The sequence below is a fragment of the Triturus cristatus genome, chromosome 9 (assembly GCF_964204655.1).
Source record: "Triturus cristatus chromosome 9, aTriCri1.1, whole genome shotgun sequence".
NCBI classification, from domain to species: domain Eukaryota; kingdom Metazoa; phylum Chordata; class Amphibia; order Caudata; family Salamandridae; genus Triturus; species Triturus cristatus.
Genome location: NC_140592.1, coordinates 737,113,640 through 737,185,728, shown reverse-complemented (window position 1 = coordinate 737,185,728; position 72,089 = coordinate 737,113,640). Strand labels below are relative to the sequence as shown.

At 46.4% G+C, this 72,089-nt stretch overlaps 1 protein-coding gene across 1 annotated transcript; it reads left to right on the top strand.

Moving 5' to 3' along the window:
• Positions 1 to 14,839: 14,839 nt before the first annotated feature.
• On the top strand, positions 14,840 to 69,433 carry LOC146798681 (estrogen-related receptor gamma-like). Its single transcript, XM_085625980.1, has 7 exons — positions 14,840 to 15,022; positions 39,015 to 39,360; positions 41,785 to 41,901; positions 42,768 to 42,893; positions 45,837 to 46,004; positions 51,524 to 51,793; positions 63,581 to 69,433. The coding sequence occupies exons 2-7, from the start codon at positions 39,027 to 39,029 to the stop codon at positions 63,826 to 63,828; spliced, it is 1,263 nt and encodes a 420-aa protein (XP_085482106.1). The 5' UTR covers positions 14,840 to 15,022; positions 39,015 to 39,026; the 3' UTR covers positions 63,829 to 69,433.
• The last annotated feature ends 2,656 nt before the right edge of the window (positions 69,434 to 72,089 follow it).

Genomic DNA, 72,089 nt, shown 5'->3' with positions numbered 1-72,089 from the left:
CCTGCCCATGGACAAGTAGATATTTTATTAAATTCCACACCCCTGCTAAGTAATGTCTACATTAGGTAAACCAAGGTCCCTGACTATTCTACTCTTTCTAGCACTCTATCTAGCCCAGAACACACAACAGTGGCCAGCAATCCAGCCTAGGACCATTTTGGAGTAAAGCAGGAGTAGCACACAGGAAAAGACTGCAGCAGAATGAGGCAGTTTTAAATATGAAAAGCAGTTACAATGGAGGACAGCAAATAAAATACAAAAGAACATATTTGATTGGATGGTGGAGATGTGCAGGGAAATAAAATTAGGTAGTGACTTTAAAAAAAAGCAACTAACTCTGTGATTGGCTTTGGAAAAATAAAAAATAAATATGTTGCTTGGGATATGCTTGGAATTGAAAACAGTCAACCACAACTGCTACCGTTAACGTGAAGCCAGTATGCTGTTTAGAGAAAGACTTGTGAACTTTTTTTGACCTACTGGTACGCAGAGACTATTGAAAACATGGTTATCATAGAAACTAAGCTAAAAGAGTGTAAGAGGAAGGGAACAAAGGAGACTGCAATGTGAAACTGAAAAGCAGAGTCCCTCCAACCCAATTAAAAAAAATAGAGCATTTAGGCTCCTGCAGGAGCGAGTGCTCTGATCGGCTTCCAGCAAAATGAGAAAAATGTTGCTGTGATTTGGGGACTATGGCCCCTGTCCTGAAGTTAAACAAAATCAATAATAATATAAGGAGGAGGGTAGGTTTACCCTGCCCCCCCCTAGGGCCTGTGGGTGCACCCCAGAGCGGATCCCTCCTGGGCAAAAATAAAAACGATTGTGTTATTTTGCAGCAATCCCGCAAGATGTAGCCAGAAGAGTGTCATCTGTGAATGAGAGGGATATGTGTGAGGGGAAGAGAGGCTGAATGTAGTTGTCTTAGTGGATGGTAGAAGTGAAAGCAATGGTTGTAGTATGCAGGTCCGGTGTTGTGGAGGGCTTTGAAGGCATGGATGAATAGCTTGAATTGTCGGCGTTGCTGGATGGGTAGCCAGTGTAGTTCTCAGAGGTAGGGAGTGTTGTGTGAGCTGTGGCGGATGTCTAGGATGAGAGTGGTGGCAACATTCTTGGTGGTCTGGAGCCTTTGGGTGAGTTTGTTGGAGATGCCATTGTAGGATGCGTTGCTGTAGCTGGTTAGGAGGAACTGCGGAACTGTGCGTCTTGTGTTGGTTGGGAGCCACTTGAAGATCTTGAGGAGCATTCTTAGTATAAGGAAGCAGGAATAGGTTATGGCGTGCACCTGTTTGGTCATCCAGACTTTGACATCCTGGATGATTCAGAGGATTCTGCTATGGTCTGTGGGAGTGGGCGTGGGTCCCAATTTGGCTGGCCACCAAGAGGAGTCTCTTGGACAGCTCTTGTTCCCGAAGGTCAGGACTTCCCTTTTGTCTGTGTTTTGTTTTAGGCAGTTTCTCTTTCATCCAGTTTACAATGTTGGTCATGCAGGTTGTGAAGTTGGTTCTAGAGGTGTTGTTATCGCCTGTGAAGGGGAGGATGAGCTGACTGTCGTCAGTGTAGGAGACAATGTTGATTCCATGAAGTCTAATGGCATGAGTGAGTGATGTCATGTATATGTTGAAAAGGGTTGTGCTAAGGAAATATTCTTGAGGGACTCCACAGATGAAGATCTTGGGTTCTGAGGAGTACGGCAGGAGCTTGACTCGCCGCGTTTTATCAGAGAGAAAGGAGGTGGTCCATTTCAGGGTGGCTCCTTGTATTGCAGAGTTGTGGAATCCTGAGATGAGGGTGCTGTGGGGTATTGTATTGAAAGCTGTGAGGAGGTCAAGGAAGATGCGAGTAGCAGTTTCCCCTCTGTCCATGATGGTCCGGATGTGGTCGGTTGCTGCGATGAGGGTGGTTTCTGTGCAGTGGTTGCTGCGGCAATCTGACTGAGTGATGTCCAGGAGGGGGTGCTGTTCTAGGTGGTTGGAGAGTTGCCTGCTGATCACTTTCTCTATGACTTTGGAAGGGAAGGGTAGGAGTGAGGTGGGTCTGTAATTACTAAGTTCTTCCGGGTCCGGGTCTGCTGAGGGTTTTTATCACAGGAGCTTTGACCTTGGAGTGTTTCCAGTTGTCTAGGAAGGTTGCGCTATGTATGGGGGAGTTGATGGTTGTGAGGTAGGCGCTGATCAAGGTTTCTCCTAATTTATAGATATGTTGTGGGCAGGGGTCAGGGGGGCTCCAGCGTGGATAGTTTTTATAATAAGCTGTGACTTCTGCCGTGAGGGGGCTCCAGTCCGTTAGTTTATGGGTGTTCTTTGTGGCAATGGGCAGTAGTCTGATGGGGTCTTCAGAAGTGTATTGGGTTCGAAGTTACAGTATATCTTGAGTTTTTTGTTGTGAAATAAGTCAGAGAGGTTGTTGCAGTGGTCCTGTGATGGAGTGATGGTGGTGGTGGCTGCAGACGGGCAGGAGAATTCTCTGACAATGTTGAAGAGTTATTTGCAGTTGTTGGGGCTGGTTTCTGGTCTAAGTGCAAGGGTTACTTTCCTGGCTTCTTTGATCTGGGAGTGGTATCATCTAAGCTTGGATTTGTAGGTGCCCCTTGTGATGACATCTCGGCTGGTTGTCCATCTTCTCTCCAGCTGTTTTCAGTAACATTTTGAGTCTCTCAGGTCTTTCGTTTACCAGCAGACTTGAGCATTGGTTCTTGTTTGTCTGACTTCCTTCAGGGGGGCTAGAGTGTCAGCGCAGCCTGTGATCCCATTGTTGAAGGTCCTTATGATGTTCCGCAGGTCACCAGTGAGGTCAGGTTGGTTTGGATTTGGGGCGTGAGTCCAGTTCGCTTCTGTTATCTTGTACCAGCTGTGTCTGAAGTTGCTGGCTGCCACTGGTATTGTGGAGTGGTGTACGTTGAAGTAGAAGTGTACAATGGAGTGGTCCGTCCAGGTGAGCGGGGTGAGGTGGCTGAAGGTTCTGTGTTGCTGTGTTGAGGAATAAGGAATCAGAGTAAAGAAGATTACCAACAGTAACCTAAGCATATGTTCTGTTGTATGATAGTGAATGTGCATGCTATATATTCTGCAGCATGTTTCGTCTGTGGGGCCAAAAGGAATAATCACATCACACAGATGTTGTTTAATCTCCGCTGGCTGCCCATTGAAGCCAGGCCCATATATAAGACTGCTTGTATCACTCACAAGGCCTTACACAGACCCATTCCACATTGTCTGGCAGACAAATTTAAATTATCCAGGAGCACCAGACCATCACAAAAGCTAACGCATTGCTGCTAGAGCCCACCAACATTTAAAAAGAAACGACTCACGGCACAACCCTTCTCAGGAAGCACAACCAGAATACTGAACTTCCTTTCCTCCAAACCTACACACCACCACTTCAAAGGTTATCTTAAAATCGAAGCTGAAAGCCCTATCCCTTCAAATACATTTTAGCTAACTTCTGCTCCTCACTTTTACCTTGATAGTGTAGTCTCAACAATGATTATAGCCATGAGATCTATTGCACTACTTCCCCATCCTGAGCATGGCATCAGCTGACAACCAGTTACTCAAGTGTTATCACTGCTGCAATATATACTATTCACAGGGCCTTTTTTGTGCATAGTTATGGATTTGCTGCATTTTAAACCAATTTTCCATCAAAGAGGTGGGCAAGCCTCTGAAAGCTCAAGCCAGGCTCAAGCCTGAAGCCTGCCTGGCTCAGCTCGAGGTCCTGTTGGAACCTCGAGCCCATAACGAACCGGGCTTTCATGTGACTTCTGCGTACCTCCCTCTCTCTAGCCAGCAAGTGGCCTTACAGCCAGCGCTGCCGACTTTGGAACTGGGGAACCAGGTTAAAGTCTCGGTGTCGGCACAGCATCTTGTGATTCCGGGCAAACCACTTAATCTCCTACTGCCTATACACAATGAATGTCACCTAATGTAACTGGTGCTCATGTAAAATGCTCCAAGTTCGGGTTAAATAAAAACTGCAGAAAAATGAACCGAGGTAAAAAACAAAGCCTTAACATAAGAAAAGACAGATACCCATTTACTGGAAGATTTGCATAACGTAAAACCTAGATAAATTGCTGCTTTCCTGCTTAAATTGTATGATTTTCGGCAAAAGTATTATTCAAGAAAAAGTCTGTTTTCTTCATTATGGCACGTGAAACAACTTTCAAATATGTAAGTTCAGAATACCAGTTGTGCAACAACTTATTGTGTTCAAAAGAACTATGATGTGGCTCTATAATAATTTGGGCCAGGTACAGGGTTTATACAAGAATTGTCTTGTCTCTTAGTTCACTAATGGCTCATGTTTAAATACTATCACTTTTAAAAAGTACTTCTAAGTGTAGTGTTATAATATGACGTATTAATGTCAAAGCTTCCAAGTGTTTAAGAAATCTAAATTTTTGAATTTTGAAGTGACGTTATCATATCTTATGTCAGGGCTCGAAAAATCCCCAAAATTGTACTAGTCCGCAGGTCTAGTGCCTTGGAAAATCCCCTCGACCTCACTTCAACCTACTTGACCTCCGTTTCCGAAAACGGAGCAAAAGTGACAAGATAACAAGATTTAAAGGCATCTTTATTGCTCATTCCCTTTGTGAGCAATAAAAATGCCTTTAAATCTTGTTATCTTGTCACTTTTGCTTCGTTTTCCCAGACAGAGGACAAAAGTTAGTTTCTCTTCCTACTCGCCAGAAAGGGCGAGTAGGACCTAAAAATAGCTCGTCCTCCTCAATTCTCCCTCGCAAATGCGAGCGGGCGAGTGGATTTGTCGAGCCCTGTTATGTGATGTTCGTTGTATGATTTCTTGATTTCCATAGCAAACATTTTTAGGGCTCGGCTCATGTACAAGCTCTAAGATTCGAGCCAGACCCTTGGCTCGGCTCTCACTGTTTGCTTGCCCATCTCTAATCCATCATCTGCTGTATAATCTGCAGATTTTAACAAAACAAATAGGTTTTAGCTCAAATAGCTCAGAAGTTACTAAAAAAATTGCAACATGCATTTGGGCCCTAAAGGGGGGGCAGCACAGACCACAGGCTAGCTTGTTGGTGTGAAAAAGGGCGCTTTATTGGAAACAGGTGCACCTTAAATAAAACATACCTTGGCCTGTGCCGTACAAAACTAATCCTCACTAAATATATCCTTCCTATCTTGCCCCCCACCCCCTCCCCTAAAATAGTTTTCCCCCCTGCAACCATCATAACACAACTTACAATTCCTAACTTTCCTACCCTACCTAACTAGGTAACTTCTTATGCTCTATCCCACCGTAACCATAACTCAGTATATGTACCCCATGACCTAGGAAAAACGCCACTCGAAAGCCGGAACTTCCGGCTTTCGACCCCCCCTTTAGGCCTCCTGACGCCTCGGGTACCTGCACACGCCCATCGCCCTGTCCAACGCCTCCTTCGGCTGAATAATATATAGCTCCAGGCCATACCGAGACAAATGCACCCCGTCCTCTCTAAAAAAATACACTGCCGCATAGCGTAATTCCGGGTGTTCCATCCTACCTATCCCCTCCCTGTCACAAAAAACCCGCATGTCCCTATTAATCTTCCGGCGCGCCCTATCTATGGCCGCCGGGCACGCAGCCCCCCTCCAAATTCTCCGCGGAATGAATTCTGACCAAATTATGTAGCAACCTGACTACTGTGCCCGAATCTCCAGCAGATCCCTTTTCATCTGCTTCAACAACGCCAGGCCTTTGCACTGCACCAAATCATTTTCCCCTAAATGGATGACCAAAACATCAGGACACACTCCCCCTTTCACATCTTAAGTTCATCTCTACATCTTCCCTTACTTTCCCGGAAGTAGACAACCTAGTTATCAGTTTGAAAACTAACGCAGGAGCCGTGACACTCCTTCTCATATATCGGCCCCCACATTCGATGCCATCCTTCGCCACCTCCCTGATCGAACAGCTGTCCGACTTACTGACACAGAACACCAGATTAGCTCTCTTCGGCGATTTTAATTACTGGTTTAATGACGCCAACGCCGGCCCCCACGCCACCGAACTCTTTGAAGCCCTTAATAGCCTCAATCTGACCCAACTAATCTCTTCGCCCACCCACATCAAGGGCCCCATCTTGGACCAGATTTGGACCCACAATTTAGCACTTACCCAGCCTTCCGTCTCCCCTTGCGTGTGGTCGGACCACCACCCAGTAGACACCATCCTCACCATCACCGGTAGTATCCCCGCTCCTCTGATGGCCGGCGGCCTTTCACGGAAATGGAACTCCCATGACTCCCTAGGTTTCCTTTCGACCTTAGCCGACACCCGCCCGGCCACCCACACTCCAGCAAATATCGATGCGCTGGAAAGTGATATTGGTACCTGGCTAAGGTCGGCCAGCGACCATTTCGCCCCCTAACCAAGTTCCCCGCACCAGACACCACAACTCTCACAGGTGGTTCTCCGGCGACCTGAAGCAACATAAACTGAAGGTCCGCCAGCTGGAACGGACGTGGAGACGTAACTACTCTGAGCCAGACAGACTCCAATTCACCATAGCCCGCAGAGAATACAAAAATGCAATCTCCCTAGCAAAATCAGAACACTTCTCAAACAGAATCTTGTCCGCATATAATAAATCTAAGGAGGTCTTTAAAATCATGAATGAACTCACCACAGACGATAGAACCCTCCCTACCCAGACCCCCACCCAAGAGACCTGCGATGCTGTCAATCTCTTCTTTATTGAGAAAATCAACAAAATCAAGGACTCAATCACCCCCCTCCCACAGACATTCCCGCCAGACACCCCCCCAACAACTCATCGACCTTTACTCACTTTCCCTCCCTCAATCCCATCTCACTAGCTGAACTTGCGACTCGAGTAAAATCAGGCTCGCCGAATGACTGCTGCCCCCCCTCGGTCCTAAGGGACGTCTGCCTTAAACTACCGACTGCATTTTACCTCTGCTGAACAGCTGCCTTGGCACCGGTATTGTCCCCAGCTCCTTCAAGGAGGCCATTTTGGTGCCTCTCCTGAAGAAACCTGGTGCGGACCCAGCGAAACCATCTAACTACCGTCCCATATCTCTTTTGCTCTACTTCTCCAAACTAATGGAGGCCTACGTCACCCGGCACCTCTCCAACTTCATCGAGTTTTCTGGCCACCTGGAGCCTAACCAGGCCGGCTTCAGGCCGGCTCACTCCACCGAGGCTGTCATCCTAGCAGTTTTGGACACACTTAGGAGGAACGTAGACACAGGGATTCCCCAGGCCCTCGAACTTCTGGATCTGTCGGCCGCGTTCGACACGGTGGACCATAACATCCTTCTTCACCGTGTCGAGCGAGCAGGCTTCCAGGGACCTGCCCTCAAATGGATCCAGTCCTTCCTGACCGGCAGAACACAAGCTGTCCGCCTGGGCCCCTATACAGCGGCCAAAACCCCCACGACTTGTGGTGTCCCTCAGGGTTCTTCCCTGTCGCCACTACTTTTCAACCTCTACCTCCAACCCTTGTTTCACTCACTTCAGAGTTGGGACATCACAATATACAATTACGCTGACGACTTGCAGATCATCTTCCCACTCAATTCCCCGGATGCCGTCAATAGCTTCCAGTCTGCTATGTTACACATCCAGCAGTGGATGAACCACAACCAACTAAAACTGAACCAGGGAAAAACAGAGCTCCTCCTCCCCGGCTCCAGCTCTTCCTACTGGGGCCCGTGGTTTTGGCCTAACGAACTAGGCCTCCCCCCGGTTCCTGCGATATCAGTAAAGAGTCTTGGGGTGACTATCGACGCTGAACTCTTCCTCAGATCGCAAGTGGGCGCTGTGATCTCCTCATGCACGTTCCAGCTTCGTAAAATTCGTAAAATCAGTCACCTTTTACCTCCAGCTGCCTTGGTCCAGGTTGTTATCTCCCTGGTACTCTCCCGCCTGGACTTCTCCAACTCCCTGTACTACGGACTCCCACAGTCACTGTTGCGCCGCCTCCAGGTCATGCAGAACCAGGCAGCCCGTCTCATCTACAAAACTTCCAAATGGCAGTCGGCCAAACCCTTGCTACACAAACTGCACTGGCTACCCATAGAACAAAGGGCGGCTTTCAAGCTGGGCTGCCTTACGTTTAAATCCCTCCATGGCACCAGCCCAGCGTTCTTGAAAACACTTATCACGCCATACCACCCCACCCGCAATCTCCGCTCAGCCCACCTACACCTGCTTGTTGCCCCTAAAACTAAAACCAACAAATTTGGTGGCCGCCGGTTTGCCCACCTAGCTCCCAAACTTTGGAACCCTCTCCCCCTGCCCATCAAATCCAGCAGTTCCCTCCTTCACTTCAGAAAACTGTTAAAAACCTTCCTTTTACCCCCCCCCCGGGCTAATCTCCGCCTCCTTACCCCCCACACTCACCTCTGCCTTCTAGCGCCAGGAAACCCATGGTGTCAGTGCGCTTTACAAATTTCAGTTAACATAACATAACATAACCGCCCTGTTCAGTACCGGAAAAAGCTCATGCCATCTCATACCCCCTTTCCCCTGCCACTGACATCGAAACAACCTAGGATCCAAGTCTAAATTTAGGTTCTTGCTCTTGTCCCATTCATATCGTTCCGCTCGCTTGACGAAAGAGTGGCCCAGGATGAGGATGGACAACCCGGCCACGTCTGGCCCCGCCACCGCACCTGGAAAGAGACACATGTCAGCATAAAGGAAGTATTCCACCTACTTTCCCCCCCCTCTGAAGCCTGCGCCCGAACGTATGTCTGGTAACAATCCGACTTCCACCTCCCCAAACGCATAATGTCCTCCCTCCCCCACCCCTGGCGAGCCGCATCCGTTGCTGCCCCTATCCGAAAAGAATGCGTCCCGAAAAATTTAGGCTCCTCACCCATGCCGAGCAGGGCATGCCGCAGAACCCATAGCAACTGGGCCGCCGTCACCCGTTCCCCCGCGACCCTGCGAAATATTTCCCCCTCCACCGACCGCAACCGGGATGCCAACCTCCCAACCCCCCCCCCCCCCCCCACCGCCGGGCAAATGTCCTGCTCCAACGCGGGCCCCAGAAACACCCAGGTCCCCTCACCCCGCTGATCTGTCTTCGAGTGCTGCAAGCGAACCGCCACCTCCCCGGCCCGCAACTCCACCGCCTCCCAGCACACCCCTGGCTTCCCCCTCTGCCCCACCAGCTCGGACACCCTGAAAGCCCCAAAATACATCCACGACATAAGAGTGGAAAACAACAGAATCTCTTCCCGATTATGGCAGAAACCAGGCAGGCGCTGTAGCACACCCCTTAGCAAGCGCCCTGTGATAGGACGATGCTGACGAGCCGTGGCCCCTCGTTCTCGCACCCAGCCCTCCAGTAAGCGCGCGCCCAACTCCCCCGCCGACGGCGCATAGCCCCACCACAACTTCCCCATAAAAGCTTTGGCCTTCAACTTTCCCGCAATCGTCGCCTTCGACATCCCCTTGTCCATCAATGTCAGCATGAACTGCACAACCTGCTCACACCGAAACCCCCCGATCACCCTGCCACCCCGCCCCACCGTCCACGAACTCCCGCCACGTCTGCTCGTATGTCCTCCACGTTGACCTGGTCACCGACCCTCTTACCAGTTGTACGACCCTTTGTCTCCTACCGACCACATCCCTCCGGCACCGTCGTCTTGCATTCGTCTGCCTCCGTGGCTAGCCCATGGAACCTCTGCCACTGTGAACGAGACAAAGCATCCGCAATGTCATTGTCCACCCCCGGAACATGCCGTGCTTGAAACAAGATATCATGCTCCAAACAACGCAGCACAAACACCCGCAAAACTTGAGCACCTGCAGATCTCTAGCGGACTGTCGATTGACAACATGTACCACTGACATATTGTCCACCTTGAAAGTCACCCGTTTGTGCACCAGCTCTTGCGCCCACACCGTCACCGCCACCACCAACGGGAACAATTCCCAAAACGCGATGCTCCTCCCGCCGCCCTGCCAATGCGGTGGCCATTCCTCCGCGCACCACCTCCCCTGCCAAAAAAGACCGAAACCACCCACTCCCGCCGCATCCGAAGAGATGCTGACGTCCCACTCCCAGTCCTCTGGGGGCGCCATCGGGATCCCGTTAAAATGCGCCAAGAACGCCCGCCACATACGCAGATCCTCTTTCGTGCCCGCTGACAATCGCATATGATGATGCGGCAATGTACCTCCCGCCAGGGCCCGCCCCAACCGTCTACAAAACGTACGCCCTCCCGCACCACCCGGCACGCGAAATTCAAATGTCCCAAAAGCACCTGCACCTCCCGCACCGTCACAGTCCGCTGCCCCAGCATGTCGTCCACCAAACCCAGCATGCACAACTTCTTCTCCTCCGGTAACTGAGCCTCCATGGCCACCGAGTCTAGCTCAATGCCCAAAAATGACAGCACCGTGCTGGGACCTTGTGTCTTCTCTGGCGCCAGGGGCACACCCAGGTATCCCATGAGCTCCGTAAAACTGTCCAGCCGTTGCTGGCAGTTCGCCGAACCGGGCAGTCCCACCAGAAAAAAGTCATCCAGGTAGTGCGTCATCGTCGCCTTCCCCGTGTGCCATGAAGATGCCCACTGTAAGAAGGTACTGAAGTGTTCAAACAACGCACAAGAAATCGAACACCCCATTGGCAGCGCCTTGTCCACAAAAATGGCCCCGTCGAACTGTATACCCAACAGTTGATAATCATCCGGGTGGACGGGCAACAAAAGGAAAGCCGACTTGATATCGCACTTCGCCATGAGTGCGCCGGGCCCCACCGTCTTCACCAAACGCCGCGCCACATCCACAGATGCGTACGATACTGACGACAATTCCGCCGCAATGTAATCGTTGATTGACGCCCCCTCCGGCCAGGACAGATGCTGGATCAGGCGAAACTGTCCCGGCTCCTTCTTTGGCACCACTCCGATGGGTGAGATAATCAGATCCCGGATCGGCGCCTCCCCAAACGGCCCTACCATCCGCCCCTCCCGTACCACCCTGTCCAATTTTTCCCGGACCACTGAATTATGCGCCGCGACCGATTTCAAGTTTTATGCCCACCGGGCGATGCGCGGACCCTCGTAGCCCAGCCGAAAACCCTCCCGGAAACCCCGCCGTAGCAGCCCCGCGTCCTCGGTCCGTGGATAAGACGCCATCAGGGGTTCCAACCGATCCTGTCTAACCGGCGTACGAGCCCTTTCCCACAGTCCCCTGTCCCACCGACCTCCCCGACTGCCCGCCTGTTGTCCCCCCAAAGCGGGCTGCTGCCCTTGGTTGCCTCCCGTCCCCCAGCATTGCACCACCGGGTGCCGTTTCCCGCACTTGGCGCATTCATGCCTGAACTTGCAATATTGCCGCGCACAAAGACCTTTGTTGAAGTCCCAGCAGGCCCCCACCGTGGGCCCCCCGGTATTGTCGCCTTGCCCCCCCCCCACGGGTGGGGCGGCTGGGAAAGGGGTGTGGCGCAAGAGGCAGCCCGCTCGCCGTATAGATCGTCTTACCAAACTTTGCCCCCCCCATGGTCTGCTGGTACAGATTCGAATCGATTTCCCCCCAGTTTGCCTCCGGATCCCAGGCCAAACGCGCCCGAAACTCCTCATCGTAATGCGACCACAAGTAACCCCCATAGGTAACCTGTGCCCTTCGGACCACATCCATGTACTTAAAAAGGGTGACGGACCGTTCCGGATATTTTTCGCAGTAAACACTGGCGAAAATCAAAAATCCCGCGGACCAATTCTCTATATTCAGGGGCACCCTCGGACGCTTGGCTAACTCCTGTTCCTCCTCTTTGGACCCCTCCTTCGCCGTCAGCTCCCTATGCAGGAGTTTCAGGATGTCTACGTAGTCCCCTTTCCAAATCTTTTCCTTAGTGGCCAGTGACAAATGCGCCCCCAAAGGTTTCGTAATGCCCATATAAGGCAGCTTACGCACCGGCAGCTCATGGCTCTCTTTCCCCGCCTTATCGCCCTTCCCCTTCTCCCCATCCTTGTCCAGAGCCGCGGAGACCCCGGCGGAACCCGCGCCGTCCAGTCCTACCCCCGCGTCGCAGACGTACGTGCCTTTACTCAGACGCACTCCCCCTCTCCTCCCCGCATCCGTGCCAATCGAAACTGTGCGCATGTCCCCACTTGAACCCCTCCCTGCCCCGTTCTCCGCCTTACCTGGCATCAAGGTCAGCGTCCGCACAGGATCCCGCCGCCTCACCAGTGGAACAGGGGGGGCCGTCACTCTCGCCGCTTTGCTCCGACGGGGTGCCTCCTGTAAGGTACTAGACAAGGCATTACTCCACCCCCCCCCCCCTGCTCCCGGACTTCCACCTCCTCTTCACTCACCTTCTCATAATCCAGCGTCACTCCCCCATCCTCGTAATCTACCCCTGGGTCCTGCCATAGGCCGCCCTCCGCGGGCTCCAGCCTGCTCAAACCCGCCCGCTCCCTACACGCGTGTAGCAGCTCACTAAGATCCACACTCTCCCTCCGCCGCTTGTTGTGCCGCTCTTTGGGGTCCCGATCTAAGCGGACGGACCGCTGCCCCCGTCCCCCAGTGGCCGCAGCTACCCTTTGGGGTGGGGCTGGCGGGGACTTACCGCCCCGCCTTTCTCGTGCCACCGCTGCCAGGTCCCTCGTTGGAGCACGACCGCCCGCATAAGGCAGAGCCGGCCCATCCCCTCGGCGGATTGGAGCCGCATGCAGCTCTCCCGAGCGCCTTGCCAGCCTGTCCTGTGGAAACAAATAAGTGGAGTCCAACATGCCGGGGTTAAAATGGGCCGCCCCACCCTCCCGCATCCCCCCACGCTCCCCCGCCCCTGCCGACCCCTGATGAATGACCACCCTGCCGCGCAGGAGACGACCGCCATGCCCCCACATCCCACCCCCCACATTGCACCCCCCACATCCCCCCCGCCCCCCACCGTCCCGCCGCATCCTCCCCTTCACTCCACTCCAGTGAATCCAACTCCTGCCGTATTGCCCCACCCCCACGTGCCGCCCCCCCACCCCACCCCCGGTCCCCCCGACCCCGCCGGAACCCTCCAAGCCACTCCCCCGTGCACCCCCCGCTCCCCTCCATGTCCCTCACCTCCCCCCGTCCCGCCGGACCGCATGCACGCCACCTCCGGGACCACCCCCCCTGCCTCTCCCCACCCCCCACCCCTCTATCCCAGCTACCAACCCCCCGGCACCCCACCGTCCTGCTCTTCCACCCCCCCCGGGCTCCGCAACCTCGTCTCCCGCGCACCCCCCTGCTGGCCGCCGGGAACCCCACGCTCCCCCTCCTCTGAGCTCTCAATTAATAATGGGGAGGACCCGCCCCCACTCTCCACTGCCGTCACTCCCCCTTCCCCCCCAGCCGCAGACCTGCATCCCGAGCACCCTCTCCCCCAGTTTGCACCACCTCCCCAGCCAACGCCTGTCCCTCACCTCCCCGGTGAGCCCCCCCCACCCCCAACAAACTGTAGCGCGGGCCGCTGTGCCCCGCCCTGCCGCCCCCCCCCGCTTCCGGCGAGCCGGTGCAGCTGCCGCCACGTAGCTACGCCCCCCCACCGCCACCCGTTTCCCGGCGGCTCGCACGCGAGAATCGCCGCGGCGACCCTGCTCGCCGCGCGCCGCTGAGGCCTTACCTTTGCGTCGGGCCGCAATAAATCCGTGCGACCCGCTTCCGCCAGGAGGCGGAGGGCCTCCGTCACCCTCGGGTCATCCCGACACGCCATACTGCCAGAAAGCGTCAAATGTACGAATTAACTTCAATCAGACTTGGAGTGCTACTCCTCCTTCGCCAAACGTACACCGCCCAGGCCCAAACACGACAAGCTCGCGACAAAGCTTGCGCCACCAAAAACCCAGCCGGCCGTTGTGTCACGATCTACCGAAATGGTGGGTCGCCACACAAAATGGCCGGCTAAATAGTCCCCCAGCCCAAAAGGAGCCCAACCAGCCCAAATACTGCCCAAACCGCCCCCGTGCTCCGGCTGCCCCCCCCCCCCCGCCCAAAACCCCCCGGGGGGGCGCGCCTCCTGCTGGTCGGCCGCCCCCCCAAAGCCCTATTGCGTACAGTGGAAGGCCATTCACAAAGGTTAACTGGTCATCTTTTACTTGCTTATTTCTGTATTTGGTTGTTAGACTGGTACTAATAAGGTGAAATATTTGCCCAGACAGTATTACCATGTGTAAAAATGACAAAATAATGAAGTAATATTATTTTAAAATGTGCCACATTATGCAGCATAATTTGGCTTTTCATGCTGCATAATTTAGTCAACCGACCCGCATAATTAGGTGCTCCCCGGTCACATAATTTCAGTGGCCCTGTCCATACGCCAGTTCTTTATTGTGCATACGTCATCAAATAACGTACTTCTACACCCTATGTAATGACCTGCCCTTATATACTGAAATGTAGAAATATCTTCGGGTTCTTGTACTTAATGCTGTAAAGCGCTCTAGCATTTTTGGGTAAGGGGCGCGTTATACGAAAATACATAAATAACTAAATTAATGTGTCATTTTGAATTGCTCCATTGTGGGCACGGCGACGCCAATAAAATAGTCGCCACACACCCAAGCCTCCACGAGTCTGTCAACCTTGAAATCTGGCTGCACAGCCAAGCGTGGCAGCAACAACAGCACCAGTCTGCAAGCTCCGGTCACTCTGGCTCTGACTGCAGCATTCGTCCTCTGTGCCTACTGCCTTCTATTTTCCTCCCCTCCCATAGGCCGTGAAGCGGCAGCACGTGCTTTCTCCTCCCTTTGGTCACATGGCGCCCGCGTCTGTGCTGGTAGGGGCAGGGGGCGGGGGAGCACTGAGGCCCCTCCCCCAGCTCCTCCTCTGCCTCTAGCTCCCTCCCCCCTCCTCCCGTGTCAGCTGGAAGCTCCTGAGCAGGAAGTGTGCTCAATGCCCTTTGCCTGTCCTAGAAGCCGAGTGGAGAGAGGAGGCTAGGGGGGCATGCTGATGCTGGCACCCCGGCTCTGAGGATCCCCTACCGGGGAGAGGGCCCCCACATCAACCCACAGGGGATGCTCGCCTGCTGGCCCCCGTCCAGGTGAGCGCACCCACGGTACTGCTTGCTGCCCCATCCGCCACTTGCTTCAGTCTGTCGCCAGTGCCACCGATCCCGCAGAGCCCCCCGTAATCACGGCGCCTCATCTACCTCCCGATGCATCTCTGCGAAGACTGCTCCCCATTAACGCCCCCGTACTCTCCCGCGACTTGCTATATACATAGATTTTAAATACGTTTACCTCCGCGTGGTTTATTAGTACACATAGCACTGGGTTTGGTTTTGAGGGTGTTTAGATGGATACAAACTTTATGATGCCATAGTGTATGTGTGTGTGTGTGTGTGTGTGTGTGGAGGGGGGGGGGGGTGCAAGAAACCCTGCCCGTATCCCACGATTTCTTTGCCCACATTATACGCGGCGCTGTTCTGAGAGGTAGAGGGTGCTTACACTCATCAACTGTACAGAAATTCCATTGCACATGGGGTACCCTGGTGCGTCTTATGCTCCCACCCAACCAGTACTGACTTCGGGTACAGGTCCACACTGGTTGAGGGTAGATGTCCAACTATTGATTCAACTTTAGACTTTAACCTACTGAACTATCTCAGTGGGACTGGATTCTGTCACTCCCTTTATCTCCACAAACCATGCTGCACACAGATCTCTCTAGCAGGCACACTTGCCCTCTGGGCGATCTTGAGTTGAAAACTGGAGGTTACATCTAGCTAGCCCCCTGCTTGCTGCTCCATAACCCCTTAACTCTTTCACTAGGATAAGAACCAGTGACCCGCAGTTTTTACACAGATCGCTGCCTCGTGCATATTAGCTCACAGAGCTGTCTTACAGGGATTAAAACAAGTAACTGTGTAGCAGGCGCATTAGTACTTAATGCTGGGTTTATCCTATTTCTCAGAGTTCCGGATTCTTGTAGTTAAGGCATCCGGGGTAGATGGGGCTAAATATAACATAATTTGGTGACGTTAGTTACCCCTAATCCTGCTGTATGGTGCATTGATTTACAAGGGACCATACACTGTAGTGTTATTATTAGCCCCATAGAAAATAACGTGATTAAACAATTATGTGCCCAAGGTCACACGGTGTTGTCAAATGACTTGCACGGTAGCGCACAGTGTGGTAAAGTAATTAGCCCATGATCGAACACTTTGGTCACGTTTGTCCAGTATAAGGCACTTTGTTCCATTACACATACTTTGTTCAAATGGTCTAACGGAACAGGCTGACCTCTGTTCTCCTGGTTGTGCGTTAATTTGGGCAAGCATCGACTTATTCCCCTTCCGGTATCCACCTCTTCCCAGCCCGACTGCCCCCGTACCTGAAGCTGTGCTCCTTCAAGCCCCTCTCCCAGTACTGGATGTATGACCTTGAAAGGTCATTCCGACATCTCAAGGTCTAATTCTGTATCCTCGCTGCCAATCACGCCCCATACATTGCCACTTTGGACTGAAGAACACTGCTTTCAAACACGCAGCAGAAAAGTGACAACTGCAGCAAACCGCGAAATATTTTGGTAAATGTATCGCTTGATTTAAATAAGTATTATTTGCTTTAAACTACTGGATATCCGTGCCATAATTATTAGTGCTTACTGTTAATAATGCTTCAACGGTGACAATAATGGTATGGTTTATTATTTTATTGGTGCTGGTATTGAAGAACGTAGTTTTTTACTTTTTAGTTTACCATGTTTTTTAAATTTTGTATTTAATTGCCTTATTTTTCATTATCATAGTTTATCGCATATGCAATAATTACAACTATAAATTATTATTCCGATATTTTTGTTATCATAGAGTCCCTGCTTTGACATGGCTATTGAGCGAGGGCACAGTGTCGGACCCCGATGCAGTGGGCTTCTGATTTCCAATACTGACATTCATATTTTCTTTAAACTAATAGAAATGGAGGGCAGGCGGGTAGAAAGCCAACTTAAAGTACTTTTTAGATCTATTTGTGCAGAAAGCTCTGGACGTTGGAAAATGTGTTGTTTTTTTTTAGGTCCAGGCATGCCTTGGTTTTGCTGGATCACTGTTGCAGCGTAGCTGGGGTGGTGGATCGAAGTACTGTGCGCTGCTTGACACATAGGACATGTATGAAGGAGCCCACGAGGCAGCAGTAAAGAAATCCGGGGTGGCACCTGTTAGGCATGGTTTGAAGCAACCGGGGTAGTGGGGGTAAGGGTAAAGGGCACATGAGTCAGAGACCTAAATAACGGGGGTCAAATATACAGGAAGTGACACATTAGTTAAATAAACCCAGGGGAAAGGGCACTAAGAGGAGAGCAGAAGTAAAATGACCCTTGTGTACGGGAAATGGGCTATTCAAGCGTGGATATAGAGCCGTTGATCAGAAGCAATGTGGAAAGAAGTGTGGGCAATTCAACGGCATTCCACTGAACCCCACGCATTTATACCAGTAGGTTCCCCCCTTTGGAGTCTCAACTGCGAGTTTGGGTGCATGGAATTATCCTTAGATCCCCAGTGTTTTAGTTTCAAAGGACATTGTAGTGCAACCATCATACTCACATGAGAGGCACTTTTAGTGTGCCCTTTGGGCCTGCCTTCTGCTGCACTGTTGGTTTCTTATCCTATAGGCAAGAATGGCTCACAGTGAGAAAACGAGGCAACCTTTAGACAGTTTATACCAGGCCTCAACGCCAATAACAAGCATTTGCAATGCGTCTCGCATTTGCAGGAGTTTAAGCTATTGTAAATGAGAATGCCTTTTATTTATCTGTTCTGATAATTAACACATAAAAAGAAGGCAGTAGTAGTTTATTCGATCAATAGCATGATCATATACATATAAAAGTATCACTGAACATACATATTTCATATTACCATAGATAAAAAGTAAAAAAAAGTCACTTCATACTCCTTTACATCATTCTAGGAAGAGGTGTGATTAAAAAGCTTAAAATAGGCACTTTAAGATTCTGAATACATTAAAATTAGTTAAAATGAGAAAACACCAATAATGTTGGGTTGGCTCAAAACCATCGTTTGACACTTCAGGCCTTCAAAAAGGGCTCAAATACTTGCTATCCTAATAATATCCAGACTCTTGTATCATGGTCTTGTTTCAAATTTAGACCTTTGCCACCGGGCATAAAGCAAATATCTTGATAGCGTAAAAACAAGCCACCTTTTCGAGTCTGATCTAAAAACATGTAGTGTTACAATGCTAATAGATCAAACTCTTGTAACTGCAAGGCCTATTTCATTTCAAAGAAGCAGCCGCGATTTTCCCATGCTGCTTGGAAAGTGAAAGCGTGCATGTAGCAGGAAAGCATGTCATGCCTGCAGTAGGAGAAACTCATTAAAGAAAATAGTGCTTGCAAATTAAATAAGACATTCCGTGTAAAAACGGAAGTAAAAGGGCTAGTCCTTTATGAGCGGTTACAAATGAAGACAAGGCGGTACTAAGGAGGTACTAACAAGCCTTTACACCAATCAGAAGCCAGTATTTATAAAGGACAATGACACAAGCCAATGAAAAATATGGGCAGAGAGTGAGCGGAGCTTCAAGTCCATACTCGAATACAGCATGCCTCGCAGAGCAGCACATGCGCTGCCCAGGCTCGACCTAAAAAGTGCAGGCAAATACATATCCAGTCTCCATCACTGCATTTTCTTTTATCTCTGGTAACGCCCCCCCCCACCCCCATATCAGCCAGGCTAGCTTGAATCCAGTGGCAAAGTGATTGTTTACTTTGTTCGCCCTAAGTTGGCAGGGTATGCCCAGACGTGGGTCCCTTGCTCACTTTGCCACAGGACTCTAGCAAGCCTGGCTGATGAGGGGTGTTACCCCCAAACCGGTTCCAAGATGCTTATTTCTGGTCCAGGGAGGACCCGGCTTGGCAATTCCGGCTGGACTATTCCCATGAGGAACAGGGTCCAGACTGATTTGCATATAGCTGGGCATGACCTGGGGTGGCGTGGTGAGCAAAAGAACGATGGATTTAACCCAGATTTGTGACTGGGGGTGAGATGTCTGAAATATTTAAGCGCTCCGTCCGTCCATCATCTTCTTGTGTTTGCCTGTTCTCCTGAGCCAGGACAGGCACAGTCTTTTGAATCTGCCTCTCTTGATCCAGGAGGGGCACAGCCTAGGCAGCAAGGGGCCCCGTCCATCCCTAGGCGGACAGGTGTAAGGTCCTGACCCTTGAATCACCCTGCACAAGTATCCAAGGCACTGACCCTATTTTTACCAGCAAGACTCTAAGTAGCCGTCTTTCAGTCTCGGAATGTGTGGGTTGAATCGTGGTGTGCACCTCTGTGCCTGCTGGGCCCGGTCCTCCTTTTATAGGTGGGTTGTGTAAGTGCGCATTGGGTGTATTAATACGTAATTTTCTCTTCTACTTTACTAATGACTTCTTCTTAATTACCGTCTGGCAGGGCAAGTACACCGAGCAGGCAGATTTAAATATACAAAGTGGTAGGAAAGTGGCAAAGAGGAACCGTGAGGGCGGAAAAGCGTCAGGGTTGAAAGCTCCCGTGGCTGGGGGCACGTTGCAGCAGTAATGACGCCCAGGCATCCCTGGAGGGTACATGCACTCGGAATACAGGGCAGGGAGGCCTATAGTGGGTAGACACCCCCAAGGCCTTAAGCTTCCAGTCGGAAATGAGGTTCCGGCAAAGACTTCAGGGCACACTTGTCATCTCTCCTTCAAACAGGATTCCCTGTAGGGATTTTTTACAACCGGTGTGTGGGGGGGGGGGGGGGGGCAGAAAAAACAAGATGACCACAACCGTCCTACACGTTTCCTCGGTTGCCCTCTGCTGCCCTCCCAGTTGGCTCCCTGGTTTCTCATGCATGATTCTCCAAGGAGGGTAAATCTGTGACTGAGGCGGCCTGGAGGCGGGCGAAGATCACGCTGCGCTTAGAGGACGCGCTGACCCCGGCCTGTGGCCGGCTGCTGTCCTCTGACGGAGCACATGGAGTTGCCTGACCTCTGCTCCACTGCAGGCCTCGTGCCTGACCACGCATGATACATATGTGCGTGTTTGCATATCGTAAACAGTAGTTGTTGGTCATCAAAATGTGCACACTGCCCTCGCAGTTCTTGCAGTTAACCTAACCTGGTTGCCTCCGGGGTAGAGGGTCTCCCGCTGCACATTGAGCTCATACTCTCTGTCTCGCGATAACAGGCTCTGTGACGATCTCTGATTATGCTCAGCTTTATATCGATACGTCTCCAGTCAGCTCTTTAGCGAGCTCTCATTAATCAGCTGTGTGACAATCTCTTCACAGTCAGCTATTTGGAAAATCTTCATTCAGCCGTTGTGCCCACTTCTCTCCGCACTCCTCGTCAGTGGTCAGCCTCCGCTATGCCTCTCATCTCCCCGCTCTGCCCTAAGCCAAGGTGAACGTTTTTCTCTCTGTCCACAGTCCTGTGTAGAGGTCTGTTTTCTTCTTAAGTGTTTGGTGAAGTGCTAGCAGGCCACCCTACGGCCACTTTAGAACGCTCAGAGACACTGCTAGTCTACAGACACGCGCAAGCAAATTATACAGGCACAGTGATGGTCTCTCGTCCCTCGGTCAGTGATTGTCTTTCTCTTTTCCCCCCAGAACCACCCAGTTTGTGTGAATTTTTTATTTTTCACTCTCGACTGTGTGACTTCTCTACATCCAGCCAGTGTAATTTTGCCCTTTTTCGCACCCCCAATCTTTGTGAAGGTCTTTCCTCGCTCAACTGTGTGACTGCGTTTCTTTAGCATTACCACCCCGAAGTCTCCTTCACTATCGAACTCACACCATTGATGTTACTAACATGCGCCATAAAAGTAGAACACGCATTTTTTGGTTGGGGAAAACTTGCAAGTTTCCTAATCTAATTGAGACACATAGGGTTAATTTACAGGGCGAACCAGGTGTGCTTTATGGCAGGCACATATCCTGAGTGCCAAGCCAGAGCCAAGAGGAATAAAGATACTTTCTGTAGTACATAGATATCCGCTTCTTGCGTTTTTCAAGTAAGGCTGTGACTCTATAATTCTTGAGTTGCTGAACCCATGAGGCAGAGAGCAATTAAAAGCCAAACCCTAGTAGTCAGGATACTAACAGTTTTATATTGAATACAGGGGTCCCCACCGCTTTCTTGCCAGTTATAAGGGTCCACTGTGGCCCAAGGACATAAAGTTTGTGCCCCATCTTCCATTCTTGGGGCATTTCATAGTTCTTGTGTTAGGCCCGCACTCTGCAAGTCTGTTTCCAGTGTTGAAAATCAGTAAGATTACATCATTACTTCTTGCTTTCAGAACTGAATGGGTGGGTGATTTTCTCTGCGGCCATGGAGGAAAGAGGGAACCAGTTCCCGCGTCAGCCGCAATTCCTCTTTGGTGGCCATAGAAGAATACTCTGCCTTCACCAGCTGGCGGAAACTACTATGAGGTTGTCCACAGTATTGTCACCCAGCGGACGATGTGACCAGCCTCCCTCCCTTGCTCGGTTTTAATCTTTTTCAACATCCAAGACAGGGAAATAGATGAAGGGTGTAACCTGCTGATACATGAATGATGAGGGAAGGGATGACCGATCTGATTTGATCAGGTTGTGTTTTTCATGGAATCACTTGCGGCTAGATTATTTCTAAGGAAAATATTGGATGCTGGTGCAAACTCTTTGAAGAACTGTGTGCTTTAAGGTTTTCTAGAAGTTTTAAACTGGATTTTTCTCCCAGTGCATGTTTGGGATTTAAATGTCTCTCCCGCTAAGAAAGCGTGTTTCAGCCCTAGCACAAATGTGAATACACAGATTTTTCCTTGGCTTTTCCATTTGCCACTATTTCAGCATGTAGAGTTAATGAAATACAAGAGGCCTCACCTGCCGAGCCATATACAGTTTTCTAACAAGTAGTTCTTCGCACCAACTCTGTAGTATTTACTTAAATATTTTGGCATTTCATGTTACTCATTTGGTTAATGTTCCAGTTTTCTTTTCCAGACTGTCATTTGTTGAACAATCTCTGTAAGCCTTTACTATTAAGTGTGCCCTGTATTATCACTTGTATAGCACAAACGATTACACAATCTCAGAACAATTGTTTGTGGTTTTTCCAAGCAGGGATCACAGGATAAGCTGTATCTAATCAGGTTGCGCTTTTCCTTTCGAATGACCCTCATGATTCACACAATGGAAACGCTGCGGTACTTCTGCCAGATAACTACATTTGCAGGGCAGCCACATGGACATCCATTCACACATGCTTCTAGAAACACTGTTTCTCTTATAATGCTCCGTGCTGAATCTCATTTTTGTTAAGCCTGTTCCCCACAGTCTCTCTTCCTAAGTACTGCCTGGTAATCTCTTTTGCATTTCTGTTGGCGTCTCCATTCATTTAACCCTCTTCAACTTCCCTGATCCATAAGAAAGGGTTCTGAGAATGCTTTGTAGCGCCTTGGAACTGGTATTCTGCAAGCACCATATCCTGAATTTCAGTGTAGCAGTTACTTAAAAAAAATACATTGACTAGAATCCTTTTGATTGCCGGATTTTACTGCAGAACATGTTTCCATGCTTTGTGATGGCAGGGGAAAAGCGGGTTAGAAGTAAGAGTCAGAACGAGATACCCTAGAACTTTTGTTTCTAACCCATCAGTCATGCCAACTGCTCATTTCCGGTGTATGTATACTATCCTGGAATTAATGGACCTGAAAGAGTGAGGTTCAAAGCATTGGTGGGGTTCAGAGCTTGAACATAGGGCCGGATTGTGCATGAGCTCATCTTTAATCTTTTCCGTGCTGTCCATGTGCCCACTGTGGTATTCACTGAGAGGATATCTAGCATGGGTGCAATGTCTTTCCAATGGCTCCACAACTGGGTAACTTCTCGAGTGCAGTCCAACGTGGGCCTGACTTTCGTACTGCGATGAATGACTGTGTTTATGAGTGCAGATCTAAGCTCTGTCTGCCAGTCCCTCTGACACTTGTACAACTCATATGTAGGATAGACCCTACTTCAGTGCGCAAGACTAAAAGCAACATGATCTGTGCTTTTAGGTGTGTTTTAAGTATGTTTGGGGAAATACGTTAGGCAGTTGATTTTGATTTATGTATTTGGAATTTGTGTAGTGTGAATCTAGCCAACAGGCAGGGCAGCATTTTACAGATTCAAAGGCAAAAATACAGTTGGTGAGTGACTAAAGAAGATGCTGGGTTCTCACATTGTTTTAAAAAACATTTTATGTCCTCTTATCACCTTCATATGGACAAGTCTTAGATGACCGCAACGCATACTGTGGTGTTATAAAAGGCAGTGTGTAATTCAGTTTGCAGATTTGTGACGGGCATGTTTGCTCCCATCTCTGTCTGTACCATTTGGTCCTCCAATTGTAGGATAACCTCTACCAAGGAAACAATTACTCTGGTTCTTCTCTGATATGACCATTCGATTCCATCTCATAAATATATTTCAATGATCTGAGTCACACAAACATTCAGGAGCATTTTAGAACTTCCACTTTTTAGGTCTTGCCCGAGAATGCTCATACGCTGTCACTTGTGTGACACTTGTTAGATTACAGTGGGCTTAGAGTCTGCTCATTGTTTACCATTGGTTGGCTTCACTATGACTCTTATTTGCATGTTTCTGATTTGTTATTGTTGCTGGCTTCACATCCTCTTCTTCTGTTTGACCCTCCCCTGGAGCATGGCCAAAGTACTTGTGTCCTTCTACTGCTTGTGTTTTGGATGCTACTTTCTTCTGTTTGTTGAGTACTCCGTGAAAGTGTTAGTTGCCTTAGCATTACTTGCTCTCATCTCACCCCTCCATGGCTGCGTTCTTCAGTTGCTGTCCCCATAGCTCTCCTCCATCCCCACTTCCTTTCCGTTACTTGTTCTCTCCAGCTATCTGTGTTGTTGTTCCGCTCTCCTACTGCCCGGTTGTTGCCTCACCCATCCCGCCCTCCTCCCGCTGTCCGTGTTGTTGCTTGTTCCCTCCATCCCCTTAGTGTTGTTGCTCCCTCCTGCCCTCTCTGTTGTTTCTTGCCCCCTGCTATCCCTCGTATGGTATATATTTTTGTTCTTGCTATTATTATTATGTAAAATATTATGAGTATTATCTATTCTTCTTCACGTGTCAGTAAAGCACTCTCATTACTCCCAATACCAAAGAATAAAATGGCTTTGTAGATGCTAAAGCTGGATTTCTAAATATTGCTTGCTGGGAAAGAGAGTTGGTGGAGGTCCATAGAGTGGGGTGATGTGGAATAACGTTAACCAAATCATGTCTCAATACCTTTAGACTGGATATAAGGGGAAAAAAAGCAAAAAACACAGGTCCTCAAGTTTCTAAAAAGGTAGGTAGTCTTGGGTTTGTTTGCTATTATATGTGTTTCATTCTCTTGCACACTGGGACACAGTCCTGCCTGGTGTTGAAAAGGAACCATTCCAATCTTAAGGGAGAGAAATTAGTTAAAAGGAGGGTTTGGCTAGGTGTGCGGAAGCACATAATTTTAATGTGTTCTGGAGACCTGATGGTCCTGCTGTGTGGCGGCTCTGAGGACCGCTGAGAGAAACCTGAATGCGGTTGCATGTTTCATTGGTTGCCTAAGAAGGTCGCGGAATAGGGACTGAAAATAATAATAAAGTCATATTTCCCTGTTTCTCTGATCAGGCTCTGTTTCAGAGATGGTCACAAGAGTGAATACCAGGTGGTTGGCAAGCTACCATACAGGGCCTTGTTGCTTACGAGCCTTAACTTGTCAGGCCTTTTCTCCAGAAGGCATCCAGTGGTTCCAAAAGGCAAAGGAGTGGACAAAATGACAGTTTGACTTTGCAAAATTACGCAACGTGTACCTGCATATCTAGCGTGCCAATAGGACACAAGCGCATACCTTGCATTCCAAAGTCACTCATAAAACCAGCAGGACACTGGTTGGAGGAGAAAATTTCCCAGAACCCTGGTTCCTGCAAGACCTTTTTCTGCTCAATCCAGTCTCTGATGGTAAAAAAAAATAGTTCAAATTTTGATGTCTGTGAAATTTTGTGACTTTCTTGAGAAAGAAATTGCCCGGGCCTACCTAGTTCCTTGGCAGTTCTCTGGAGAGTAACTGTCATTAACCACTTCCATTCTATAGCTGTTACTACTAGCACATTGCTGATTGAGTGCCAAGTGGTATACTACTTTATCCTTGACTTTGCAGAGAGATGCTAAGGCTATAGAAACTGGTATAATGTATGACATAGACTAATGACTCCCAAATAGTTATCAGTGTCCACTCCTAGCTAGATCTATTCAAATGTGTCTTTATAAATACAACTGCGAAATGTGCAACATTGAAAATAAAGAATGATTCCCTCTGGGGCCTCGATGTACCCCCAAAATCTTTGTAGCAATCATACAGTGAAGCAATATACTGTGAAATAACACGGGTGTCTAGGAGATGAAGTTCTGCCTTGGGGAGAATATCTGAATTCTAGGCTATGCTCATAAACTTTTGTACCTCAGTCCTCTCACTATGGCTTTGTTTACTGCCCCTGTATATGAAACAACAGAGGTACCCTACGGAATCGGCCAATATATAAACATGCTGTGACACCGCTGCCATTTTTCCTAATTTCTGAATGGTCTTGAATGCAAGGAGAGGCAAATAAGTGATTTCTTGGCAAGAGCCTGGAAATCTGCTAAAATATTTTGCAAAGCACAAAAATATGTTGAATGCCTAAATGCACATCATCCGAATGTGAACTGGTCTGCTCTACAGAAAATGTTTTTAGCGTTCCACAAAACTGATGTAAGGTAAAGAGTTCCAGTGTCTTTAAAGTGGCTACCAGGGCTCTTGCCCTGTGACAAGTGGGGGCTGGACACAGTTCAGCCGTTGAATAGTTACTTCTCCACCTGGTCTCAAAAGACACAGTTGAAAAAGGGAGAACACTGAGGCTGGAAATTGGCTGGCAACCATAGTAGATTCCCATTGCCTTTCTAGGGTTAGGTGCCCATATTTTATGAGCTGCTGGTTGTAGTCACATTTTTCAGGAAGGTGCACCCAGGGAAACTGGAGCTCTCACTGGAATCCACTTTAAACTAAGATTTAAGGTCTGACCACACTGGATATTCACAGAACCATAGATTTTAAAGTGATTGTTCAAAACATTCTAGAAATTGGGTCAACCATTGAGCAAACAAACCCGGCAGACACTAGATGAGATCACCCTGTAGGCTCTTTAAAGGCACAGTTGTTTAATGTCTCAGGCAAGGTTAAGTCTCTTGGTTTAGTCCTTGTATCTTGTCTCCCATTTAAAGTTTTCATACTGTGACTTTTGTATCTCAAAAGTGCAAGATTGCAACTAAAAAATCACATACAGCCAACATGTTTAGAGAATATTCGAGAAAAATTAAGATCACACTAGGGTATTATTAGTATATTAAAGATGTCATAAGGTACTTCGAGGCACCTTATGACAAAAACATATACATAGTACTGCTGCGAGGGAGAAAACGTTGAGAATAGAAAATAAGAAAAAATTAATCAATCTTGAAAGAGCAACGCTAGTATTAACAGTCAAGATGTGTTTTCCTGATTAAGCATATACACATACATTTCCATCACAAGGTGCGCTTGTGTGTAAGGGAACAAGACCATCCCAAATCCAACTTTGCAAATTGAAGAGGCCCTGAAACTTTCCATCATGCAGCCCATGTTTAAAGGGGTACTTGGTAATGGGAGGGGACAGAAATGAGGGAATTATGTTACAGTGCATCCGTAGATAGGGGCAGATGGTTAGAGGAGGGCCAATAAGGAGAAATACTCATGATTTCCCTGTAATACTGTAGGAAGTCAACCTGTAGTCCCACAGTAACGTATGAATATCCCGCTTCCAGTGTTGATTACTTCACACAATTAATGGAACATTTTCACGCAACACACAAACAGTTACACCCACTCACTGGTACGGTATAAGAATGTTCCATGATGTCTGATACAATTTTCCTTTAGGAAGTCTTCCATTTGGCCCAATGTTAACTGGGGGCCAGTGTCAGTCCTGATCTCTTTTGGGCATCTCCCTCTAACAAAAACACTACTCGGGAACTCTGCTCCATATTCTGTGTTTATCATAATCACAAATGTTACTATGGGCCATTTCGAAAAGGCAATCACGTACCCAAAGGAAACTTTCCAGCAACCCCGTTGCCAAGGCCCTTGCCATTAAAAGGCCCACATATGTCCCATGTCACCTTTTGCCAGGCTCTATTTGAAAAACGACTTTGCACTATCAGTGTCCCCTGTGACTTATTAGACTTATTAGTCATAATGCAGGAAAGACAATTTAGCATGTCTTTCTAGCAACCTGTCCACGCCAGGCCACCCAAAAAAACCACATCTAGCATTTTGCTTAATCGCTGACATGTCCCCATGTCTTGTGAACCATTTCGGCGCTAGCACCCTCAATTTATCAACAAAATATACCACACCACTATCAATGAGCCATTCATCCCATATTGTCTTGTAGCTGTTTAGCAATACCACCATATCCTTTTCTCAAGAAAAACTATCACTTCAACAGCATTTGGTTTCATTCAACTCACTATTTTCATCCACACCCTCTACCCATTCCTCTTCAGTGATTGCCCCTTTGCGTTACTCAGCTAAGCTCGCAACCATTGAATTTTCATGTTCTATATGTTTACTCGTACCTTAGACTGTCAGCAATAATATTTTTACTGCCAAGGACATATTTCATATTAAGAGAGATTCTTGCAAGTAGTATATCTACTTTGCTAATATGGAAGTGGCCTTCCTTCCCACTCTTGTAGAGACAATCTCTACTAATGGCTCATAGTAATTTCTTAATTCGAACATACTGCCCCACAAGTAGGTCTGGAAGTACTTAATTACCTTCCAACATGCCAACGCGTGCTTTAAGTTAACACTATACATATTCTCAGCTCTCTTAAACATATGCAACGCAAATGCCGCCACTCTCGCAGTGTGATTCTTCTCCTACATTAGTACTGCACCTTTACCAAATGCACTGGCATCCATGACAATTACTCTGGGAGCTCTCGCATCAAAAGATTTTAATTCTACTGAATCAACCATGCATGCTTTGATTTGCCCAAACGAGATGTTACCTGCTTCATTCCACTCAAACTTGGCATTCTCCTTAAGTAATGTTTTACATGTCCTTGTTATTTTGGAAAAATTATCCATAGACATAGCATATTATTGTGCCATCTTCAGAAATCAACACAACTGTTTGTTATTTTCTGGGCACTTTCCTGCCCTATCCTTATCCAACTGCATTATCCCTTCAATTGACTCTGAATGCCCAAAAACGTTACTTCTTGCACAGCAAATCAACATTTGCTAAACTTGATTGTTGAGCCTGCTTCCTTCAGTATCCTTACAACCCTTCTTAACACCATGTCATGTTCTTGATTGTCCTATACATCTATAGTTATAAAATATTAGACGCAGTGACATTTGCATCTTAACCTGATTATCCATGTTAAATAAATCTAAAGTTGTAGGCATTCTCCCTTCTCCAGTAGAAGACAGAAATTCACTGATTTTCAACAACGATTGCTAATATTCCTAAATTGCATTGTTGAGATCCCTACGGTTGACACATATTCTGATTTTACCTTCAGGCTTCATTGATATGACAACAGAAGTCACCCAATGAGCTGATTCTGCCAGTCAGTAATTATACATTCGTTCAAGTGATTTAGATCTTTATATCATGCAGACTTCATTGCCAGCAACACATTCCTCACCTTGACACATCATTCTTCACTATGATTTTGTGACAATAATCCTGCAGACACCAAAGTTTAAATATTTGGAACAATACTCTTCCATTTAAACACTTCTGTTTCGGAACCCTGTGTTAAGAACAATTCTTCAGGGTGATTGGGATCCAATACAACGTCCAAATTTCTTTATTTCTTCAGTCTCAACATATTCTTGCTTTGTGTAACCACATACACAATACCAGATGTTTTCCATTCTTTGAACATTATGACAGCTTTAAACCACCGAACACAGGTAACTTTACACTGCAATACCTCAGAGGATTTACTTGAGCCTTTTCTAACTTCATATTCACCAATTGTTTTGCAAATGATTTTCTCTGTTGTAATATAAGGCGAGCAGAAATCAGCCCAAACATCAAATTCCACCCCTAGTATGTGTATTGCACAGTTCAGTGGTCAGTATGATTCACTCTGGCTATGTGAACCATGTTCTTAGCTCTTGACACATATGAGCACACTTCGTCTTCCTCTCTATTTTCATTGCCTTTCTCCCACACCACACTTTTACCTTCATGTCTTCAAACCTGCAAAACATTTGGGAAGTGCCCAACTTTTTACATCTACATCACCACACAGTAAACACTGTGCAATAACTGGCCGAGGTTACATATCGCGTTCTTTCACAACGATAGCTCTTGGGTTTGTTTGCGACTCCATTACTTTCTCTTCTCAAACTTTTAGCATACATTTGCACTCCCTGTTGGCCCATATTCCTACCTCTTTCTTTATTACTTCTTTGAACCTCTTGTTGCGGGGATTCTGCTCATGCACAGAACTATGCACAGGAAACCAGGACCTCAGTGAATTGTGGTGTACCAAAAAACTCACCTCAGTACCCAGAACCCCTATCCGACTTGCATCAGTGTCTCATTCGTTCTCCGTACTACAGCGAAGCTACCAATGATTAAACATCCCAGAATAAGCGACTTAGGGTACTCTCAGGAATGGTGGGAATCAAGAACACTCTTTTGTTTTTATTCTCATACCAGTCCACAACTTGAGTAATCAGAGACACGAAAAAGTTTAAAATGTTTATTTTTTAACTACGTGCTCTAAGATGCAGTATTTTTGCTAACATAGGCAGGCAAATGATTAGAAATAAAACAATCAGCATTGTTACTATTCCACAAAACACAAAGGGAGAAATCATGATATAATGATAGTGGAAACAGGTCTTATAGCACCTTGTGTACCACCCTCCCCTGGCTAGGAGCTAGGTTTTATAATAATAGAAGGTCTCTAGGTCTAAACTGGGAACCCCATACCTCCAAGATCAGCTAAGGTGAATCACATCACAGGATCAGCAACACTCTCTGTAGATGGAAAGGTTTTCTCCAAGTGTCAGCATCATGCATGCAATGTAATATTAAAGGCAACCGAGTTTCAGATATTTGCAGCTGTGTGTGTGTGTTGTGTCTAGAGCGTGGGCCGATCAACCTGAATCAACAGCATACATTGTTATTTGACCTTGAAGACTTCTGCACACAGTGTACAGACTGAGGTCGCGGTGTAAATCTAGGGATGTGAAAAACAGACCGTTCTCATGTGAGGAAAAGCAAGCAGTTTAACTTACAACAACAGATACCTGTAGTGTTGTGTGTAAAAGCGGAAAAGTGGCAAAATGGCGCTAATACGCTTATGCTAACATAGCAATGTGTGCAAGCAGAACCCTGTCTTCACTACACTCTCTAATGGCATTAGTCACCTTTGTCACTTTGGTTAATTATACTGAGCCATATTCTCAATTCATTTTGCAATTGAGTTGCCATGGCCAATTCATTCACACTTAATAGCTTATCTTGAATTTTCATATCATTCGTTCTTTTGACTAATTGATCCCTAATAATTGCCCCATGTGAGTCTCTAAAATTACATGGTAACAGCTCACCGCACTCTCAGGATTATTCAATCCTGGAAATTTGAGGGCCATTGGTGGTCAGTCCTCACTAGTAATACAGCCATGCAAGCAATGTGGAGGTATAGGGAACTCTTGTTTATTCAATCATAAATAAGAGGCTTACATCCACCAGCTCCCTCAGTCAGCAGCAACAGCCTTTTCCAGAACCCTATCCCTACAACATTCATTCGACAGCCTCAAATGATAGAACCCAAAATGTCCTTAATTCTTAACATAACACACTCCACTCCAGGAAGGAGTCCCAGGTGCGCTTGAAAATTATACTTTGATCGTGCAGTCTGTATATAATACGTTCATGAGCTGTTAGTCAGGCGAGTTTGTGTATGTATACCTTTGCCACAGATAGTGAAGATGCCATTCAGCGCCTTGAGTTTGATGCGACAGATTCTTTGTCAGTGGTATTGTGTTGTACGGCCAGTTTAGGTGAGGGCCTGAAGGGACAGTCGCTAGTGGTCATTAACACCTACCATATACTGTCCACTACTATGAGATATTGGGAAACAACAATAATGTGGTTTTAACCCCGGCATCCCAACCCATCTCCTTCAGACTTGAAACCATCCAAAACACTGTGGGAAACTTGTCCTCAACTTTCTGGGCCAAACCCACACCACATCACGCCTCTGTGAGCTCCTATGGCTCCCCATCTAGAAGTGCTGCCAGTTCAAACTTCTCATACACGCATTCAAGTCACTACACAACCCGGGACCCACATACCTCAATCACCGGCTTCACTTCTGCGAACCCACCAGACAATTTTGCTCAGCATCACTGTCACTCGCGCACACACCCCGCATCCACAGAAATAGAACAGGAGGTCGATCATTCTCTTACCAAACCGCCAAATCCTGGAACAACCTCCTCCGACACATCAGGACCTCCTTCCTCACTTCTTGAATTCCACAAGAAGATGAAAACCTGACTTTACAATTAGTCTTCTTTCGGGACCATCGAGACTGCTTGTATTCAGGCCCACCCTCACCTCATGGCTACACTCACCTACTCGGCACTTGGATACCCTCATGCGTGACTAGCAGCTCTCTACAAATACACCTTACATTACGCACATAGAAGGCATCTACACCTCCAACATGGATTAAAGGTCTCTAATGTTGCCCTGTAAAGCTTATGAGGGGACACGTACCAATCCTGTAGAGTTTTTAAGTATGAGGATTTTGAGTCTTGCTTCTACTTGTAAATATTTTATGTGTGTCCATGAACAAAGACCAGTTCTCTTCTGTATAGTCTGCCATAGTTGGGCCTGCTGGTGTAGTCTGGTATAGTGTTAGGTCACTTTAGAGTAAAGTTCTGCAATAGGATTATTCTAAATACCAGATATAACTGGTACACTTGCACCATTTGTCAATGTAGGAAAGGATCGGGGAGTCACGAGGAGTGAAAGTGCTTCCATCGTTATGTCCCCTCACACAGTTGTTTGGATCTCTAGGGTATTAGTCTCCTCGGGATGGTGTTTGATGTAAACACGTGCATGGAAAGCCAGGACAATACTTTGACCTGGACACGTAACCAGTAACCATCACATCCACCTGTTTGCCAGTAGAAGGCCAAAAAAAAAGAGCAAGGCACAATTGATAGTCATATCAGGCTGGATTATTGTGGTACCCTGTTCATAGGCTCTACGGATAAAGTCCCTGGATGGCTCAAAAAAATGAAAAACTTTGCGTCTCGAATTGTAGTTGTTGTTGGCCATCTGGAACATGTTAGCCCCCGCAATCTTAATCTTCACTGGTTCCCTATTGTCTCATGGTGTCAAATTGTAGGCCCATGCCATAATTCATACATTATCCCCTACAAGGGCTCTCCCAGTCGAGGTCTGGTTTGATTGCTTACAAATGTAGTGGTCTGCTATGGTTAGTAGACAAGAGTTGGCTCGATATTCCCTCAGTCAAAAGACGTACACCATAGTGGGGTAAATTGCTACAGGTTTTAGGGGCTCAGCGGCAAATTATCTTCCTTAGACCGCAGGAAATCAAGTGTGTATTCAATTTAAAAAGTGATTGAAGACCTTTCTCTTTATATCTCTCCGACTGCCCTGGTTTCTGAGCTGTGGGTACCGGTATACCTTCAGATAATATATGCCTTACAAGTGCTTTTTTTTTTCTGCACCTACTTTTCTTCAGGTGCAGGTGTGGACAAAGCCAGGTGTAATTGGTCTTCCTATTTTGCTTAGAATGTGAGGTAGCTGCCACAACCCAACTGAGGTGTCTCAGCGTTGACCTGCAGCTCTTCCTCCCTTTTCAGTGCCGTCACCTACACGTAGCTCAGTTGATTCATATCTATTCTGACCTGCAGCACCTTCAATTATACCAGAACTGCTCTGCTAATGCACCTCGATCCTGCCTGTTGTAATTCTCTTCCAGCTCTTTTTTCCACACCTATCACTGCACTCAATCTCCAGCCTGACATGCAGGGCCTCCATCCTTCTCTTCCGGCTCCGAGAGACGCGTGCAGCTGTGCCAGGGCACCTCAATCCCGGCATGCCATACTTCTAGTAACCCTTCACATGGACCAACATCCACTCCGTACCTACAGCAGCCCCTGATGGACCCAACACAGCCCTGTTAAAGTATTCCAGGGACAAGTTAATTGCAAAATGAAAATAAAATGTTAGCTCCTGCTGTCGTTTTCTCTCATTTAAACTTCTTAACATTCTTGAGGTGATGGTCTAGCTGACAGATTGGCTTTGTTTATATCAGTTACCTTCCATTGTCACCCGCCAGCCTGAACACGAGTCCCCTGCTCAGGAAATATATCTGCTGTATGTGAGATGGTAGGTAAAGATGGTCACTCTGTATGTTGGTATCCCCTCCCCCACAGCCTCCCCAGCTTTGATTCGGAATGCAGGACCTCCCGTTGATCCGCAAGGCCTCTCTCATGGACTCCAGGCTTCTTTGATGATCTGTGCCTGTATGCCACTTGCATTGATGCAATGCCTATTGCTGAGATATTTCATAATACCAAGAAGCAGGCTTCTCCAACGAGTCGCTCGCGAACTTTCTGGTATCTCTCCAGCTCCCTGTAAGTAGCCCTCCTATGTGCAGCCCAGCCTACTAAATTAGAAGCTTTTGCTTGGTTGAATTAATATAAGCATACCAAAACAAAAAAGCGTGTTTTCAAAATTAAATTGTGTGTATTTTCAGAACTCATAAGTTTGGAGAAAAATTGTTGAATTTTTCCAAACTGTTAAAGCTGATATTTGAGTGATAAATCATACAGCATTGGGGAGACTTATTACTGATATTACTACCTTCGGGTCACTGTACCTATGACGGTTATGCATTGCCCACATAGAGGCATTCCACATTGACAGCTTATTTATTTTTAAATTTTTTGTACATTACTGCTGGAATCCAGGCCTCATGCACTGAGGTGATCACTGCTGATAATCTTGTATATGGTGCCACGAATATAATCTTATCTGATGTGGTCACTGTTAGAACACTGATAATATTAGTTGCTCAGGATGATGCTCATTGAATATAATTGGCTCTTATTACAGAAAAGGTTGGAGACCCCTGACCAAGAGACTGTCCCATCAGAATCCAATGTCAGGTTGGGACCTGCCACTGGTGCACGAAATAAAACTCACAAGTAATTATGTCACTGAAACCTCGTGGTCCTGAATTACAATTCTAATTAAAGTGACATCACTAGACCCCACTGTAATCTCCAACCCTTAATCCATCAGCAATGCCTCCTTTCTTTTACATATTCTGAACAAGTCAGTCTACCTTCAGTTGCAGTAATTTATTAAACATGTTATTTTGGTAGACAAGAGTTGGAGATGAGTTGGCCTAATGGCTAGGGCGCTCAACCTCGGACCTGGGGGAACTGGGTTCGAGTCTCGGTAATGACGCTAAACATCCTGTGATTCTGGGCAAATCACTTAATCTCCCCGTGCCTAACAAAACAGCAACAAAAAAAATTGAATGGGTGTCCTCATGTAACGTAACTGGTGCTATATAAAGCGCTCTGATACCTGATTGGATTCGGGTCAAGTTCGCGCTATATAAAACTCTGCAAAAAAAAAAGTAGTCAGGATTATGCTGTACAGGGTCTGCGCTCCTAGAAATGCAGTATTCCAGCTGTGAATAATGGGTGTGGTAGTCTGATCTGATCTACTGATTTCGGATCCCTCTGGAATCTGTGAATTTCTGGATCTGCTACTATGTTATTTTACGAGAAATTGTATTGTGCCTTCTATCCTAACTCCAGCGTTGAAGAATTTTCTTATCCTGGGCACTCTTTTTGTACAGTTCTGAGACTTCCTTTGGTCAGTTGTGTATTCTGCTATGTATATTTGTTGTATTTTGTGTGTTGTTTGGTTGTGTATGGTTAGCAGAGACCAGTGGTCAGGGGTACCCAGACGCATGGAAAATAAAAGAACTCCTGAGAAACAAGCACTGGCAAATTCAATGCAATGGGCCTCACCTTTGAGACCTATTGACTTTGCTAATGGTTTTATCAATACTGTACAGCTTCTCCAATGCAATGTAGCGTGGCTAAAAAAGAGAAAAAAGGACCTACGATGAGGCAGGCTGTGCCACTTTGTTGGCGCAGGTACCAAGCAAGTGCATGCCCACAAAACGTTACAAGAGCTTTTTTCTCCAAGGGAGCATGAGCAGTTGTAGGGGGAGACACTCCGGTGGATGGAAACAACAGTAGGGTTAGAGGAAGCAAAACAAGGACAGGCTGCAGCAATATGGAGCGAATGGGGGAAGTAACCAGGAGTGCGTGGCGAGGGAAGCAAACGGAGAGAGAGAAACTTAGAGTGGGTGGAAACCAAACGGAAGCGACAGAGTAATGTGGAGCTGTGGGAAGAAGTATCCGGGAGAAAAGGAAACGCAGGGGTAGAAGCCCACGAGGGCAAGTGCATCACAGAGAGGGGTGTAGAGAAGCGCACATGCAGAGAAAGAGGGCAGTAAAAGAGCAAGACGAGCATGGAAAATGGAGAAAGTGCACAAGGGATACAGCTGGAAAACACATGCACTCTCATTGAGTGCTTAGTGCTTAAACAAAAAGAAAAAAGTAGTGCCTGAAAAGGGAGCGGTGGATGAATACAAATAATGCGCCCATGCTCCAGGGGATGGACAGACGCACAAAGAGAAAGTAAAGTCCACACACGCTTACAAATAATAAGCAAGCAAATGAGAGTGAGAATGAAGCCAACCAATGGTAAGGAGTGGGCGGGCTCTAAGCCTACTGTAAGGTGACAGTGGGTCTTGCAATCTATAAGCACTTTAGCTGTCTAGTAGGTGAGACCTTAAAAGCACCTCAAAACAGCACAAGCTACTAGTCATCAGTCATTCTAGGTGCTGAATTTGACTGCCATTTGGTGCCTAACTCACGAGTCGCATCTGGCTCGCTATTTTCAGGCGATGGTAAAAAAAACACACAAGGAAAGACAAACACTGTAACACGTGCCTGGCATTGCTTGGGTGGCAAGAGGTAGATTAGGATATATTTAGGTTTTCCAGGCTGTAAGTGGAAATCCCCTCTCTTACAACGGTTCTAAGAACTGGATTCCACCATCTTCCAAGTATTGTTTATGGTTGTGCACCACTCCAGACTGTCATTGGAACAAAATATTATGGTGGAAGGATATAATGATGCTTTGATGTTTGTATATTCTTATGACAGCTCTATGGTACCAGAGTGTGGTTGAGTGTTTTGCAAGATGTGCCAATGGAAAAATGTAGTCTCTGTGGATGCCCCAAAAAATTCCAACATGATATCAGAATTATTGTTTGCTCAAAAAGTGTTCCATTGTGTATTTATTACAGAGGTAGCCCTCTCTGCAAGTGCTTTAACAAACACTGCATATACTTGGAAGCACATATCTGGAACTCCCCAGCCTCTATTAAGTTTAGGCTTAATAAGTAACCTCTCTTAGACACGGGGAGCTAACCCGTCCAGCTAAATCAATTTTTGTTTTCGTATGACGTTGATATTGGAAGAGAGCCTAATGTGGTATTGTGTGGAATATGTCTAGTAGTCTGGGCAGTACCCACAAGTTTACTAACGTGGTTGACCTTTTGAGAGCTGAAGGGAGTTTATAGAAGTCTAAGGATACCTCATTTCCCAACACTGTACTAAAAAGCTGTTAAAACTACTCCAATATATTTTGTTTTTGGTTGGCCGTAGTGTACTCAGATTTATTTGCAACCAATCCATGGTCTCTTTAAATATATTCAGAACTATAGATATAAAGTTATTTTTGAATTGTGAAACTTAATGGAACAGTTCAGAGTGAATTATGGGAGATTTGCTTTAGAATTTTGCATCTTGCAACCTGCAAGTAAGGCAGCTTTATAGAGTGTATATCCTGTTTCCGCTCTCATATTTTAAGTATTTTGTAAATTTTTTAGAGTCATAGGTTGGAGATGGCAAAAACTAATGTGGATTCCGAGCATCTGGTTCCAGCTCGACATTTTCAGTTGTTTGTAACAGACGTTTTCTTATTGGCCACCAGAGTAGTCAAAGGCCTGGGAAAGTTTGGTAGGGTGTCTGAAATTTGTTTCTAGCCTGATTTTGTTTGTAGTGTTAAGTTGAGATCTTGTCAGTGTCCTACCACATTTTTCATAGCATCTCAAGCATGGAGAAGGAGAAGAGAATGGTAATGTTATAACTATAAGTCTATGATCTGTTTCATTAATGGCTCTCCTTGTATTGTGAAATACACGTCTCACCTTAATGAAACCAGTTTGAGTAGGCTTGATCAATGTGGGCTGAATTTGATCCAATTTGTTTGTTTACGATCTTGCCATATATCTTAGTATTAACATTTTAAAGCACTATTGGTCTGTATGCTGAATATCATACAAAATCAATCCTGTCGTTGGCTAGGAATACGGTGTGAAACTCAGCCATGGCTTTCTTCATTGAGCTTCATATTAAAAAGTAATTGGCTCTGGTTGTCAAACGATTTGCCTTTCTGCTTGTACAGCTCAGGGGCTTTATTGGTGGTGAATTACTAAATTTCAAATGTTGCCTCTTTAATTCCTTTTGGGAATAAATTACACCTCAGCATATAGGCTCTGTGTCATCATTGGCTGGCAAGCTCAGTACAAAGGCATTTTGGGCTAACGAAGAAAGCTGCACATTTCTTTACTCGAGGTGTGTATTTAAAAATTAAAAAGTAGCCCGATAACTCGAAGAGACCATGCTCCTCATCAACCCAGTCAGCTTTCATTTGTGCATGGTTAATAACATTTTATCCGCATGTACATACAACTTCTTGACCTATGTTTGACCACATTCCTGTTGTCTGTGTGACTCGCCCCGTGGGAAGTGTTCATCGATTAATCTACATGGACAGAGTCAGAAAACAGTGGCCTCAGTCCTCAGTGGAGACCAAGAACGAGAATAGTAGAGATGTGGAACTTGAGTGTTCACACTTGGCGGATATGATCATTTGATTTTCCTACAAATTGGACATTCTCTCAAAGACAGAGGGGGAATTCCAAACACATTGGGTAATGCTAAAATAAAAACACAAAAGAAACCCAATTTTTTTTTTTTAAATTAGGCGATGCAAAATGGAACACCATTTTTAGAAAATAAAAACAAATGGCTAGATATTCTGTCTTCTGTATCTACCCCGATCCCATCAAAAATCACAGATTGGAATGGAGGAGAAGTAGGAGGGACTAAGGTAACTGTGCATGGCCTGTAGCAAAAAGAGAGTACAGGTAAAATACAGGCAGGAGAGGGAAGAACTGAAAGCAGAAAGGCATGGTGATTTATCTGAAAACCTCCTGCTCCACTTCATGGTCTCCTCTACCTTATGTTTAACCAGTGAACTTGCCTTGTTTGTGTATATTGTTTAGACTTTATACTCTGTTATTATGCATCAGCCCTTTGGATTGCTGTGTGGACTGTGCATGAAAGCATAAAATGACATTTTTCTGGCCCTGCACAACTAGTTCAGGGTTCTGCGAATTCGAAAATATTTCTCTTTAAGGGACTTCAAGGAGTACTCTTGCGATTGAGTTTTTCACTTCGAAGTTCCTGCACCCAGTATGTTGGTAAATGAGCCAAACTCCATTGGCAGGATTGCATTTAACCTTCAAGTCCACTTAGGCTTGTGCCTCCAGCGCCATCCTCTCCGCCTTACTCTGAAACTGGCAGAGTTTACCTGCACTTTTGCATCCAGTTAGTATTGAGACACAAAGATAAATATTATTCGGGGCAGCCACAGTGCCTTTGGGATGAGTGTCCCAGCAGGTTTCAGGGTGGTGTGGACCTGTGATTAAGGAACCAGCTAGTCCTTTTGAAGATTTCACTCCTGTCTTCTCCCTTTTTTGCCCCTACAGGAACCCCTGACAATGTCTTCGCGAGACCGGCATATGGAGTTCTACATCAAGGCGGAGCCAGCCAGCCCTGAGAGCATCCACCAGCACAGCCCAAGTGGCTCCTCGGACACAAGTGGCGGCAGTGGGACATGCCAGGAGCTGGACTCGCAGCTGCTGCACCTGCCAGCCGGAGTCCCCCGGCGGCCCGATGACGAGGAGGCCGACGATGGCTCAGGACGGGGCAAGTACGTCCTGAGCTCCATGCCTAAGCGACTCTGCCTGGTGTGTGGAGACATTGCGTCGGGCTACCACTACGGAGTGGCCTCATGCGAGGCCTGTAAAGCCTTTTTCAAGCGCACCATACAAGGTGAGAGGTCTCTCAGGGGAGGGAGGAGTGCACTGTCAAAGATGGTGGGCCTGTAAAAGGAAGTTGGGTTAGCAATAAATCTGCAATCAATTGGGTTTTGGTAAAATGTGGCAGTAAGTGTTACTGAGAGTGCAACATAGACAACATACTTTAGTAAATTGCTGTGGGGAATATGTCATGAAGGCCTAAAATCATTCCATAATATGAGTAATACAAAAATCTTCAAAGCAACTCATAAGGCGTGGACTTGGTAAGTGGAGGGTTTTTCTTCGTACCACATAACCCCACATCTGGTTTCTCCTTTGTACACATCCCTCTCTCTTTGAAAGGGCAAACTGTAGAATCTCCCAGTTGAACGCTGTAGATTCTGCAGCGCCCATGCCTACGCTCACACCTTGACACCCAGTAGTAGTGCATTACAAAGTATTGAAATTCGGTGAGCATCGTTTTGGGAATCTTCATTGTTGGGACACAGTAATGGACAATGGTTAGTTAAAAAATCCTTTAGCTTTATGGATGGTCCAGATGGGATCGACCAAAGAGTGTCTGAATCAAGACTCTTGTCTGACGTATAGATACATTTCTTTCCTGCCTCATGCTTGGCGTCCTCTTCAGATCACTTTTTATGCCAGTGGGTGTGTAACATTTTTGCGATGTCGAAGATTTACCAATGAAAAGAAAGTAAGTAATAGAGAAGAAACAGACTTTGACGTGACATATTGATGGTCCAGCTAATGGGGCTAAGCTACATTTGTTTTCAAATATTTGTCAGGCAAGGTTGTAAGATAATGTAGCTATACATTTTAACTTTGCACTTTCAACCATAGGTTCCCATAAATAGGTCAGCACAAAGTGTGTAATTTCCTTCGGCCAGGTGATCCTCTGTAGGAAAAGTTAAGGCTCACACTTAATTCATGGCTGGACACTTCAGACTCAGAAACAGAGACGGGCACATCATGTCTTTGGTGAGGAGAGTTGGCTTGGAGAACTGGGAGGAGGATGAGCTGTCACTTCTGTTGGAGTAAGAGGTTCCAGTCTCTGATGAGCAAACTTGCAAGGAACAAGATTGTCACAGTGCCCCTGTGATAGGGAGCAGCAATTCAGTTCTATCTTTGATGAAAAACAAAACTCATTGAAGGTTCTTTTCCCCCTAAAAAATGAACGTTGACACACCTCTGAGTTGGATGGCATTGCGGGAGTCTGCTCAATCTCTAAATTTTGCACCACAGTAGGCGGACACACTAATCAAGTGAACTCCTATTTTTCAAAAATCAAAATACTGATTTGATTTGAAACTCAAAAAGATTCACATAAAATACATACGAAGTTTTATTAAAAAAGGAATTCACACAGAAAAAATACAGAATTACAAAATACACAAAGAGGCCTTTCAGCATACAAACGTGCCCTACTTTCATAAGATGCCCCACGGACAAGTAAAGTGCAAATGGGCTCTGTAATCAAACATTACAAAACTATTATTAGATAATACAAAAAAACTATCCAAGAGCAATAACTGCAAAAGATAAATAATGCAAAAAATGCTTTACAGTGCAACACTAATACAGTACTTCTATTTTCACTCCTAGAACAGCCTTCATGCTCAAAATAGAAAAGGTGTAATAAACCTAAATTGCCCATCATCTATTTAAAGTATACAACTGATCTATGTGCTTAGACCGCAGAATATCTCTTTACACTAAAGGAAACATTTTGTTTGTTGGTTGGTGAGGAATTTGCTGTACACTTAAAATGATGCCGACAAGCCCAGTCAAGACTTAGATCGACTCAGATTGCCCAAGCTTTGCACGTAATGCAAGAGTGAGACTCCTACTCCTGTTGAGCTTTCACCGTGCCCTGATTAGCTCCAAGGTGGAGACGGTCCACTTAGTGGGTAGTGTTTCAGGAATGCGCTGTGTTTCTAGCCCTCTATGGGATACATCCAACAGCAGCATGGATGGATGCATTTCTGTTGTATAGTGCATATATTGGACCGGGTTGTAAGAGACCTGACGCAACTGCACAGACCTATCTCGGGTTCATACCGAAGGTGTTCTCAACTTTTTATGCTGGGTAATCTATTGACTTGCATACGTTTTTCAACAATACTGAGCAGTTTTGAAAGGAACTGTCGCACATTAAATATCCAAAGTGCCATAATGTATTGCTTTGAAAAGCTAGAACCTATTAGAAGGATTAATCAGCTCTTCTTTTTTTTTTTTTTTTTTGTCCACCGATATTTGCTACGTCTTGCAGTGGTAGGACCACCACCCTCTTCCATGTAACTCTGAGGTTTGTAAGATAGAGAGCGTCAGATCACCGTACCTCCTTGCCTGTCCCATCGAGCTCCCAGGATGTTCGTAACCCCATCTCACCACGAGTCGCTAGCCCCCCCCTTTTAACACTCTGTTTCCTCTTTCCCAGGTAACATTGAGTACAGCTGCCCGGCCTCCAACGAGTGTGAGATCACGAAGCGGCGACGGAAAGCTTGCCAGGCGTGCCGCTTCACCAAGTGCCTGAAAGTGGGGATGTTGAAAGAAGGTAGGTGCCCTCCCTCCAACGCTTTGCCTACTTACTCATAGGAGGGAAGGGAAAATCCTGCAATAGAGGCACAGCAGTGCGCTTGCATCCTAAGTGCTGATGGGAACACGCCCTATGTCAACCCTCATTGAGGCCCAATGTAGCTCCTATTGAGTGACCCTTTGAATGGTAGATACATCTCTCCCTGACAATGATTGAGGGTACTTGCCAAATAGCAGATTTTTATTTTTATTAATATTCTGTCCCTTCTATCCAGTTCTCCAGCATGTGATCTTTAGAATGACCTGGACGACGGTTTTATAGACTGTCCTCTCCCAGGTGACAAGAGGAGCAACACCCCATTTTCTATTTTTGAGTCTGGTTCTTCATCAGTTAACAAAACTAGGGAATTTCGAAGAAAAAATAGAATTGTTAACCCTAAAAGACTGACATTCTGTCTTTTTTTTTTTTTTAAACCAATAGTTTCAATGTTTATTTTAATTGTGGTATTTGAACCACAATATTAGTTCATTGATCTGTTTATTCATTCTACCGATTAGATGCTGCTATAAATCCCTGTGTGCAGCTGTCTGTCAGGGCTATGCAGTACATGTGCCATATGTGCCTGCCCTAGGCAAATGTCCATCTGCAGGATGTCACAACATGCTTGTACCAGGCATGTGTCCTAGTAATATGGAGTATGTTTATAAGGTGCCTATGAATTGAGCAGTTTTCCTTTAGTGCCTATGCAGAGCACGTGATCCTGGATGCTTAGGCAGGGCATATTTCACCTCTGCATATGTGGATACGAGCTCCTGGTGCGTGTATGTGGCATACATCAATCAGTGCCTTTATAGGCACCTATCTATCTCTATGTCCTCTCCTAGGTGTCCGCCTGGACCGAGTACGAGGGGGACGGCAGAAATACAAGAGGAGGCCCGAGATGGAGGGCATGCAGTACCAGAGTACATTCCAGCATCCGGAGCCCACCACACCAAACAACCGAAAACCAGGTGTGCAAGAACAGTTATGTAGATGTGTCAATCGTGGGTGAAGACCACATGCAAGTATAAGGAAGCTAACCTAGTTGGAACCATGAGATCAGACCCGCTGTATTGTGTTTGTAAATCCTGTTTCTATCACTTACGTGATCATAATGCACTTATTGTCTTCTTGTTGCAAGCCAAGTCTCGTGTGCATGGTTGGTACAGGGTATGCTTGTATCGCAACCTATGTGGAAAGTGTTGCAGGCTGTGCTTAAGGGCCAGAGTGGCTTTTTTTCATTTTGTTGCGGAGGACTGTGCCTTGTGTGTATGCATATTTGTGTCGTAGAAGAGTGTCAGATTGTTATACACCTCCACTAAGGTGTTTCTTGGTCTTGGATCTTTCAACATCCATATTAAACTGGTACTTTGATATATTGAGGGGGTCTTTCTTCTGGGTTTCTTATAGGGCCTGCTACTGGTTGGTTTGTGGTAGCACTGTGAGGCTCATATCCAATGGGTGATCAGTTATGTCTTTATTGCCATCCAGAATTCCAAGTGAAGTGAGTTTCCTTATTCAGGCTGTGTTCTGGTGTTGAATAATCTATACCTGAGAAAGACACACCACTCATGCAAAACTTTGAGCATGTAGGGATAATTCAGTACAGGTGCTACTTTTAATATGAGATTCCTACTAGGGTGACCGGTCTGAAGCCTGTGTTGCACACAAGTTTGGTCCGCGCCACCCATGCCTTAGTCTCAATTGTACGGCCCTTCAAAGAGATACATCTAGCCATAGGGAGATAGAGGAGGGCTTTCATGACTGCTGTTTTGCAATCCCTCATCAAGGGAGAATTAGAAGTGTGATGGCTTGGGGGAGGGACCATTTATAAAACCAAAACCACATCACGGTATCCCTCATTTTGGCCTACAGAACTTGGAATAGGGAAGTAAACCTCAAGGTGCAGTGTTTGGTTTTCCCCACCAAGGTTTATCTCGTAGTTTCCCTGTGGATCCTGGAATGAGGCATTGTGTCTGTGCTGAACTTGTGTTGAGATTGCCTGTCTGGTAAGGTGATGGGAGGCGGACTTACTGGTAGATCTGGGCGGTAAATTCCGTTCCGCTCGCAGAATTTGGAAAATTTTGCGTTCCGCGGAGAACGCGGAATTGCCAAAAATTCTGCGATCCGCGGCTTCGCGGAATTTTTTGCATGTTCGCGCTTTCAAAATGCGTGTTCGCGAGATATTTCTCCCCGGGCACACAAACAGCGTTCGCGAACAAGAGAAAAGCATCGCGAACAGGCAGAACAAGCAATTCCGCATGTTCGAGGAACTTTTGCGTGCTCACAGAGATTTTTTACCGTTTCGCTGAGCTTTGCGTAGCGCGACTACGCAAATTCCGCCCACCCCTACTTACTGGTTAATTAACAGATTGATGGGTGCATGCTGTTGCTTTGGTCAGCTGACAGGAAGTGAAATACAGCTTCTTAGTCAGGTGACAGGATGCAGGGCGGTGCTTTAGTCTGGTCGGCTGACAAGATGCAGGGCGGTGCTTTCTGTTCTTAGGTGCATAGGGAGTTTGCAGGCTCTTTGGACTGCTGAAAAGAGGAGTGCTGAGCAGGCTGTGTCTGGAAGAGGAGCAGTGGATACTCCTGTTGTTTCTGCTGTATATTTCTTCTATGTGCAGCATATGCTGATATATGCTGTTTACTACGTGCCCCGCCCCACTTCTCTCCGTTTGATGTGGTTGCCTCTCTGTGTGCTTGACTTTGCTGCATGTGTCCCACTCCCCTTGAGGGTATGCACCCCTCCTCCCCCTTGCCTGTGGCTTGTACTTGCCGCATCCTGCACCCTCTCATCTGGGCTTGTGTGCTGTTCCCTCTCTGGTCCGAGTATGCCCCATCCAGACCCCGATCTTGTGCCAATGCCATTATACCCTGTGCTTGTGTTTGCCCCCTTATTCTCAGTGGGCTCTGAGTACGCCGCCACCCTAGTTCCTTGACCCGTGTCCTTCTCCTGTTTGCCCCCCCACACTGCCTGATCGGCTGCTCCTTGTTTAATGCCTGTGTTGCATTTAGTGCTTGACAAACTTCTGTAGTGCTGATGCTGTGACTGTGCAGTGCCTGGTCAAGAGTCTCTCACGGGCCCCCCGCTACACACATGTAGCACTTCTCCTGGTGGTGCTGGCCTCACCGACCTGAGTTGCCCCATCTGTCTCTCCCCACCCTGTAGAGCTACGTAGTATGGTCCTCCACCGCCCCCTGAGCACTTCCTGCCTCCCCTTGTACAATGACTTCTCTCTGACTCTTCCCTGGACTGTGCCTGCCCTTTCCTCATGCAGAGCCCCCTGGACCCACGTGTAGTACCTGGCTCTCCCTGTCCCCCATAGCAGTTTCTAAATAACCACCCACCAGGTGCACGGCCGGGCCTTCCAAGCCATGCCTGCACACTACCCATTCTTTTGCAGTGCCTGGCCTTTCGCTTACAGCGCACTGCATGCCATTCCCATTCCCATCCGCCCCTCTGCCCAGTGTCTACAGGGCAGTGTCACCCTGTAGCTTAGAACCTGCCTCTTCTCATGCACTGCACATCAACTGCCCCTTCCATTCGCAGCATGACTCCTGGCCCACCCCATGTGCAGCGCCTGCCTCCCTTCCTTATGCAGTGTCTGCCTCTCTTCCTTGTGCAGTGCCATACCCGCCTCCCTACCCATGCTCTCTTCCCTTGCCTGCACCCCTGTCTCTCTTCTTTCTGCAGTGCCTGCCATCTTCTTCGTCTAGAGTGTACCTCCCAGCCCTGTGAGTTATTCTTTCTCTTCCTCTTTGTACTGTGGTTTCCTATGTTCAGTCCTCTTTTCTTTTCTCAGGCTGTGCACCTCACATTAAATACACTATTTCCCCTGCCCATAATAATCTTAATTATCGTTTTACACCTTGTGTGCCTCATCCTTCACCTTCCTCTCTATCTCTTCCAGTTCCCATCAACACCATTGTTTCGCACCTGATGGTGGCCGAGCCAGACAAGCTGTTCGCCATGCCTGATCCTACGGTGGCCGACAGCTACATGAAGGCGATGAGCACCCTGTGCGATCTGGCGGACCGGGAGATCGTGGTGATCATCAGCTGGGCCAAGAACATCCCAGGTCAGAGCCTCAGTGGTGAGAGCTCGGTCTCTCACCTACCTACACCCTGTGCTTCCTGTGGACTTTTCTGTTTTCTCTACACCTGCAGTCTCATCTTTGTCCCTCCCTGAACAACTCTTCGCTGTCCCTGTAATACCACTTCTTCCCCCCCCCCCTCCTTTCTTGACCCTTCTCTCTGGGATTTTCAGTGCACTGCACCGCTATGCTACCTCTATGTGGGCGGTCTTTTTCAGAGTCTCTTTACCTTGCATTAGTGCTTAATTTGTGAAAGAATAAGTGCAAGTGCCCTGAAGCTCTGCTCAGGAGCCTACGGCCAGAGCAATGAAATGTCCGCCACAGCACGAAGGTGGGGGGTGGGAGGGATGACTGGGGTGGGGATGGACTGTGGGGGGGGGGGGATAATTTTAGAAAAGTTACCCTCCGCTGCTGCCTCCGCCTCGGTGCTGTCCCTGCAGTCTCTGGGAAGGCAGAGGCTGCCAAGCCAATCCAGACGCTGCTCTCATGCTATGAGAGCAGCGCCAGAATTGGTCTGAGCGGCCTGCTCTGCCACTCAGATACGGCCTTGTAGCATGCGGCTTGTGTCCAGCCCTGCTGTAAACTCAGCTGGGTTGGAGAAATAGAAATGTGCATGTCTTTTGGGCCGGCCTAGGACGTCTGGCCAAACTTGCATACGCACTTCTAAGTGCCCATCACTCCTCCCAGCCCTGCCCCACCCTACATGCATGCCTAAGGCAGTCACAGAAAAATAAAATGACGTTTTATTATCATTTTATTTTTCTGTGACTGACGAGTGGGGCGATACTCCTCCGCCATTAAACAGGACCCGCCCCTGTCTGCCTCTTTTTCTTGCTCTTGCAGGTCCCTGCTTTCTCCCTTTGTGACCATTTTGCCTTATTTCTCTTCCGCCGTCTTCCCGATCGGTGTGTTTTTCCCCTCTCTTGCACGAAGTAAAAATCTGATGCGTAAAAAAATGTATTGGTCTCAAACAATAAGTGACGGTGGCCCCCACCGACAACCACCAGCTCAAATTAAGCACTGCCTTGCATGCGCTCCTCTTTTTGCTGTTGCATCTCGCTCTGCTGTTTGTTGAACCATAATTTCTTTTGACATGCTGTCACACACTCTTCTGTGCCTTCTATTCTTATTTACACATTTACCTGTAAATGTGCGTGCCTAGAAAAGACCAGCCCTTGTAGGCTGCTCATGCAGAATGCTTTGAACTTTCGGTCAAAGTGTGTTAAAAAGAAGTATGGGAACTGTGATGTTGCAGTCAATGGGCGGGGTCAGTGAGCGTTGGGGCGGGGGTCAAAGGCGTGGCTGAAAAACAAATTAATCTGTACTTTTTTGGGTCTTTCACTGTAAGGTGGCTACATATAAAATAACGTGTAGCTTAAATGAAAAATACATTTAAAAAGATGCAACTTAGTGGGCAATGCACTACAGAACATTATGAAACCTCTAATAGTTAATGCACTCTATTGTTCTGTGTGTAACCAGAGAGCCACAGAATTAAATCTTGGTTGTTGCAGTAGAGAATAGCGACTTGTGTATTTTTAGTGCTATGAGGTCACAACCTGTGACAGAAAGCACTGAATATGTAGGACATTATTTTAAACTTGCATTACACAGTATAAGATAGACTGCTACAAAATGTTCAAAAAGCTTTAAGATAAAATGGTGTTTCCAAAATATAGATTTTAGTTATACCCAGACTGTACGTAATGCAATTTGTTTTGCATAACTGTTCCTTCAACTCCTCCTCAGGGTAGTAAGAGCTATATTAATACAATTAAAAGCACGCACTTCACAGCTCAATTGTTAATGCTTTGTACTACCACTCAAAAAGAATACATCTTTGTCATCACAAAGCTTCGAGTGATTCAATCAATTAAAGCCAATAACGGCTCCCATGCATCCTTTACATTTGCATATTACCCTTTACATTTGCAGAATGTTCTCGTTACACATATTTGCATTTCTTTCAGGCAAGCAGGCACCCTGGCAGGATGGTTTGTTTAGCTGCCTGCCCTGCTTCGGCTTCACAGCACAGGAGACTCATAGAATAACTTCAGTTGGAGCATTTCAACTATCAGAATTAACTGTCCTGGGAGGGTTGTCTTTTTACAAAGAGTAGAGGAACAGTTTTTCATAAATCAAAAAAGTATGGGCATGTTGTGCTCCTCCAAACCTGCCCACTCGACCTCTGCTTTGAACACATTAATACTAGGGCACGGGCTACTCCGAGGCTAGACAGATGGAACCAGGAAACTCATAGTTTATTCTTAGTCAGGAAAAGCAGACAGGAGGCAAAAACTAAGAAAAGTAGGTGTGAGCACTGCTCTTTGCATTTACAAAGCTTCTGGAACAAATACTTACGATGCCTCATCTTTAGGGGGTCCAAGCCGAGGAAGAAACGCCCAGGCTCAGAGTCTGGAGAGGTGCATACACCTATGGTTGCACATTTCTCAGAAAACAATTCTGGCCATTTCGGTTTAAAATATTTTTGAATTCCATCCTTTATTATTTTTAATTTCAATTGAGCTTCAGTTTGCTTTAATAATCGTGTAGGATAGCTTAGACAACTGTAAAATACTTTAAAGTGATTCTCTCACATATTTGCTATGTTAAGATTGCACCTCAAAGGGGGAACATGCCGGCTTATAATTTCCCGATATTTTAAGCAGCCGAGATATAAAAATACTAGCCGGGTGACAGCCCTACATACACCGCACTGCTAGAACTATGGGGCAGTACCCACATAGAGGTGGGCGAGCCGCCGAAAGCTCGAGGTAAATGCCTGGCTCTGGCTCAGTTGAGGTCATCTTGACGCCTTATGCGCCAAGAAATACAGACAAAACTTTGATGACAAACCATGAATATAAAACGGAAAAGAGAGAAACAGATTCCCATCTAGTGGCTGCACAGTGTAAAACAAGAAATCCCAACTTCCTCGCTGGACGAAATTGTGTGATTCTAGGTAAATATTAAATTTGACCAGGGCTCCTTTTTCTTCATTATCAGATTTGAGAGAACCTTCGAATTAGTGCGTACAGAATGTCTGCTATACAAAAACCTCTTGTTTTTTGTTTAATAGAATGTAATGTTACTCCGTCTGGAATAAAAATCTATATCACACATATAGGTTAACCATGACAGCATACTTGCCTCTATGTTTGCCAATAGCATTGTCAAGAGGGCGTAGGGGGTAGGAATACTTTAAAGTTAATGCGTGAAAAACATCACTTTTAATAAATACTTTTCAATCTCAATGCCGCGATAATCTGAAGTACTTAAAATTTTGAAGCGACTGCATAACATTTTACATTAATTTGTTGCATAACTTACATTCCCAATATTTTTACGGCTCTGCTTACGCTCTGGCTTGGCTTGTGTTTGAGCTCTTAGAGCCAAGCCAGATGCTTGGCTCGGCTCTGGCTTGGCTCTCCTTGATAATTTGTTGCACCACCCCTAGTTCGTAACACTCCAAAATGACAATTAAGGTGAAATAAGTTAAGCTGCGGAGAGATCACACTACACCATCCAGTCACCCTGGATGCCATCGTCCGTGACCAGAAGATATGAGCATTAACAAAGTTAACTCTCACCTGGTTTACATTGGAAAGCAGCACCATCTCCCACCTTTTCCCATCAAGGAGCACTCGGTGTAGAGAAAATCCTCAACTGGCAAACTACATCACGCTTATTTACATGGTATGGAACAGGGCGTTGCCAATTTCTCCCCCCACAAAATCCTTTGGTCCGGCAAACCCAAAATTGCAGGCAGTAAACTGCCCAAAAACCTAAAGCGCCACAATGGCAATAAATTGCCAAGTGCCCTGCACAAAAACACATATCTCAGTCCGTTCTTCCTTTCTCCATTCACGTGTCCTGACTCTTTCCGTAACATTACTTTTCGTCTCTACTCGAGATCTCCATTTTCTTTTTTTGTCTGGGTCTGCACCTCTCTTTTCTTGCATCTCACTAAATGCTTGCTCTCCTTATCTTTGTCCTCCCTCTCTCTCCATGTCTCTTTTTTCCCCTTTCTTCTCTTCTCCGTGCCCCTCCCTGGGTGTTTAACCCTTCTTCCCTCCTTAGTTATATTTTGTCTTACTTTCTTCGGATATGTCCATTCTCTCTCCACCCTGCCCTCTTTAGATGTGTTTGTGCTTTTAAACTTAGTTTTGCACACTTGCCAAAGAAGCAATTGTTAATTAGCGTACTCCAGAACTGTATTGAAGACTGAATGGTAGACTTGGTCACTAAAGCCCTGTCTTCACCATAACCTATCTCTGTCTAAATCTATTTGAAGCCCGCCTTGCCCCATTTTATCATGCACTCTGTGTACTTCTATTAAGTGTAGTTGATGCAGCAGTGTCTACCCTTATGTCCGTCACCCCTCCCAGCATGCTTTGCTTTTACCCCTCCGCCAAGTTTCTTGTCCCTAGTAGCTAGTCTACTGCAACATGAGCATGGGGTTTGTGTATATCAAGCCAGGCTCTCGATTTCCAGCCTTAGTCGGGAGCCAAGTTTAAATGCCTTTGAATACTGATCACTCAAGAGTTTCAGCTACTCTCTCTCATCAGAGAGAGGAGAACTTTTCTCTCTCATCATGTGCACTTTTTGGGTCGAGCCTACCAGACAGCACAAGCTGTCTGATTGTAAAAGATATTGTTGGCTTACCAAGAACAATCAAAGGTTTAGAGCCTGCCCATTGCTTACCATTCGTTGGCTTTCCTGTCACTGCCATTTGGATACTTCTTATTTGATGGCTTTTTGTCAATCTTGTGTTTGTCACTCCCATGGAGCATAGCCTCTTTACTCATCTTTGATTGGCAGGATTCTATGCTTCCTCTGCACACATTCCATGAGTTTTCCAGCTATTCTTCCTCCTGTGCTTTTCTACCCCCTATTCTCTCTGCCCATGTGCCTCTCTCCTCCACCCCAGACATATGTTGCTTTCTCTCACCCTTGTGCTTTTGCCCCCATGCTCCATGGCGCTCCCTTTCGCTCATGTCCTCTCCCTTTCGCTCATTTCCTCTCCCTCTTATTGATTCTCCCTAACTTGCCTGCCATATTTCTTCTCCCTCTGCCCGTGTTGCTTCACCCCTCCCTAGCCCAGTCATCTTTTTTATTTTTTTATCGATAATGAGCTGCTTTTTAATACAGCACTTTTCCTGTACTTTTTTTTAGCATGCCTACAAAATGTTGTGCTTATATGATCATTTTTTATTTAGTTTACAGTCAGTTTAGGCAATTCGTGGATTTTTAACTCTTGTGCTTAAATTTATCCAGTTCTGACCTAATGGCGATTTTTGTCCTATTTTGCAGCACCTATATAGACTTGACTATTTGGGATTCTGTCTTAACCATAACCTACCTACTTTTGTTTAAATCTGTTGGAAGTATGCCTTACTTGCTTGTATCGTGCAGTGTGTGTGTGCTTGTATAAGTATAGTTGAGGTTGCCACCCCCACCCCACACTACCCCTCTCAATCTACTTTATTTTTTTCCCCCTCCAGGTTTTTCGTCTCTCTCCCTCTCGGATCAGATGAGCATTCTGCAGAGTGTGTGGATGGAGATTCTCGTGCTGGGGGTGGCGCACCGGTCACTGCCGTATGAGGACGAGATTGTGTACGCTGAGGACTATGTGATGGACGAGGACTTTTCTCGCACAGCAGGCATGCTGGATCTGAATGGGGCTGTGCTGCAACTCATCCGCAAGTTCAAGAGCATGAAGCTGGAAAAGGAGGAGTTTGTTATGCTCAAGGCACTAGCGCTGGCCAACTCGGGTACGTGCCAACTGTGAGCTTGACCATTTAGCACTGCTGCAGCTTCCTTTCAGACTACTGATTCAACTGGCCTACACCATCCCTGCCCCCATGGTTAATGAATGTCACCCTCTGCTAGATATCACAACCTAAATCCTTTGCCAACCATGCAAACCCCCAGACCCTAAAAGTTATAGTCTTGGCATGATAGTCCAATGTCAGGAGGCTGTCTGTTGGTTTTCCACAACCATGATGGTTGCATGTAATGTTTGACACCAGACTTCCTCCTCTTGCTTGCCTAAAAGGTGTTTGGTACTAGAAGCAATTCGACTTTTGGAGCAGGTAGTAGCATTGATGAGAAAGCGAGTGTCTGCTAGTCTGTAACTGCACTAGGCATTGGCATCCCTGTATTAGATGCCTATTAGTCCAGAGTTTGATATACTCAGGATTCGAAAGTCAGGGGGTTTGTGCATTCTCATTGGCAATGTATGTTGCATGATGAAATGGTGGTCTTGCTGTTTCTCTTTTAATTTTTTTATAAATCAGTGTATTTGCACTTAACAATAAAAACAAAATAATCAAACAGACCACTATTTTATATAATAATCATTAGCAATAATTATTGCAGAAAACATTTGAGCAAAAATACTGAAGCTGTGAACAATACAATTATAGTGTAATTTGCATTTCTGCCAAAAGTGCTTCCTGTAAGAATCTGAAAATGGCTACAGCAATGCCCTGAACTTTTTGTATGTTTCTGTGGGCAAGAGAAATGGAGCTTCCAGTATGGAGCACCAGTCCCTTCGTCGCATCCATTCTGCTATTGGTGGGCTACTCAGGTCATGTCCAGTGCTTTGTTATATGAACATGTTGCCTTCAGCTATGTCTTTTCTGGTAGAGACTGTATCTAACCGCAGGCTTCTCACCATTTGAATAGTCCCAGACAAGGCCTGAAACCGGCATCCTCGCTATTGCTCTCTTAGCTAAGAGAGCTAGATCTTCTTCTTGACATCTAGACAAGTGATCCACCAGAAGATGTTGTGTTGTGGTTAGTATGTCTGGAGGATAGGAAAGGAAGGGTAGGGAGTAACCTTGTTCTGAAACCTGGAGCACCCATTGATTGGAATCATTCCAGGGAGGTAAAAGGTGATCTCGCCTCCAACTGGTAGACCATATGTTGCCAAGGAGAAATTAAAGGAGTTTTGTGGGGGCTGCTGAAGGGGGACTATGGCTTGGGTAGAATGCTGCTACGTGGAACCTGAGCGTTGTCCACCAGCTCTCCGACTCACCATCCCCTAAGGTAATGAGAAGTGAGTTGTTGCTGAGAGCAATACTGTCTTTCCAGATATCCCTTTCCAAAACCTCAAAAAGGATACTGTTGCTGGGGAAGCTGCCTTGTTGGTGGAGGTCAGCCCAAAGAACGGGCAGTGGCCTTACTTTCCTTGAACCTTTCACGGGCTGAACCTGCTTTTGCTCCTAACAGTCTAGAGCTGTCAAAAGGAATGTCTATAGGTGATCAGTGGAGGACCCTGCGGACGGAATCCAGGTGTGACACCTATGCACCACACTAGTTCCAACTGCTCTTCCCAGAGGGCCAGTAGTTCCTAAACCAGACTTTATCAAAAAAAGTGCAGCATCCTGTCCATCCAAAATTAAATGCTGTAGAGTTTGGCGGAACTTGTCAGCGACCACTGGTAGGACATCTGTCACTTTGTCCCATAAGGCGTGTTAGTATCTCTCCAGAAGACATGACTTATTAACCGAACTGAGGGCAAGGCCTCCATTCTGTTGGACTCCTTATTTGGAGAGGTGGTAAGCAAAGCATTGAGGCATTGAGGTTTGTACAGCTCTTGGATGCCTGTACTCAAGACTCTCCAGGGTAAGGTGTTGTAACAAAAAATTCAGATCCCCTGGAGCTGGTTGTGACGTCTTGCCACTTGCCTATTAACTGGAGGGCAAGATCCTGGTTTTACCCAGGTGCCCACACGAATATCCATATGAACCTCCTAGAATGGCAACAAAGGTTCTTGTGACGATTGCCCTGAGTTTAATACCTCCTCCAGGAGTGTTGTTTTGAACTCCTGAGTGGGTTGGATAAGGTCAAGGGTCCCAGCTGCCCTTGTAATAAATGTGCACATGATGAAGTCTGCTGCGTAGCCATTACAGGATTTGGGGATGAAAATCTAGTGTCTCGTGAGATAACCAGACCACTAGCATTCTGTAGATCCTTACAAAAATACTCCCCTTTCACTGGGATGGTACTGTTCATCAAAAATAAACTCCTGCCGAGAATATTGGGGCTCTGATTGGGCAAAGAGTCTAGTTCAAGTTGGAATGTGTGTTTCATAATCTAAGGGAGCAATCGGATCTTCAACTGGCCTTGGTGATTTAAATTTTGGCACTGATGTCTAAGGCAACGGCGTCAGTCATGTCAACAAATGTAACGCTGTTCCCAGTGCCATTAAAGGAGCCATAGGTGTCGTCGGATCCAAACTCAGTGGTTCCAGAGAGAAACTTGGAACGAGGTTGAAGGGACAAAACCGCAGCCGGTGAACCATCTGGAGGCCCTTTTGGATCCATGAAGCTCAAAGCGCTACAGTGGCATCTGGTGTGGCACCAAAGATTTTTTTCCGCATCGAATTTAGGCTGTTGAAGCTGTTCCGGCGGTGCTATCTGTGCGGAAGGACCTCAACTCCGTCGGGATAGAACGACTGTGTGGCCTTGAGGTACCTGGTGCATCATGGGAATCTGAATGGTGCAAGTGGTGAGACAAGCAACCATTATTTGGATTTATTATGTTTTTAATAGCTTCTCTTCAACTTACCTGAGTTTGAGCAGGTCCTCAGGAACGCTCACTCGACTTCGACCGGGATAGCTGTGCCCTGGACTTCTATGGGCAACGGGTCTTTGACTTTCTCAGCTTGGCCATGGCAAGCTTGACCTTGCGGTCATTCATGGACATTTTTTGCGGGGTACAGTCCTTGCAGGGCTTAAAACCTTTTGCTTTTGGTAACGTTTTGTCTCCTTTCTTGCACATTTTTTGAGGGAAAAAGTCCAGAATCTGTTGAATGAGCAGGTGGCATATATAATATATACTGGTTTCGACATTACATCCTCATGGCGATGGAGCGGCACAAGGAAGAACGACGCTGCATGACGCCATCTGTCGGCGTGAGGGAGAATTGCTATGTAAAAGTATCCAGACCCAGACTGACATCTGGGGATATTCAAAAGGTGAGAAATCTGCGGTTAGAAGCCTCTAGGAGAAATCCCCATACTTATCTTACTATTTCATTAGCCCTTTTTGCACTCCTTGGTAGCAGGAATTGCTACACAATTCTTTCCTCCTATTCTCCTGTAGTACCCCCGATTCCCTAACGTCAATCCTCTCAATTGTAAATGACTAATACGTTTTGTGGGATCCTGCTTCGCCAGGGGAGCTGGTCTTTCCACAGTGGGGCCTACTAGGGAATATCCATTCTGTGTACTTGCTTTCCTCGTTCTAAAGGCCCTGGCCTCCAGTGCTCTGGGTCTGTCGCAGGACGATCTCCTTGAGTGAGGCAGTTAACCACCCCAACTATATGCAGCAAAACAACTCCTATTTGCCACAGACCCTGTAGAAGTTGGTCCATCCAGTCTCTTGCATCCTAGACTGCACTCCTTTTCTTTTCCACCTCAACATTTCTGGTATTTCTGTAGAATTATGCAAATGAAATTTGGCAACAGTTGGCACCTATAGAAATGAAAAAGGCGTAATTGCAAAATGGAGTTGTCGGACAGTTTGATCTACTTCATTGTGTGTTTAAGAACATATCTGTGGCCTCATCATGTTTCTGCTTTGAGTGTTGTGTATAGTGTCTTGAGCTGTCCGAACACCGGGTATCCAGTGAGGGTGAATGGCGATAGGGAGGGGGTGCCCCTCACTCTGGAAACCTCAATGAGGTTCAGAGCCTAGTAAAAATGTGTAAAATACTCTTGCATCTAAAGACACCTTGCACGAGTTCAGTGACTTACGATTTACTCATTTTGAATTCACTGTTACCACTAGCTTTTGCTCTTGATTACTGTGAGCACAAAACGTATACAATTGGGTACATACAGACTCCAAATAGTCGTTATTACCAATTTTGCATGTTATGCCTGGTTATTATGCAAAATAGGTGTCAAAAATGCACCCAAAATACAGTGAAAATGTGCAGAAGGAATTTTTTTGCCCTCAATTTATATCGTCAGTTAAAAGACCAATAGAATGGCTAAAGTATTATCCTGTAGAAATCAATGGTATTATCTATTCTTTTTCTGTGGCAACGTAACATAACCAACGAAAGCCTCTATAAACTACAAAGAAAATCTGGAAGGTTTTCAGTAGCCCACCTTCATTTAAATAACTGGGATTTTCTATGTGCAGGGGTCTGTCTACCTGATATAAGGTTGGTGAAACTGTAGACACGATTTCACAACACTCATTTATGTCTGGGGTGGCTAAACTATTTGGAGGATTCTTTGACCTGGCCCTGATTCTTTTTTTTTTATTTATTTATTTTTTTTTAAGCACTAGTTGTTTGACAAAATGGAGGCGGTTTTATTTATTTATTTTTAAACATGGATCTTGAAAAGATTGCTATTTGGGGGCCGCACTACGGACAGGGCTCACTCCAAAGTTTGTGCGGTAGGTGCAGGCTGTGCGTGTACAGGGTCTCTAGTCCCTGCTGCCCGTCTCTCTAGCGGTTCCCTCGACTGTGCACCCACTTTATGTGCACATTGTGTCATACAGTCAGGGCCTCTTGGTGGCCTCTTTGCCTTGTGTAATTTAATATCGTGCATGGGTAAAGGTATAGGATTATATCACTTGCATAGAACCACATCCTCTCAGAATCTCGCCAAGGCACATTTAACACTGGTGCTATCAGTATTACTGAAGGGGCCACACAAGTGTCTTGTGCTACCAGGGCCGGCTTTAGCACTTGTGGCGCCCAGTGCGACAATGTTTTTTGGCACCCCCAAAGACCACCTCAGTCACGGATACCCTGACTACCACCCTTTAACACTCTACATAACCTCTCTCTCAGATGCATTTAATTAATTTTATAGCGTCACTCATAAAAGTGAATGGTGTCAGAGCACTTTAGCTAACACACGCATTAGACAGAGACATTCAACCATAGGTGTGTAAATCAGTTTATAGTAAATGTTACGTAATACAGAGGAGAACAAGGGACATGTCATCCATACAGGTAGGCAGTACAGTTGACGAGTACTTGGTCTGGAGAAGCACAAACTCTGAATTTAAAATCTAACACAAAGGATTGGGGCTCTTTAATAACAAGAACTGATTTGTACCCAAATGAACCCTTTTTGCAACATTACAATGATGAAAATCTAGGCAAAAAATCCATACGCTCTAATCTATACCTTAAAGTCTGCACGCAGTTCTTTGATGACAGTTAAGAGCTCACTGTAAACTGCATCTAACAAAAGGAAGTCTCTGACAAAAGCAGTAACCCGCTGTCCTGTTTACATTACATTCACTTTGTGATCTACATGGTACATGTTCTTGCAGCAGGCATATTAACCCTCTGCGCTACCTTCAAAATTTCCAGGAGTTAAAACTTCCACTAGACAAAACTCCGATCTTGCCAGGAAGAACATTAATCACTGGAGTTTCCTTGACATTTTAATTGTCGACTGAAAAGTGCTGGAGGCCTGGAAGGAGGCAGCAGCTGCTTTTAAGCAAACAGGCGCCCCCTTGTGAAGCAAGCACCCGGTGCGGTGGCACCGGTCGCACCGCCCTAGAGCCGGCCCTGTGTGCTACTTCCATAATAGCAAAGTGCTCTGGGGTGCAGAAAGCTGTCCCACACACTCGTTTAGACCTGTGGGCGCTTTGTATAATACAACCCTAGGTGTTTAGTCTACCCCATGGGGAGAGACGGTTACACCGAAGAGACACCACAGAATATAATGTCATTGAAATTTGAACATTATAAACAACTTCAACTATGCAGATTTCCGAACATGTTTTGAAATGGAGTTAGTTTTGCTTCTTAAGATGTTTATTAGAAGATAATTTTTTATATTTTTGAGGGATATAAAGTGGTCGGGCAGTTAAGGTGGATACATGAGACAGGACTGGCTGTCTTGTAAGTAAAGCGATTTTTGGGAGTTGGCCCTCTCAGTGAGTTGAGGGAAGGCATGATTCCATCACAGTAGTAAGTAACGTATGATCCTGTTGGCTCAGATGAGCTACCGGAGTGTTAATTATTTAGACTCTTCTGGGATTCCCTCTTCAGAATCTTCTGGAATTCTGCCATTAGAATATTTTGAGACTGCATGAGGCGAAAGAGAGATTCGACAGAGCACCTCAAATTATAGACAAGCATTTACAATGCAATGGTCTCGGCATTGTTAAAGTTAGAGCTATTGGCACTGCTCATGACATTATTTTTGTTTATGTTCTTATTTTTAAAACATTTAAAGAAACGCCATTGTTATTTACAATGTCAATAGCTTAATCTATCTCAAATGCGAGACCTATTGCATTTGCACCCACACACAGAGCCACACACACAAAGCCACCCACAAACACAGAGCCACCCACACAGAGCCACCTACACAGAGCTATTCACATAGAGCAACCCACACACAAATAGAGCCACCCACACAGAGCCACCCACACACAGACAGAGCCACCCACGCATAGAGCCACCTACAAAAAAAGCCACCCACACAGAGCAACACACACAGAGGCACACACACACATAGCTGGTATAGCTTGGTGCTACTATGACTGTGCTGGAATCACACCTTAATCTTTGCGGCGAGAACCCGTCCGGTGATGCTGACCTGAAGGAGAGTTAATCGTAATACGGGACTCATCTTGGATACTTGCCTAGCACAGATCTTGCTGGTTAGAGTCCAGCTTCTCAGTGGTCCCAGGATTTGGATTCCTCTCTTTTTCATGTAAGCAAAGATTAGAACCTGCTAGTCAACAATTATGCTTCGCTGACCCATGACGAGCAAGCATAAAATATTTTTAGTGCTGACATTGATTTTTTTCACCACAAGTGGAAATCTGAGTTTTTAAAGCCTCCTTTAACAAATTCAGTCTATCCTGGCGATAGAAATGTCAAGGCTAGATTTTTCTAACAACATTTCTTTGGGTAGCCCTAAATTTCTACTCGACAAGTTACAAAGACTCAAAATAGCATCAGCAGGTCTACGTATGTGTTTGAGGTGGAAAGACCCTGTGTCTTCTGCCCTGTGTAGGATGCACTCGCTGCTGATAAATGTTAGAAAAGACTTTAAGGCGGCAGTCATGATTCAATGGCTTTTCATTGTTAAAGCCTTTTCTTCTAATCTAATTCACTGCTTCCTCATCAGACTGAGGCAGCTGGTGGAAAAAAACTCTAGTTATCCCTAGGTACTGAGAGTATGCCTTTCGGCGGTGGCCACGTCCATATGGAAGTCACTCCCTCATCAAATGAGGGCTCTAAAAGATCATTTGTCGTTTAGACTTGGATTAAAAACTTTACTTTTTTCAGCATATGATGGCTGTTTGCATCTATACCATTTAGTTGAAATTGTGTTTCTCATGCCAAGAGGCCACAGTGGTGGCAACCACAGCTCTATAGTAGACCTTTTCTCTAACAGTCTTCAAGGCAAAATAAGCTTTAATCAATTTTCACCTGACTTTCTTTATGGGAAAATAACTCGAGACCTACCATAACTGATTCGAACATGCATGTTATGTTGATAATCCACCTTAGTGTTAAAAAGGAGTACCCCAATCATAGCCTTGTGTTTCGAACCAATTAATACACCCTGCATTGGTGGGTATGTTAATATGACATTATACGGTCACTAATACATCCTCTAAATGTTGATAGGCGGCGCTTGATTCACGGCTCATGCCACTGTTAGTAACTGCTCGAATCTAGAACTGCTTCTACCGTGGGATAAAGTATCTTGATGTTGGGCGGAGTACACAGGGCTACTGTACTTCTTTGAAAGAGATGTGACGTGTATAACTAGCAAGGCAGCTTGGAGATGATTTTATGGGGAGCAGAGTAGTGTCAATATCTTGCAGAGTCACATTCCTCTGTATATGTGCCTTGAAAGTCTGCTTCAATGACAGCTGAAAACATTGCAGCACAATACACCTTTATCATTGCAAAGTAGGCCTCTCAGTGTTCTTGGACCCTGGAATCACCAGTCAAAGGCTGATACTTGGGGCAGTTGAGTTTCCATGGCCCACAGCCTTTCCTCTTAAAAGGAGCCACTCCTGGTAGGAGTGTAGTGTTGATCCTGCATGTCCCCTCAGTTAGAAGCATAAAGCCTGCCCTTGAGTACTGGTTCAGGAAAGGCAAGAGGAAATGCCTTGCGGGCACTCAGCAGTTGGAATGAGATGTTGAGACTTTTCTAAAGATGATGGTGAAGTGTCTATTGCAGTGTTATTTGAGAGCATTGTTGTTTAGCGCAATACAATTGTCTAATTGAAAGATTAATTTAAAAAAAACAAAAAAAACATAGTATGGACTTTAAATGGCATCTATAAGAGGATATGAGTAATGTTTAAGGACTTTCTGGCCTTGTTTAATTGTATTTAAGGAAACAATGGAAACGATAATAGCTGAAAAGCAATCTCTCAATAAGTGAGTCATTGTTAGTAGTGAATGAAGACCACGCCTGCGTGGACTGCTGGATCTGGAACATGGGAAGGGTTGCTGGTAGCTGTCACTTTTTTCTCCTAATGGCTGAGAAGTTATGGAGACTGTCTAAAATGTGGGGGCATATAACTGCATTCCTCGAGTCTACACGTTATCTGACTGCATTTGACACAATATTACATACATACTTAGCACAGCAGAGAAAGGGTCCAGAATAGGTAATTTTCAGTCGGGGTCAGTTCAGTCCTGGAGTGCACATAATACCCATGACTCACTTCACAAAACTTGGAGCTGTGAGTGCCGACGCTTTCCTTTCAGTTGGGCCCCCATGAGCACAGCATGTGTACACAATCTGAAGTCAGACCTCCCAGTGAAGCATGTCAGCTGGAGGACAGGGGGATGCAAGGGGGGCTTCTCCCTCCGTCACTGGGTACCGTTGCTCATCTAAATTTTACGTCCACCTCTGTGTCGCTCTCTTGAAGGGAGGATCTGCTCTATGGGACAGGGCAGCCTTGCCATGCAGGAACACGTGGGATACAAGTTTTGGAAATATCATGGCCGTAGGATCCTCTAAGATGGCTGCGAGTCCCGGGACACCCTCTTGGATGGGGTGTGTACCTTCCATTTTTAGAAGCTTTTACATCAAGGCAATGACAACTTCACCGAGGAGGACAAAGCTTAAGGGTGAGAGAGCCCCCTGGGCTGAAGCGCTGGGGCTTCTACAAGGTCAAAGATTAATTCATCGCACATACAAACTGATGGGAACAGCGTGCCATGTTCAAGAGGGAAGAACCAAAGGGGCAAATGGAAACAATCCTAACAGAAAAGCTGACCCCCACTGAACACCCGTCTGCTGAACCCTGGCATGTAGCCTGTCACCCAGCACCTTCCTGGGGTGCGTGTGGGTGATGGTGAGGAGCACAATAAAGTGATGGCTCCCGGTTCGCTGACCGCGGTGACGCCCCCTACATGTCCCTCCCCGCCCTTTCACCAGAGAGAGTGACGGGGGAAGCTTTTGTAGCAAGTGACTCTAATTCTCTGCCTCGACACACGCCCGAGCTTCTGGAAATCCGGCATTAATATGAGTGGCGCCCCCGAGCCATCTGTGCCACCGGAGTCCTCTCCTCACCCACCCTCTGACCCGGAAGCGGTTATGGTGAGCTGCAGGAATGGGCTTCTGGTGACCTCACACACCTCTTAGTTTCCACCTTGGTAGTAGAGGAGTCTGGAGAAGGGGTGATCCTCCCGGGACGTGAGTGGCAATGATATTACATGGGGAGCGGGAGCCGTGACGTCACAGTGACGCGCCCTCGACTATTCCTCCTGTCTGCAGAGTGGAAGCTTTTAAGGCAAGCACGGATCGATAGCTGATGGGAAATCAGCCCGGATCCCCCAAGGTCCCCTGATCAGGGCACGAGCGGCGATGGCCACAAATTGCAGGGGGTGGAGCCTAGGCGGGAGTCGGTGATGGAGTGTAGAGGTATGGAGGTGGCTGTAGCGAGGCTGCACTCCCTCCCCACTCACCGTGCACCTCCCTGTGAGTGACCTTGCCCTTTTAGCCTCCGTGCAGTCATCTGAACCACGAACATCTGTACTCTACCTGCTCAATCACCGGCCCCACTAACCTCACTGCTCAGGTATCTGCATCCCTTCCGTGCAGTCCTCTGCACACCTCCCTGCACAGCCCCCCACATTCCACCACACTCACTTATAAACCCAGCCGACACCTCTGTCTATCCCCAACCTCTGTGGAGTCACCCGTATTCCTTCATCTCTCAGTTTTATCACCCGTTTCGACCCCTGATCTCATTGCACAGCCGGATAGCCCGATGAATAAAGTCATGGTGCTGGAGTATTGTAGGGGTAGACGCGCCTGTGAGACAGAGGTGTCTAATTTATTTATTTGAGAAGTTGTGAATTCACGCAAACAGGGCCCCTGTGGACACCAGAGGATTTCACAACATTTACAGGCCACTCCAACAGGGATACTTTAAATAACAATGGATGGTGAAGTCACACATAACCGATAGGGTTGATAGGGTTTACCGGAGATTCAACCCAAACACAGATTTCAGAGTTTATCTTTGTGCCACGTCTGTTAGGAGCACTCTCCAACATATAAAAGAAGGGTTCAGAGTCAGCAAATATTCATTCAGTTACATTGGAAGGGAAATGCAGACTTTCTGGCGAGACCTATTGGCTTTGCCAACGCTTGTTAATGCGGATTTCAAATTTAAGAGGTGTCCTTTAACCTTGGCGGGCCCCTGCTAGTCCAATTCTGGGACCCTCACACAGCTCTGCCATTGCACCCCACTTCTGATCCACTGCACCCCTTTCTGTTTCAATAGTGACATTCTGGCCTATAGTCTGCCCGAGCGGTGTAAACCTTGGCCTGCAACTCCCCTGCTATTTGTGTGTTGGGCCTACAAACAGCTCCGTCAGTGTACCTCAGCTTTGACCAACAACATCCCTCCTTATCCAGCCACGCAGACGGTTGGTCTCGTCCTCCAGCCCTAACCTCCTGCAGTCCGTCGCTCCTTCCAACGGAATGACCCACATTGCCTCACAGATGCGCATCCGGCAACTCTGCCGCCCTCCCGTGACCCTCGCCACTCCGCTCTGGGGGATTTGATTTACTTTGCAGCAGAAGATTGAAAGAAATGTGTCAGCAGTGGCTCTACGGGCTCCGCTAATCCCGACACCACCGCCTTTCTCCGAGGTCAGCCAGAAATGCCTCGGGGAAAGGCAGCGGCGGTTTCAAATTCGGGGCGTGTTTTTCTTTTCTCTCCTCTTGCCATTGGCTGGAGGAGATAATGAGAAAAGTAGCAAAAAACACGCCCCGAATCCGGAAAGGACGGGGCCTGTTCGGAGAGACAAACCTCTTCTCCAAAGGCTGGCCAGCATTCAAGAGGCCAGCCAATGGAGAAGAGGAGAGAAGAGGGGCGGGTTCAAGCCCCTCTTCTCCAAAACATTAAATCTCGGACCGAGACTGCACAAGCGCAGCCTTCGAGCCGAGACCTAAAAAAACAATGCTCTTGTTGTACGCAAGTGAACTTTTCTTTCCAGTTCTAGGTGTGAGACGCGGGCCTGCGTCAGTCGCTCCTGTCGCGCAAGTTTCTTGATCCTGTCTTCTGCTTCTTTTCAGACTCCGTGCACATCGAGGACGTCGAGGCCGTGCAGAAGCTGCGTGACGTGCTGCACGAGGCCCTCCTGGACTACGAGAGCGGCAAGCACCCCGAGGAGCCGCGGCGCGCGGGCAAGCTGCTGCTCACCCTGCCGCTGCTGCGCCAGACTGCCAGTAAGGTGCTGCACCACTTCTACAGCATCAAGCTGGAAGGCAAGGTGCCCATGCACAAGCTCTTCCTCGAGATGCTGGAAGCCATGATGGACTGAGAGGAACGAGAGAGAGAGTCCTGGACACGAGGCTGGCTGAGCGAGGTGCCCGTGGTAGAGAAACTGTAGGCTCTGCTGCCATTTCTGTTCCTGCGCCAACCCCCAGTTTAGACCCTGCTTCGTCCCGCCTGGACTGCCAGCCCTGTTTGCCAAATGCTGGCAAGGAACATGGATGGCGTCGGGCTGCTCCAAGGCCTGTGCTGTACACCATGAAAGGACACAAGGAGCGCAGAGATCTATGTTTGAGAGGTGGGTGTGCGGGGGGGGGGGGGGGGTGACACTGCAGCTGCGCCACGCTCTCTGATAAGACTGAGCACCACCCTGGTTAAGTGGTAGGTGGGCAAGGGCTTCTGGTCCTCTGCAGGTAGCAGGATGGCGAGCTTCGAGTAGTGTACAATTGTGCAATTTGGGTACTGTCTTACTAGGAGACATTTGAGGGGGCGACCTCTATTTTTTTATCCTGTGGTTGTGTTTGGAGAATTATAAGGGGGAGGCCTGGTAACTGTGAAGGTCGCGGATGCCAGTCTGTGCGCGCACATGGGTGCGTGTGTCACATGCATTGGTGGGTTTCTAGCGCAGGGAGAGGGTCACATGCACATTTGGGATGAACTCAATAAGAAGCATTAATGCTGCTTTTAGATCTGCCACCCAGGGTTAGAATCCACTGGCTCAGTGCTGTGCCCTGGCCGTCCCCAAGCGGTAGCGCATGGCGCACCGAGGTTTGGTGCTGACCCTTGGCCTACCTCCCGGGCCATGACCCTGCTGCATCCGAACCAGCCTCACTAGGATGCAAGCCTGTGTCATACACTGACTGTACCCTCACTGATGCTGTTGGAGCAGTGATCAGCCTCTTATCACCGAGTCACTGCTGCACGCGTGCCAGTGCTCTGCAGTGCCCCGTTAGTACCATGGCCTCCTAACTTGGTACTTCTGGCTCCACCTATCGGTTGCACTGCCTGGACTTGAGTCCACATTATAGCTGACCAGTAGATGGCACTGTTGTATCACTTTCTTCAGAACTTCGTACTTTGTCAAATAGTTGCAGGGCATTCTGTGTTCGTATTGCTCCCATTTCTGCATTCCACCTCCCTGCAGGACCTTGGCCAACCCCAAACCGAGGTTGGTCTCTATCTTTTGCACCAGTGTTTCCTCCTGTCAAAGTCGTGCAGCCATTATCCACTCTGTCTCATCGCTGCACACTTATGTCTGCTCCATCCCAGCCCTCAGTAAATGCAATACAGTGGATGCCACAGGTGTCGCCCAGCACATTTATCGGTCTTCTGGCTGCAGGTCTGCTGCCATTGACCTGCTATGGCCGCCAGGCGTGTCTGAGGCACGTAAGATAACCAGTTGGCCAGTGTAAGCATTGCAGAGATCTGGGTGTAACTTGGTGATGTGTGAATTCCCACTTGGGACCCTATGATATGCATGCCTGTTATCAAATTTGTAATCCACAGTTCAATTACAGACCTCTGGGCGCTGTCAAAGAGCGTCCTTCAACCCCACAGGGCACACAAGTAGATCCAAATGTTGCTCTCTCCAAAACTGAAGAAAGTCCTCCAATGCACTACTTTTTGGGTGCAATCCTACACCATTTTTTCATGTTTTTCAATTCTTATTTATTTTTTTGCTCCTCCACTTCTAAGTAATCCAAGAACTCCTTAGATATAATTCATTTATTATGGATAATGTCTAAGATAATCTTTTCTCTCCAAGTTTTTTTTCCCTATTGAAATAGAATTTGAGATCAAGTCTTTCTGAATGCTCCTTGCTTCTGGCCCTTTATGAGGAGAGCCTGGATTGTGTGGATCAGTTGGATGTCGTAGTCAGCATTTGTGTTGCTTCACTCAAAGATTGTGGCGTTTTACTGACGTGCCAACACAGACGATGATTTGATGTCATAAATTCGTACATCTATCTAAGGAGTTTTGGGATTACTTAGATGTGTTGAATAAGGGTTGAAAAACACGGCTACTGGTGGAGGCTTTCAGCCAAAAAGGAGTCAGTCGGAGGATTTTCTTCTATTCCAGTAGAACAATAAATGTAACTTGACGATTACAGATTAATAGTCCGGTGGGCCCGCTTATCGCTCATTCTGCCAGTGTCATTATGAGAACCAATGAAGGGTGATTAATACCTTTTGCCAGCGCTTAGAAACAAAACAATTTGTGTACGCTTGCTATCTCAGCGTACTTATTAGTGTTTAACCTAGTTGTTCCCTTAGCTTACCCTTCGACATTAGCTGTCCTTTTTGGACCACTTTCTGTCTGCGTAAGACAAGTAAGTGCAGTTTAAATAGTCTTTGCCAGCCTTGTTGATTTTAGCTGGTTTCACAGTTATGGAGACTTCATGAGTGATAATCTCTATGGCTGGTGAAAACCGGCCCATCATTGGGTATTCCTTATATACCTCCATTTTGCACTAAAAACATCCCATAGCTCCTCCTTCTCAGAGAGGGGGTTGTAGCCCGTATCATGACTAGGCATAATGATACAAGGAGGTTCCCTAATGATGAAGCATGACGCCTCTGGTGGGTGAGGGAAACCGTCCTATAAAAGGATGCCTTCTAGTTAGGTGTATTATCTCCAACTAGGCTCACACTACACAGACCCAAGGGTCAGTTTTGTGTTTTGGAAAAGAGGCCCTGCCACATAGACAAGGGAGTAGCAGTATATACCTTCCTGTCCCAGTCTTTTTAGCACTGAGCTTAAAACCACTATATGCTATAAAAGGGCAGTGGACAGGTATGCTATCTAATTCATTTTGAACTGTAGAACTGTCTCATCTTTGGCAGAAGAACTGGTTGCTTCTGCTACCGAGTCATAATCTAGCATAGCCACATTCTAGCAGAGCCATATTCTAACTTAAGGTACTCTAAAAGCTAGTCAGAAATAAAACAAACTATGCCCGGTTGCCTTCCCAAGATAACACCGGCTGACAGTGAGGGGATGGCACACGAAGAACTAATTTAGAAAGGAAGTGAAACCTCATGCCACCGGGTTAGACCCTCTCATGTTGAAGCACCAAGCAAAATAATTCACCCTGAGCCCAGCCCATTGTTGCAGTTCCTGAGATGTCCTACATTTTGAATCGAGGAGCTGATCCCCTTCCATGGCAGTCCCTGCCTGATGCATATGCACCACCACCCATTTAGGCAGAAGACTCTCCGATTTAGCTTTTTTCCTCCTAAAACATCCTCTGTCCAATGCAAGTTAATACTAGAATTAATTTATCGTAATTGACTCCCCCACCCGCCCCCCTCCCCCATCTTTCTTTTACTTATTCTCAAATGGTGGAATGTATACAGAGGCAGGAGCAATATATTTTACTAGGATTAACCGTTATCCCGAGGGCCCAAAGAACTGGCTGTACATGCCAACATTTGGGAATAGGCACAATCTTTGGCAGAGCCAGGATCTGCATTTACTGTGCTAACATGAGCAGTGTTGGCACATTGTAGCGAAACACAGCAGGAGCTGATGATGAGGGCTGTAGTTGGAAAGTAGTATTTCATGCAGTTCAATGGAAGCACTGGTTTGGAGGTGGCAGGATGTACTTAGCCAATAGCATTAGTTGAGAGATGAATACTCCACAGGGCTGAGCCAAGACATGATTGACCATGTCTCATGTCAGTGGCTGAAGGATGCTTTGTAGACAAAAGGCAATGGTTGAAATTGGAAGATGTAAAGGTCACTGGGTGTGTAGTGTTAGAAGCAGGTATGTTTGGCAGCTGCCTTGTCAAATCCCAGACCTAAAAATCAGAGGAAATTAATGTTCCCATTATCTTCCATTGCGGTTAGGGCTTTGATAATTGGGTAAAAAAAAAATCAAGCCTTTAGAGATTAAAAAATAGGGAGTTTTGGCATGTAGGCCAACATGTATGTAACAGTGTTGGCATGTGAGGCACCTTCCCCTTGCGGTTTATTATCTATGCTACCCCGTTGCGATCTCTTGCCAGTAGGAATACTATCCAAGATATCTTGTATGTGAGTGACATGTGTGTGATGTTTCATTATGGGCATTATTTTTGGGAGTTCTCCGTCAGCCACTGGCCAGACCTGGATCTTGATTCTGTGACTTTCCTTACCATGTCATAAGTTCTTGAGCAATATGTACATTTTTGTTTTTTTCCCCACTGGGTCAAGTTCATACCTAGATCTTTCAAAATGTGTGGTTATTGCTATCTGTGTAATGTATTTGTGTTCAGAAAATTCAGTTGTAAATGTTCCCAAACTCTAAATCTGAATCTTTCACAAATTTGGGGATTGGGCAGGTGAAATATACCAATACTGGCTGCAGTGGCATCCATTTGCAAGAAGCGCGTAATGGTCAATCATTCTGAATGTGTGTGCCAGAAGAATGCTATGGCACAATAAAGCTCTCTGCTCCTCCATATGGTTAATTTGTGTATTGCAGACGACTGCCATGGAGCGTTCGCGGCCTGCGCTAATCACTTGGTGCGTAAGCAGCATATTGTGGTGCATTTACGCCATCCTGTGATCTCCCTGCATATTGCTTGTGGCAGTCACTGTAATTTAGACAATTAGTGGTCACCGAATGTGCATAAGGACTAGACTGTCGTCAGATATGGGAAGGCATTGTAAGAGCATACCTCCATGGTACAGGCAATCGGGAAGGTAACGGGGAGTGATTTAAGTCCTTCCCAATTCTTGTTGAGAAGTAGGATTACTTCCTCACTCCAGGTCTTCATGGACACTGTCTCCCGTCTTGAACTTTTTAACTGCATCTATTTTCTATCAGCTCTATCAGCCTAAGTGAGCTAATGGAAGCAAAAGAGAACTACAACTCCCAGATCGCGTTATGTTATAACACAAAAGTAAAGGATTGGAATCCGTCTGATGACTTCGAAAGAGGTGAACACCCTTCCAGGATGCTTAGTTCCTCAGGGCATCTCTATGGATGTTTCGGCCAATCCACAAACAGTCAAGGGAAGGGTTTGTGCTATGAAGTTAGGGTGTTTTCATTTCATTAGTTGAGTTTGTAGCATTCGGGTGTAGGTGCACCTGCTTGAATCAAACGGGTCCCCGGAAATTGCCCGGCTTTCGTCTTTCACTTTGATGAATGCATTTTACTCTTCTGGTTTGTGATTACTGCGTAATCTATCTTCTAATGCCCCTGCTTTTGGATATGTTGAAGTGTGGAATGGCTCTGATATGCCTATCAACTTGCAGTCCCAAAGTTGTTCTTGTATAAGTTGATGTATCTGGCTACCCAGGGTGTTTACTCCTACTGCGTCTAACAAGCTCTCTTGGGATTCTTTAATGCCAAAACCACCCTGTGTTGTGTGAGCCTCGCTCAATGACATTGCAGTATGCCAGTCGAGACAAACTTAAAATAGAAGCTGATAAAGGCGTACAGAAAGCGCATATAAAATGATTTCTCAAATTTTAAAAAAAGTTTACAGGTTGATAAATTAATGTACCTTTACTTTCACTATTCCTCAGTTTCTAACTTTTGGTAACTGCTGACACCTTGTGGCAACCCACAAAACCTCTTTGTAAACTGTTTGTAGTGGCTACTACACACGTTCATCCGTTTTTAGTCGGCATGCTGCTGCTTCCTAACCTGATCAAAAAAAAAAAAATGCAGACTGTACTAAGCATGCCGCCATCCCCACTCAGTGATGTATTGCTTTTTAAGCATTTCAATGGCTAGCAGGTGTACTGCTCATCCCCCCCCCCCCCCCCCCCCGCACATCTCATGTCCCAGTTTTTTCTGGCTCGGTACTGCATAACCTGTTTAGAGCTCGCTAACTCGTACTTCATTTTATACTCTGAACTCTCCACCTTGGATGGTTTTGACATCACATCTGACCCTATACCGGGACTCTACCTTTTTGTTCAGTGTACGTCTTCAATCTCACCTCAGTTGGAAGCGTTTTGTTTGCAAAATGTGTCTCCCTGTGCAGTCCCGGACAAGTAGTGGCCTCTTTTACTCCTGTGGACGGACTGCGGCACACAAACCAATGGGTCAGCCTACAGGTGGACAGAAACCTTTGGCAAAGGTTAGTATAGTAACTGGAATTAGTAGCGCTGTGTACCCCATGTTTCGAAAACGCTGCAAAAACAAGACGGCCCGAAACATCCAATGAGACACCCAGAGGATCTTAGCATACTGCAAAAGTGGCACCTCTCTCCAAGTAATTATTGACTTTTCCCCACAGGAGTAGGAAACGGATGTAATCACATATAAGCCAAAATAATAGTACACTTCAGTGATTTCTGCAAGAAGGTTTTTCAATACAACATTCATAGTTGGCAGTCCTGTTGATTGACTACTGCCTGCAAAATAACTAGGGAACCCAACCTAAAACTTTGAAAGCCTTTTACATCTGCTCTGTATACTTCAGTGATCAGAAGCCGGTACACTGCCACCAGAGCAAGCAGGTCTTTAGCTGAGCTGTAATTTATCTACGCCCTGTGAGGCTGAGGTAGGAAGCACAGCTTCACTGTTTATAGTGCATTATATGGAATTGCTTTGCAAAGTTTTTTGCTCCAACACTGAGCATGCTATCCTCTTTCTATTCACAGTGAGTGTGATGGGGCCAGTTTGTGTCCTTGAAATTGGCTGCAGATATTAAGTTTTCGCCAACAATTTGAAATGTTGTCTCGTGAGGTTCCGAAACACTATAGAGGTGTTTTTTCAGCCCAACTAGTCTTTGCTAGTCTGCTGAAGGCAGTGCTTAATTTGAGCCAGTGGTTTCCTGTGCTCTGCACCAGCACTTAATTGTCAACACCAGCACCTAGGACAGTCTGCCACATGGTGGCGCTGTTTGTGTAATTTAGAGCTGAGCAGAACAACAATTGTTTCTTAACTCCATATACATTAAAAACAACTAATACCTGCCACCTAAGCCATTCCTATAGATTTGGGGACCTGAAATAGTCTGAAATGTCACACTTGTAGGAGTGTGTTGATTAGTAGTGTGTTGGTGCTCTCATTAGCAGTACTGACAGGGGTAATGGGTGGTGCACACTGCAGTGTCCTCTTGACGAGGGCCCTGTCACTTATTTGTTTTTAAATTAAGCACTGGCTAAAGGAATGATTCACAAGTGCGGCATAGACGACCATTTCCTTGCCAACATTAGGTTGTACGCGTAAAATTTTATTTTAGGAATACATAAGTTATACTTTATCTATGGTGGTCTTTCAAATCATTTCCTCAGGTTTTGTCCTGCTGCAAATACGTTTCTGTAGTATGGGCTGAAGAGAAATCGGTTTGCTCCATTTCCTGTTAAGCAAAGAGGAAAAGAGTAGAAAGTGGATTTACCATATTGTTTGCGCCAGTGTAAACTGAGAAATATGGGTCCTGGTCTCTCAGCACTCACACCACACTCACCTGTTATTCTTGGATTAGTTTTCATCTACTGACTATCTGAACATCCAGTAAGGGAGATGGGTACATACTTATGGGCACGTACTGGTGTGCTCACATAGGAATGCAAGTATAGTGTACGAGCTGCACCATTTTTTCATTATTTTTTATTCTCTTATGGAGCACTTTACTTTTCCATTATAAGCTGGTTTTCAAGGAAGCCTAAAGTACTTGTCGCTGTAAGTAGCTCTGGTGCCATGGTGTTCAGAGCTTCAGGCAAAATATTTTGACGTTTGAGCACTCCCTTTCTCCTAGCAACAAAGCGAAATGTTGAATTCTGACACCCCTTTTGTATTACCCTAGGCAGCTGCCTACAATGGTCAGTCATATTGTAGCAGTGGCCCATACCGAAGAATACATTTTTGTGTGTTGCTTTTTTTTTTTTAGTTTACATCCGAAAGCCATCTGAGTGCTCTACATAGGAGCCAAATTAAGATATGCATTTTTAGGCACATTGTGATGAAGGAATTTTCCCAGAATGACAGGATGTTTAGCTGAGACTCTAACCTGGCTTCTCAGTTCCAACGCCAGCAGTTCTAATGGTTAAGCCACATCTCCTCACATGATTATACTGAAAATTGCAGTACGGAAGACTCAGTATGGCCGGTGCTTCAGTATGAGGCAACGTCCTTCCCTACTGCCTCTGTAGTGCAGTGAAGCTCACCCATGACTGATGTCCGTTTGTTAAAACATTTACCCCATTCAAGAGAGCATTGCAGTTCTTTTGACAGTAGCGACCTTGCAATAATCCACAGAGGGGCACGAAAAAGCAAATGGCAGAAGTTGGCTTGTTACTGACACTTGAAGCTCAGGGCAGGAGTCGCTTATGCTGCAAAACTGGTGAATGTTTATTGATTCACTATTC

What these genes read in the sequence shown, in the direction of transcription:
- LOC146798681 (XM_085625980.1), top strand. Translation starts at nt 39,027, where the DNA reads ATGTCTTCGCGAGACCGGCATATGGAGTTCTACATCAAGGCGGAGCCA. An exon ending in AGTGGGGATGTTGAAAGAAG is followed by an intron (nt 41,902 to 42,767) that starts GTAGGTGCCCTC and finishes GTCCTCTCCTAG; the next exon opens with GTGTCCGCCTGGACCGAGTA. An exon ending in ACCAAACAACCGAAAACCAG is followed by an intron (nt 42,894 to 45,836) that starts GTGTGCAAGAAC and finishes TATCTCTTCCAG; the next exon opens with TTCCCATCAACACCATTGTT.